Genomic DNA, 71,026 nt, shown 5'->3' with positions numbered 1-71,026 from the left:
TTTCAAATCCCATGTGCTTTTGCCATTGTATCCTGCTAGTTCACAGTGACGAATAAGATGTAGTCTCCACTGTCAAGAAAAAGACAAAGTCAGACACACCCTTCAAATTTTATTTTCAAGATTAAAGCTCTTGGGACTTCCCTGGCGGTCCAGTGGTTAAGACTCTGCACTTCCACTGCAGGGAGTGCGGGTTTGGTCCCTGGTTGGGGAACTAAGATCCCACATGCTGTGCGGTGCGGCCAAAAAAAAAAAAAAAAAAAAGCTCTTGAAATAAGCTAAATAAGCGCTTGAAAACAAATGCTCTCACAGTCGTTCAGAGCTCAGATGCCACCTTCTCAGAGAGACCTTCCCTGCTCCCCTTTTCTTCCAACCACCCTGCTCCTCCAGAAACTGTATTTCATGTAACCTTGTGTATTCTCTCTGTAGCACTATCACTATCTGAAATCAGGCACATATTTGTTTCCTGTGGATTGACTGTGTCCTTGACTATAATATAAGCTCCCTGGAAGCAAGGAGCTTGTCTGTCTTGCTCACTTTGTATCCCAGTGACCATCACAGAGTATGGCACACAGTAAATCCTCAATAAATTGTTGTGAAAAGAATGAGTAGGCGTATCCACAAAGTGCAGATGCATTCATTTATTCATTCTCACATTCATTCACTCATGTATTGGTCATTCCTTCCTTCCTTCATTCATTCATAGACTCTCTCTAAAATGCCAGGGCCTAATCTAAGGATAGAGAGATGATAGTCCTTGGTCTAAGGGTAACCTGTGAAACCCTGGAAGGCTTCCTGTAGGTGGTAATATTAGAGCTGGAGGGAGTATTTAATTGTGCCTCAGAGAAGGGGGTTTCATATTACTTCTCTCGATGCTTTTACACCTTCACTTGGTCTGTAACCAAATACATTGCTCCCCTGGGCTTTGTAAACTATCATTGTTCAGCAAGGACACCAGCCCGGCTACCACTTGACGACGGCAAAGCTCCTGGACCCTGTACACCAGGGGTCCCCAACTCCCGGGCTGCGGACTGGTACCTGTTAGGGACGGGGTCACACAGCAGGAGGTGAGCGGCTGGTGAGCAAGCAGACCTTCACCTGCTCCTCCCCATCGCTCCCCATCGCTTGCATTACTGCCTGAACAATTCTGCCCACCCCCGCGCCCCGTCTGTGGAAAAATTGTCTTTCATGAAACTGGCCCCTGGCGCCAAAAACGTTGGGGACCGCTACTATACACAATATAAAGAGTAGAGAATGGACTCACAATGGGACAAGGTGGGCTTGTCCTTTCTGTCTTTCTTAGAGGGGGCCAAGGGCAGATTCTAGGTTCATAGCAAAGGGCTGGCACCTTTCTTTAGCCTATAAATAAAAATGACCCAGCCATCCATATGATGGTCTGCCCATCTCAAATTCCTGATGTCACAGCCATGCAAATGTCACAGCTGTAAGCATGAGTGTCCCTTAGGAGAGGTACTCAATGTTTTTCATAGAAATCTGAGTGCCTACTCTCCAATTTTCTTTTTGGGTAAGTCAAGCCAATGGGTATGGCAGCTACTCCATTCCTGATACAATGAATATGCTTAGATAATGTCACAAGTGACATGTCTGGCACAGATCAAAGTTAGGGTCAGCTGCTGGAGAATGAAGTATTTGACCTTTCCCCGTAAGAGGCTGCTCCAGCCTTGGCACTGTGAGTTCTGATGCCAGTGAGAAGCTCTAGGGAACAGGATAAGAGTAAAGAACCAGGTGTTCCAAGGACTGTTCACATCTTTTGGGGGATGTTTTTCTTATTACCACTGTAATAAGGTTTCAATGTCTGAAATCCAGAAAAATACAAACATGCAACAATGCAAACAAAAGAAAATAAAAATCACCTCCATTTTCAAGAGCCCGGAGGTAATCAGCGTAGCATTTTGATATCTACTCTTCCATTCTTTCTGTACGTATGTGTGTCTTTTTTTTTAACAGAAATAAGATCCTTATCTCTTTGCAAACTGCTTTTTTCACCTAATAACACATTGTATACATTATTCCATTCCATTTCATGTGATCGATCATCTTCTACGAGACTATTTGGAATGGCGAGAGATGTTCTATGGTACGGTGACATCCTAGTTTATTTGAAAAATCCACTCTTGGTGGATATTTAGGTTGTTTACCATTTTTTTCCCATGATAACAAATGCTGTAATGATTATCTTTAACATTAGGCATCGAGTCAAATGGTGTGCACATTTTAAAAGCATGACTAGCTCTTTACCAGCAAAGTGGAGAAGTTCTAGCGGCTCTAGCTGAACAAATAAAAATAAAGGCTAATTTAAATAAAGTGTGTGTGTGTGTGTGTGTGTGACAGAGAGAGAGAGATTAACTGTAAATACAAAAATTAATTGTTCATTGCTTTAAATAGATCTACTCCACCGGGGTCATTTTGGCCCCAATTCCTTTTTCATCTAACCAAAAAAAAAAAAAAAAAAAAAATGTTTGCCAGGGGAGTAGTAGGTATTACTACTATTATTATTACACCAGATTTTACTTCCTTTTGTTACCAACCAGTGTTCTTGGCCTCCGTAATCAATAGAAATTGATCGGAGACCAGACGAGAAATTCAGGCAAGGCTTTATTGGGGCCCCTGCTACAGCAGCAGGGAGAAAGAACAAGTAACAGTTTCCCTTGCTGGCTTGCTCTCGGAGGGAGGTCAAGCTGGTTCCTTGTATGGGGTGAGGGTAGGGGTGTGTCCAGGGGTCAGGCCGGAGGGGTAGCTTAAGTGGTCTGCCCACCCCTTTGGTGGTGGTGTGTGCAGGGGGCATGCGCAGTATGCTGCTTTGCTCCCGGCTCTTCAGGAGTGGCGCTTGGACTTTTTGGTCTCTTTGTATCTTGTTGTCCAGAATTTACTCCCTAAGTTTCTTTGTATTTTGGAACTCTAGGAGGAGACGTTTGTCCAGGTGCAAGCATTGTAGCAAAGGGTTCCAGGTCCCAGCCTGTCTCACTTTCCGAAAGTTTTTGAGTTTGTGCTTTTGCACCTGGAGGTTTCACAGAGGATTCTTAGGTGAGCGGGAACGTTCACTTTTTTTTTTTTTGAGATTTGCTGATACACACCTTTTTATTCCCTCCATCTTCTCCAAGAAGAGAAATGAACATAGAACCAAAGGCAGCTTCTTGGGATGTCAGAGGCGTATCTTCTTCAAGGGACAGACATGTTCTTGAGGAGGGCTGAGGACAGTGATTTCCAGGACCAGCAGCTGGGAGCAGCTGTCACTGTGAGATTCTGGGTTTTAGTATCTGTGAGGAGTTTTCTTTCTTTCTCAATGACCAGGTCCAGTGTGTCACTTTGGACCAGGTCCAAAGTGTCAAGGACATTTCCCTGCCAACCCAGCCTGCCAATAAAAGCTGCTCCCATTTATGGGATGCTCAGTATAGACCAGGCAGTTTACATCCTCAACTTGCAAGGTGGGCGTTAGTAGCTCTATTTTGCAGATGAAGAGAAAAAATTGAATGGTTAGCTAACTGCATCACATGTTCAGGAGGTAAAAGAGTCAGGATTCTAACTCTACTCTCAGTGATTCCAGAGCCCCTAAATTCTTGCTGCTATACCTCATTTCTACTCTGAATTATTGTTATCCTTGTGTTTTACAGGTAAACTTTAAACTCATCAGGATTAGGAAGATTTTGGCACTGAAGGAATTGGGTTTTTTTGGTTGTCTATGTTTTAAGACTCCAGCATGCCATTTTGTACCAATCATACATTTTAGCTGTGAAAAAAATGGAGATAAATACTCAGAGAATCCTGAGAACATGTCAATGCCTTTATCTAAAAACGTGGGCTTTTGGTTGCCATGGTGAAAGGGACCCACCATCTTTCAGGAATGGGCGCAGGACTCTCTCTGGAAGCTTTGCCAGATGCTCTTGCTCTGCCCCTTCAGTTCTGGATGGGATGCCATAGCACCCTAAGTCTGGCACTAGAGCGGTGGCATCACAATGAAATGTTCACCTTTCAGGTCTGCCTCTCCCAGACCTGAGAGCCTTTTGTCACCAGTGCTCTCTGCCTTGGGTACCCAACAAAGGAGTCTAGGCTTGATTTTCTAGCACAGTGGTCCTCACTCTTTCATTTTTTGCATTTGTGCAGTCCACTCCCATTAATGGGGCCTCTTAGGCTACAGATAACTAAGATGAAGTTCTAGCATGGAGGAGCCTAGTCTAGTGGAGAGAGGCAGATAGCAACTCTGAATATTTAATAGCAAAAACTTGAGAATGAAACAACAAAAGCTCCATGTATAAACATGGATAACTTTAAAAAATTTAATGTTCATACAGATGGCCAATAGGCACATGAAAAGATGCTCAACATCACTAATTATTAGGGAAATCAATACTACAACGAGGTACCACCTCACACCGGTCAGAATGGCCATCATTTAAAAGTCTACAGGGCTTCCCTGGTGGCGCAGTGGTTGAGAGTCCGCCTGCCGATGCAGGGGACACGGGTTCGTGCCCCGGTCTGGGAAGATCCCACATGCCGTGGAGTGGCTGGGCCCGTGAGCCATGGCCACTGAGCCTGTGAGTCCGGAACCTGTGCTCCACAACGGGAGAGGCCGCAGGAGTGAGAGGCCCGCGTACCGCAAACAAACAAACAAACAAACAAACAAAAAAAGTCTACAAATTACAAATCTGGAGAGAGTATGGAGAAAAGGGAACTCTCCTACACTGTTGGTGGTAATGTAAACTGTAAATAGCCAATATGGAAAACAGTATGGACGTTCCTTAAAAAACTACAAATAGAACTACCATACGACCCAGCAATCCCACTACTGGGCATATACCCTGAGAAAATCATAATTCAAAAAAAGTCATGTATCACAATGTTCATTACAGCTCTATTTACAATAGCCAGGACATGGAAGCAACATAAGTGTCCATCAACAGATGAATGGATAAAGAAGATGTGGCACATATATACAATGGAATATTTCTCAGCCATAAAAAGAAATGAAACTGAGTTATTTGTAGTGAGGTGGATGGACCTGGAGTCTGTCATACAGAGTGAAGTAAGTCAGAAGGAGAAAAACAAATAATCTAAGAAAAAAAAATGTCATGAAGAGCCTAGGGGTGGGACGGGAATAAAACACAGACTTACTAGAGCATGGACTTGAGGATATGGAGAGGGGGAAGGGTAAGCTGTGACGAAGTGAGAGAGTGGCATGGACATATATACACTACCAAACGTAGGGTGGATAGCTAGTGGGAAGCAGCCTCATGGCACAGGGAGATCAGCTAGGTGGTTTGTGACCACCTAGAGGGGTGGGATAGGGAGGGTGGGAGGGAGGGAGATGCAAGAGGGAAGAGATATGGGAACATGTGTTTATGTATAACTGATTCACTTTGTTGTAAAGCAGAAACTAACACACCATTGTAAAGCAATTATACTCCAATGAAGATGTCAAAATAAACAACTAAAAATAGAATTGCAATATGATCCAACAATCCCACTCCTGGGGATAAATCTGGAGAAAACTATAGTTTGAAAAGATACATACACCTCAATGTTCATAGCAGCACTATTTACAATAGTCAAGACATGGAAACAACCTAATGTCCATCAACAGATGTATATATAAAGAAGATGTAGTACATATATACAATGGAATACTATTCAGCCATAAAAAGGATGAAATAATACTACTTGCAGCAACATGGATCAACCTAGAGATGATCATACTAAGTGAAGTAAGTCAGAAAGAGAAAGACAAATACCGTATGATATTACTTATATGTGGAATCTAAAATATGACACAAGTGAACTTACTTACAAAAGAGAAACAGATTCACAGACATAGAAAATAAATTTATGGTTACCAAAGGGGAAAGGGGGTGGGGATGGATAAACTGGGAGTTTGGGATTAGCAAATAAAAACTGCTATATATAAAACAGATAAACAACAAGGTCCTACTTGTATAGCACAGGGAACTATATTCAATATACTGTAATAAACCATAATGGAAAAGAATATGAAAACGAATATATATGTATAACTGAATCACTTTGCTGCACACCAGAAACTAACACAATGTTATAAATCAACTATACTTCAATAAAAAATAATACATTAAATATACAATGTTCAGTAAACAAGTCATAGAATGATACATTCACTTTGGTATCATTTAAGTAAAGTTAAAAATGTTACCATGCTGTGCATTGTGTAATGATACAAACCTATGTATGATAAACACCAGATTTATGAGCATGGTTGCTCCAAGGAGCTGGGGAGGGGGTAGCTGTAGGGGAGCAGTGTACGTAGGGCTTCAGTTGTACGTGACATTGTATGTGACATTGACATTAGGCGTGTTAGTGTACATTGCATTATTCTTGATCCATTTTTTTCCCCACACAGCGTCGCTTGCAGGATCTTAGTTCCCTGACCAGAGATGGAAGCCAGGCCCACAGCAGTGAAAGCACCGAGTCCTAACCACTGGATGGCCAGGGAATTCCCTATCCATATTTGTAGCTGTTAATATTTCATTTAAAAAGGCAGGTTTTAAAAATATACACACATATACACATATAGTCCCATCTCAATTTTATATTTAAAAGTTCATTTCTGTTCTCATAGGGAAAAGATAGCAGGAAATATTAGGTTAAACCACATGAAATTGTCATTTTTGTAGGTTAAAAAATGGTTATCAGCAATCTCATATGGGTAAAACTGATACACTGAAATGGCAACAATCACTATTTCTGAGAGTAGATTTATGGATGATTTTTTTTTTTTTTTTTTTTTTGCGGTACGCGGGCCTCTCACTGCTGTGACCTCTCCCGTTGCGGAGCACAGGCTCCGGACGCGCAGGCTCAGCGGCCATGGCTCACGGGCCCAGCCGCTCCGCGGCCTGTGGGATCTTCCCGGACCGGGGCACGAACCCGTGTCCCCTGCATTGGCAGGCGGACTCTCAACCCCTGCGCCACCAGGGAAGCCCAGATTTTTTTAAAAAAATTCTTTAATGTCTTTTCAGATTTTCTCCCATGAACAGGTTATATTTTCCATATCAGAAAAATTTCTATGTGGATCGTTTGAGAAGAAAGAGAGAAAGCTGTCTTTCTGCTGCCCCCTTGTGTGCCCTGTCGCACAGGGCTCCCTTTCCTTTCACTTGCCCGGTTAGTTAATCTGCGCCACAGGGTGGGGTCCTGGCACAGGTGCTGATGGAACAGTTGCAGGTGGCTTACGCAGGATGATGATAACGACAGCGTCTGCGGGCAATTAGGATCTTTGGCACAGAGATACCAGACAGAGCAATTATTATGGAGCTGTAAAGATAAATCCTGCAGCTCAAGGACTAGCAAAGTCATTTTGAATGAGTATGGGCATCTAGTTCAGGGATGGGAACTCCCTTTCCCACCCCGATCACCTTCTTCTCTTTTCAAGGGTCACTGAAACCGAGAAATCAAGCGAGGATCACATGAAAACAGAAACTGATGTCTTTTAATCCCCTCAAGAGCAGGGTAAAATATTCTATTTAGTTGCCAGAAAAATTAGCAATGGAGGATATTCTACTATTCACTTTACATATATAAGTAATTTGGTATATGTAATATATTTCGGTTCTATAGTCACTTAAGGGAAAGTGGAGAGAACGGGCACTGCTGAGGTAGAAAAAAGAGAGTAGTAAGGGAGAGAGGAGGAAGGAAACTAATATTTAATGGATCAGGTACTTTGTTAGGGTCGTGATATTAATACCTCAGAACAATTCGCAGAAGGGGCCACCACTGCTCTCATTTCCCAGATGAGGAAACTGCAGCTTGGAAAGATTATGGAAAATAGCGCTGGTCACACAGGCTGCAGAAATGGGATTTCGAATTAATTCAGTCTGACCACTCCAAAAGTCTTTTCTTTTCGGTCCGCCACATGCTGAGTGGGTGAGGCAAAGGGGGCGCTGGAAATCCAGAGAAAGAGGACAAGTGGGGAAGTAAGAGGGACAGAGGCACCCACTGGGACCAACCACCACCAAGAACAGGAGCCACAAATGGAAAAAGAGGTGAAGGGGTGACAAAGCTTCATGTGTATGTGTGCACATGTGCCCAAGTGAACATGCAGAGGGGTTCTGGGTGGTGGGGTGGGGGCATGATCCTGTCCTGAGTGTCTGATGTATACGTATGTGCTTTATGTCCATCACAGAACGACGTATCATTAACTCAAATTTAGTACTACACAGTCTGCGACAGTTTGGACATGGCTGAGTTGATCTTTAATTTTGCTTAGGAAGCCCTGTCCTTACAGGAAAAGCAAATGAACAGCAAAACGAGATTGTTCCAAAGGTGACATGGTGAGAAAGGCAAGAAAGCAAGATGCCGAGAACTCTTTTATTATGATGATGATTTATTTATTATTTTTGGCTGTGTTGGGGCTTTGTTGCTGCATGGGGTTTCTCTAGTTGCGGCTAGCAGGGGCTACTCTTTGTTGCGGTGCACGGGCTTCTCACTGCAGTGGCTTCTCTTGTTGTGGAGCATGGGCTCTAGGCGCGTGGGCTTCAGTACTTGTGGCTCTGGGGCTCTAGAGCTCAGGCTCAGTAGTTGTGGTGCACGGGCTTTGTTGCTCCACAGCATGTGGGATCTTCCTGGACCAGGGCTCGAACCTGTGTCCCCGGCATTGGCAGGTGGATTCTTAACCACTGCACCACCAGGGAAGCCCCTGAGAACACTTAGACTTAAGAAATACCCACTTCTTGGGAAAAGCAATATGCTTATTACAAATTTGGCTTAGCTGATAAAGAGGTCCCCCAAAGAAGTCTATTGGGCTTCAGTTTGAAGGAAGGAATAGATTTTATTAGTCTAGTAAAAATAATTTTATTCATTTTGTTATATACGTAATACAAGATCATATTGCACTCATTTAAAAAAATGAAGTTCACTTTCACTCTTTCTTCCCTCCTCATTTTTATCAGTTTGGTATTTAACTTTCTAGACCATTTTCTACATATTTAGAAGAGTCAGCCCTCTGTATCTAGGGGTTCCACACCCATGGATTCAACTAATGGTGGATCCGAGGCTGGTTGAATCCACAGATGGGGAACCCGTGGTTACGGAGGACCAACTTATATGACAGCCATTTATATAGGGACTTAAGCACCTGTGGGTTTGGTACTGCAGGAGTCCTGAAGCCATCTTCCACAGATACTGAGGGGTGACCGTACACATGTGTACCTGTAGAAAACATACAGTTCTTCTGTTTTGTTGTTCTGTCTTACATAAAGGCTACATGGAGTGGATCACTTTACCACGTGCTTTTTCGTTTCAACACACATCCAGGAGAGCTATCCATTTGAACTCATCTAGACCTACCTCTTTTCCCCTTCACCATTTTAAAAAATGGTTGCAGAGGGCTTCCCTGGTGGCGCAGTGGTTGAGAATCCGCCTGCCGATGCAGGGGACACGGGTTCGTGCCCTGGTCCGGGAAGATCCCACATGCCGCTGAGCGGCTGGACCCGTGAGCCATGGCCACTGAGCCTGCGCGTCCGGAGCCTGTGCTCCGCAACGGGAGAGGCCACAACAGTGAGAGGCCCGCGTACTACAGAAAGGAAAAAAAAAAAAAAAAAAATGGTTGCAGAGTATTTCATAAATGGCTGTTTCATAATTGAAGAAGCCATTTTCCTATTGATGGATACTTACAGTATTTATAATGATTTTCTTTTACTCACCACTATGCCTTAAATATCCTTGGACAGACCTCCTAATGCATGTGTGCAAGATTTGTTTTAGGACAGTTAATGAGATGTGGTATTTCTGGGTCACTGGGCATTTAAAATGTTACCAGAGACTGCCCAAACAGCCCTCCCAGTGGCCAGACTAGTTTAGCTCCCAACAGCAGTGTGTGAGATTTCTCATTTCCCCATACCCTTGATACTATGCTCTTGCAAGTCTTTTCTTTTTTTTTGCGGTACGCGGGCCTCTCACTGTTGCGGCCTCTCCCGTTGCGGAGCACAGGCTCCGGACGCACAGGCTCAGCGGCCATGGCTCACGGGCCCAGCCGCTCCGCGGCATGTGGGATCTTCCCGGACCGGGGCACTAACCCGTGTCCCCTGCATCGGCAGGCGGACTCTCAACCACGCACCACCAGGGAAGCCCTCTTGCAAGTCTTAAAGCTGCATTTCTTCACTAAAATTCTACTAGTCACACTTTAAAAAAAAAAAAAAAACTAATTTGAACTAAATGCCACTCAGTGAGGTTTGATGATTCTTTTAATTAATTCATTTAATTCACAAGTCCTCCCTCCCTTTGGCCTTTAGACATAATTTATAAGCAGTATTGATTTGCCCTCCAAGGGAGACATTGTTTAATACAGGCCTCTGATGACAGAAGAGAAATGAGCTCATTCAAAATTCTAGGCATGGTCTGACAGGTCAAGGGCTTATGCAAGAAAAGATTTTACAAGAAGGACTGTAATAGGGAAGAACAAACCTGACTCCATATTAGATCTGTTTCTTTTACTTTAACCTTCATGTTCTATTGCTTTTGCTTCCAGTCAAGAATGTTGCCTATAGCCTGAAATATACAGGATAGCCCATTCTCAAGGCTCTGACCTTTAAGGGTAAAACACTTTTCCATTCATACAGTGATAAAAAGTTGTAGAACAGAGAATAACATTTATCTTGTTGGAAGTTTACATCATGATGACCTGACCTACGTGGACAGCTGCAAGAACAAAGGATTCCTACACCAAGAAGTTTGCAAAAACCAACCATGCCCCTCCCTCACATTGCCTTTAAAAATGTTTTGCTGAAACCTTGGGGAGTTCAGTTTCCTGGGCATGAGTCACCCGTCTCCTCACATGGCCCTGCAATAAACCTCTCTGCTCTGAACACCAACATTTCAGTTTGTTTGGCCTCACTGTGCGTCGGGCACGTGAACTTGCGTTCGGTAACAGGGCAAGTCTCTGCGTGTCTGTCAATATTTCCACATGTTCCACCCACCTTTCCACATGTTTTGCAGTGACGAAACCTTCTTCCCTGGTGTCTGAAGTTTGCAATGTCACTCTTTGCCCTGAGCCCAGAGGTTTTCCACAGTCATAAGAATGATACAAACACCTTCACTAAGCTGGTACTTGCTGTTGGCCTAGAGCTTTACATTTTTATGTAATCTTTACAACTCTCCCTCCCATCCTTATGTCATCTTAGCCATTGTATAGAATAGAAAACTGATGTTCAGAAGTCAAATAACTCATCTCAAATGAAACCAGGATAGAAACCCAGGCCTATCAGGCTCTAAATCTTTGTGATCCGCTTTAATGCAGAGAAAGTTAACTAGAAAATCAGACAATAGTGATATCTGACAACAGATATAGTAGAAAGACTATATTGGCAGCAATTATGGGCAATGTAAGGGAGTTAATAATGAAATAAATTCACGTATTTTGTAGAGGACTCTTCATAGAGTAGTTTATGAAAATGTTATATGTGTTCTATAACACGGTGGTTAAGAGCATATACTCTGGAGCCAGGTGGCCTGGCTTCAAATCCTGGCTCTGCCACTTACTAGCTATGTGAGTTTGGGCAAGTTACTTAACCTCTCTGTGCCTCAGTTTTCTTACGTAGATGGTGGGAATTAAAAATAACACAGATTTCAGTAAGTCAGACAGAGAAAGACAAATATAATATGGTATTGCTTATATGTGGAATCTAAAAAAAGGTACAAATGAACTTATCTACAAAACAGAAATAGAGTTACAGATGTAGAAAAAAAACTTATGGTTACCAGAGGGTAAGAGGGAGGGAAGGAATAAATTGGAAGACTGGGATTGACATATACACACTACTATATAAAAAATAGAACTAATAAGGACCTACTGTATAGCACAGGGAACTCTACTCAGTACTCTGTAATGACCTATATGGGAAAAGAATCTAAAAAAGAGTGGATATGTGATATATGTATAACAGATTCACTTTGCTGTACACCTGAAACTAAAACAACATTGTAAATCAGCTATACTCCAATAAAAACTATAAAAATTTTTTTTAAAAGTCCACTTTCAAAAAACCCCCACATATTTCACTGGGTTGTTGTAATGATTAAATAAGGTAGTACTTGTAACGCAGTTAGAATAGTGCCTTGAACACGGTCAATACCATAAAAGTTTGTCATTATTATCATTATGATTGTATGTGGTCTTCACTGTTACTCTTGTTTTACAGATGAGGAAAAGGATGTTAAGCAACTCACCTACGATCATGGAATGAGTTAGCAATAGACCTGAACTGGAACCTGGGGCTCTGCCATCCTGTCCAGTGGTTTTTCCACTCCTAGCACTGCCTCCCAACTTAACTAAATACAAGCAGAGGGGTTGTTGCAGGCCTTGGGGTGTCTGTGCAAGAAAAGGCGGGGCCAGGCATAACTCACATTCTTTCTTTCTGAGACTAAAAGAGGGATCTGTAGAGGAGGAATTTCAGCAACTTCAGAGAAGCATGTGAAACATTCTACAACAATTCAGTCCAGTTCCATATCATGAACTTTTACTAGCATGTGAATTTATCTTTCCGATCTACTTCTCTTCCCTTCCATCCCAGACTCAGCATCCCATCCCATCCCATCCCCATCCCCATCCATCACCTGTCCTTGGATAGTTACAGGAACTTCCTACCTGGCATCCCTCCTTCAACCCATTCTCCTAACTGGAGCCAAAGACATTTTTTAAACATAAGCCTGCTCAGGTTAGTTCCTGATTAAAATGTTTCAATGGCTCCCCATGGCTCTAAGGACTGGGACTAAACCTTTTCATAGGGCCTACAAGACTGGTCCAGATCTGGGCCTTCCTTTCATTTCCTGTCTCATAGCTCAAGTCCTGGGCTCCTGTCAGATTGAACTTTCTTCAGTTCCTCAAAACGGAGCTCTGGTGTTGCACACACAATCCCCTCTCTCTTAACTGTCTTAGTCTGGCCAAGTCCTACTCATCCTTTAAGCTTCGGCCTAGAACCCAGCTCTTCTGGGAAGACTTTTTGCATTTTTCACTCCACTTTTTGCCCCACTGCACCCTTGATAGAATTTGTCATGCAGTATCGAAATTGCTGTGTCCTTGCCTGTATGTCTCATTGGAATCTGGGCTCCCTGAGGGCAATCGCCATGTCTCTTTGATTCAGTGTTACATCTTGCATCTACCACAGGGGCTGAAGTTGAGAGTTACTTACACACTGAAGGTAAGTACAGCCATTAGTTGAAAGTGAGGAAATGGAGGCTATTCCCAAAGGGGAACTTGTAGGTAGAGAAAATAACATCATTAAGGGCAGAAACATTAGGAACATTCCCAGAAATGGTGAAAGAGACTGGTTAGAGGGTCAAGACGTGGAGGAGACAGTGGCATCACGGTGGGAAGAGAGAGTTAAGAAAGAGGGTCCAGGATGAGGGAGAAGAGGGGATTACAGCAGGAGAGAGGGGATTACTGATGGAGTTAGCTTCCAGGGTACGTGGATGTGGATTAGGGTTACCAACTACCCTGGTTTACCTGGGGCTGTCCCCGTTTTAAAACTGAAAGTCCTGCACCCTTGGAAAACCCTTAGTCCAGGTAAGCCTGGGCTGGTCACCTTACGGAGGAATCAAGATTACAAGAGGAGCCAGTTTTGGACAAGGGCTACCTCTACCTGAGTTATGAGGGAAGGTAGAGAAGCAGAGAAAGCCAGGATTAAATAAAGTGTATGCGCTTTAGTACCCCGGCTCTCCTTGACCTTTTCCTGCTTTGTTCTCTCTGGTCCCACCTGCTGCTCACTTGGAGTACCACCCACCGATAGAGGGAGGAGCGAAACAAACAAAGATGGGTTCCCCTCTAGCTCTCCCAGGCGAGCTCTCTATGGCGCCTGTCAGCCTAGCCGGGCGGAGGGGCAGGGTTCCATCACATGACCTGGGTTCCCGGCGCCGGCGCAGGCGGGGTGGCAGTGTCGCCGTCGCCGGGTTCCGTAGCCTCCGCCGCTTCGCCTCCTCGGCACCTGAGGCGGCCGTCCGGCGGTCCTGCGGCTCTCTCTCCTGCCGCTGCGGGCCGCGGGGCCAAGGCCATGTCCCGGAAGCAGGCGGCGAAGAGCCGGCCGGGCAGCGGCAGCCGGAAAGCCGAGGCCGAGCGCAAGCGGGACGAGCGGGCGGCGCGTCGGGCCCTGGCCAAGGAGCGGCGGAACCGGCCGGAGCCCGGCGGCGGCGGCGGCTGCGAGGAGGAGTTCGTCAGCTTCGCCAACCAGCTGCAGGCCCTGGGGCTGAAGCTGCGGGAGGTGCCGGGGGACGGGTGAGGCGGGCCCGGGAGCGCGGGGGGCGGCGCCGGGGGACCCGCCGGGCATGATGACCGTTGCCGGTTCTCGCCCACCCATTCATCGGGCGGCCCCGAGCGCCAGCTGCGAGCCAGCCGTTTCCTAATGCAGGGGGTCCGGCGGCGAGCGAGGCGGCCAGGCCCCGACGCTCGAGTAATCCCCAGTTGCCCTAATCATGGCAAAGGCTCCAAGCAAACTGTAAAGGGGTCCTGAGAGAGAATACTGGAGCAGGTCTCCTTTTTAGATCGGTGCTCAGGAAGGCCCCCCTGGAAGGTGACATTTAAGCTGAGACCTGAACGAATGAGATGGAGCCAGTCAGCCGAAGAGCAGGACCGCACGGAGAGCGGTCATAATGAGCATCAGACGAATAGAAAGAGGCGTAAGCCCCACTTGGTATAACGCTTGGCCTCCTTTGAGTCCTTACTGTTGGCTATTGCCCTCCTTTTACGCTTGGGAAATTAGGTCTGTGAGGGCCTGTTGTTTACTGAGCTGGAGCTGAAGGCAGCTTCTCTAATTCTTAACTTCTATGGTCTTCAGTTTCTCTATAAACAATGGCGCTTACCCAAGTTTGCTTGGGGTTTGGACTGGAATCTGTGTCCACCTTTTTTAGGGAACACGGGATAAATAAACGGGGTGGGAGGGAGGGAATGGGCGAAGGGAAGGAAAAATGGCCTCAGGAGGGGGCATATGGATCCAGGAGCGTGGAGGGCAGAAGAAAAGGGGTAGGGGAGAGGGCAGGAGGTCAGTTAGCATCCCCATTGCAGGGGTAGGTAAAAGGGAGTCGATGCCAGAGTGTGGCACTCTTGAAGAGATAGTATTAATAACAGCCTGGTTGTTTTTGTTTCTCCCTTCATTTGGGCATTTTTGTTGAATGAATGAATGATAAAAATATCATAGAGGGAGGCCAACTAGACCCTCAGCAGGGCCCTTCAAAGGGGCATTTTCTTAGTGGAGTCGCTACAGTTAAAAGCTTGCTTTGCTGGGTCTTGCCTTTAGCCTAGTGCCTTGATTTTTGTCCAATATAGTTAATAAATATTCAGGGCCTTATTTATCCTAAGCAGACTCACAAGCACAAGACATTGCTCTATAAACCGAAATACCAGTTGAATACTTTATGGTGAGATTGGGCTGGGGTCTGCTGCTTCCTTGCACATGATTGGTTTGCTTGTGTCTGCTGTACTGGGCATGGGCTTCCCACTGGCAGGGTATCCAGGAAACGGAAGGACTCAACAGATGATTGCTTATGAGCAGGAATTGCAGCACAGAGATGCTGGGGACACACTGATGACTAAGATTACGTTAAAGCTTAGTAAGAGAGAGACGTAACAGCAGGTCTCAAACATTTTGGTCTTAGGATCCCTTTACACTCTTAAAAGTTACTGAGGACTCCAAAGAGCTTTTGTCTATGTGGGTTATAGGTATCAATATTTACTATATTAGAAAGTAAAATAAAAATTAAAAACATAATACACAAACACACATTATATTAACTTTCAGAGTCATAACATCGAATATCATATATCAGGTAGCCTCTGGAAAACTCCACGGTACACTTGTGAGAGAATGAGAGTGAAAAAGATAAATAACATCTTAGTTTTGGACTCATGGATGCCCTGAAAGGTTCTCAGAGATACCCCCCCCCTTCCCAAACTGGGCCACACTTTAAGAATGGATGATATAAATAATTAAAATGCAAGTTGATATATTCTTAACCGTGACCGATTATAGTGGTACTATCGAGAAAGAAGTTGCCAACACTCCCAGAAGTGGTCAGGGAAGCCTTGTTCATTCAGCAAACGTTCATCGAAACCTACCGTGTGCTAGATGCCTTTCAGAGGAGGTCGAACTCAGACTGGGCCATGAAGGACCACTAAAAATATGCCAAGAGAACATTCCAGGCTGAGGAGTAATACATGTAAAGGCACAGGAGCATATTATTTTTGAGACATCTGCAAGTTGTTTAGGATGACAGGAGTACAGGGTACAAGGGTAGAAGTCAGTGGCAGTGAAGCTGCAGAGGCCAGCTGGACTGCAGTGCTCATGTCTCTCATTTCTGACGTCCCTATTCTTTGGACAATGTTAGATAGATAAAATGATCATGATAATTTCTCCTTTGGGGGCTCCATGAAGCTAACCCCTTTCTGCTCACCAATTCTTCCCATGGGTGCCATGGACTGTTCAGCCCTCTTTAGTATTGTGGTACTTTTGGATATGGTGATGACAGGCTTTATCACTGCAGTGGATGGTGCTTCCTGTGTATGTTACAGGTTAGTGGGTGTCAACAGATTATTTTATTAACACTTATTGAGTACTCTTGGTGAAATAATAAAGTTGTGGTAATAAAAAAATAGTTGACAATCTCCACTCTTCTGTCTTTCCATTCTGGTCTGATTACGATATTGAGTAGCCTGAGATAGCATCTCACACTATATAGGTGTATTCATTGTTGGCAGTATGGTACTTGTAGCATTCTGGAACCTTCGGGTACTTGGGAAGAAATTAGCTGGTGTTCTCTAACGTGGCCTAGATTAATCAGGGAGCTACTTACGGATTTTTGTAATGCATCATGGCCCGCCTTCATATTTGTTGTGTTACCTGGAGGATGGACCCACATAAATTGGATTCAGTTTCAAAACAAGAAATATTTTCACCTTCATGTTGTCCTTAAAAACATGATTGGATGTAGCGTGAAAAGAATCGCTAATTGGATTAGGCAGTACAATATTAACATCTCTCTGAACTATATCCACTTGTATCTTCCTAAATGTAGCCTCAAAGTACATTGCTAAGTAGTAGTGTTCCAATATTAAAGCATTAAAGAATCACTAATTTTAGCCATTTGTCTCAGGTTCTTTTATTTTGAAAGTTTTACCTTATTTTTATAATCGTAGGATCTTAGTGCTAGAAGGGCATTCACACTTTGTCATCTTGTCTAATTATCCGTTAGTACCTGCATCACCTGTACAGCAGCCTCATCTTTTGGGTCTGGCTCAGTGGTTTTCAGCCTTGGTGGCACAATAGAATCACTTGGTGAACTTTGGAAAAAGTACAGTGCCTGGGTGCTCCCTTAGATCAGCCACACCAGAATCTCAGGTAGTGGGGCCTGGTTAGGGATAATTTTTAAAAATGTCCACATGTGATTCTAATGTGCAGTATAACTGAGAACTGCTGATTTAGAGTCTAGATTCTAGACTAGTGTTTCTCAAACTTTAACATACGACAGAATCACCAGGAGGGCTGATTAAGCCCTCAGAGGGAAGAGTTTGCTGGGTTCCCAACCCCAGAGTGTCTGACTCAGTAGGGCTGGGGTTGGGCTAGGGGGCTCAGAATTTTCATTTTGAACAGGTTCTCAGGTGATGCTGACGTTGCTAGTCAGGGGTCGCACTTTGAGACTCAGTGATTGAGACCAGCACTGTCTGATAGAAATAAAATGGGAACCACGTATGTATAATAATTAAAAATTTTTCTGTTAGCCACATTAAATAGGTAAAATGAAACAAGTTTTTAAAATAATGTTCAAAAGTGTAAGTCTTTTACACTTACAACACACCTCAGTTTGTATTAACCACATTTCAAGTGCTTAGTAATCACCTGTGGTTAGTGGCAACCATATTGTATAACACATACGTAGGCAATTCCTGAGGCTTGTCAATAGAAATGTACAAAATCCTGAAGTCTGTGCAGTCCGTCTCTATAGACCTAAAATAAAATTACCTTTTATTTGCCAAAATCGATGTCTCTGTAGCTTCCTTGTTTTAGTTTAGTTTTATTGTACAAGGATAACATCCCTTTCACCATGACGAATAGGTGGAGGCAGCTGTCATGTCCCCCTGAGCTTTCTTTAGGCTAGAAGTCACGCGTCGTTTATGTTCTTCATATTATTTACTTTAAAGCCACATCAACTCATCTGAACCTATCTTCAAATGTAGTAACTAGAATCATACACAGTACTTTAGCTGGGATCTGACCTCAAAGAACAGAACAAAATCTGACCCCCTCTTCCCTGACTTTTCTGCATACCTACTGCCATTACTGCAGCCGAAGAGCCCATTAATTTTTTTTAATGTCTAACGTTGCAGTATTGCCTCATGCTAAATTATTGAGCACCCGAAACCCTTAATTAATGTAATTGGTTATTTTTATGAACTCAAATGCAAGACTTACCATATATCCCTGTAGTGCAGTGGTTCTGAAGTGGGCATGATTTTTCCCCCCAAGGGAACATCTGGCAATGGCTGAAGATAGTTTTGGCTGTTACAACTGGCGGGAACATGGTGGTAGTGGTGTTACTGGCATCTAGTGGGTAGAGGCCAAGGGTGCTCCTAAACATCTTCCAGTGCACAGGACAAAGGATTATTCCAGAATGTCAACAGTGGGGGGGGGGGTGTGGACTCAGGAAGCAGCTGGGATCTCCTAGAGGCCCTCTGGGCACTGGCCGCACTGTGCTCACGGGGATGGTGAGTGCTCTTGCTGGGCTCCCGAAGGGAACTTAGGTTGTTTGTAGAGTTTGTTCACATTTCATGCGCCACTGTCTTGTAACTCTGTCAGAAAAGGAAGTGATGTGTCTATCTTGATTTTTCATTTTGACTGCTTATTTTTAGTGAGCTCAAGGAAAGTTTGGTAAATATAGAAAAGTATATCAAACTAAGTTTAACAAATAATCCTAATTCTACTCCCCAGGGATAACTGTTACTAACATTTCGGTGCCTGGGATTGAATCCTGGGTCCACCAGCTACTGATTTTGTGACCTTGGGCAAGTTACCTTAGGGCGATAGTAATAGTGCCCATCTCATAGAGTTGTAAGGACTAAACACGCTTAATACATATGAAGTGTTTGGAACAGTCCCTGGCACATTGTAAGAGCTGTTTAAGTGATGGTTTCAGCGCTTTTTCTCTGCATACATTTGTAGGTGTTTCTCCATCTGTGTATATAGTATACAGATGAATGTGCTTGCGCTCATGCAGTATACACAGTTTGATACCTACTGTTTTGGCTTATGTGGAGAACATTTGCCTCTGTTGCTGAAAGTTCATGGAAAGCATGTTACTTTCTGTAGAACACCATGAATTTTGAGATATCAAATGTAAAGCAACTAAATATGTAATTTCGCACCAAATCATGCCTCCTTTTAAACTGGATTCAAGAATAAACTGGTGGTGGCAGATGTTAAAGTTTTAAGAAAAGTTTGAGAGAGAAGCTTAAAATTGAGAACATCTTATCCATTAGCTTACTTTATTCCTGTGGTCGAAAAAAGACTGCCATTGTTAGATTTTAGCAACAGACCCCTCATTCTAGTGTATAGAACTGTTATGTTCCAGTCCCTTCTAGAATGTTGCCCCAGATTGATGCAGAGTTTCTTGGATTCTAGTTTGTAGAATCTGTTGTCTAAATTCTCCCCTTCACCCCACCAAAACAAACAAACAAACAAAATATATATATATATATCTCCTTATATGTTTGAAGAGATTCCTACCTCTCTGTAACTTTCTGCTGAAAACTCACTTTTCTGAGTTGAAAAACAAAAAACCTCCGTCACCTATACGTTTAGGTTTGAAGTCCTTCCAGAAGTGCGTTGAGTTTATATTTTGGAATTAGAATGTCATAGGTTTTCATTTGGAAGAGTAAACAGTTTGGTGTGAAAGTGGACAACTGTTTGGTTTCAGAATGGCTGTTTCCTTAGTTGTGAGGGTACCAGGTTGTGTTTGCCTTGTTTCAGTCTCTGTGTATCTGGGCTCTGTGTTTGTGGTATAGTTTGGAATTTTAGAAGCCTTTAAGGGGTTTGAAAGTAAAGATAACTCTTAATTTATTACCAGCATTTTAATTTTAGAAACAAAATAGAAAGAAAACTTGGAGAGTTTTCATTTGGCAGGAGTAAGAACAGCGTTGTGGCTCCTTGGGTGAGAGGTGATGAGCCAAGGAGGGAGAGTGTCCTTGTGAACTATGCCTGTGTGTTGTCTAGATGCTCTTCTTCCCACAGCTTTCCCCACTGTGTCCTTAGGACTCAAACAGGATGTTCAGTTCAGTTGTTTCTATTGGGAGCTTGACAAATTGCTGTCTTTTTGGTACTTGTTAGGTGAATAGCTGAGCAGCCATAGTGAAAAGGGTTTCAGAAAAGAGGCAGTAGATATGATTTATTATTTTGGAAGGGGATCTGGGAGTCATAGCCCTTAGGTGTGGGATGGCCTGTAGTGTCTGGACCCTGTCTTCAGGTGGTTAGTATATCACCAAACTTCACCAAGCAGCGAAGGTACAGAGAAGTTCAGTATGTCTCCTGAGTCAGCAGCAAGCTGGTAAGTGGGGAATAGGATTCTTGTTTGATGCCTCTCAAAAAGGTAATGTGATTGAATATCTTCCCTAGTGCTCTCCCCTCTGGTATCTGGGAGGAAGCTGGACAGTCAGAGTTGAGGCTTTATCTGTTTTCTGTGTGAAAGATTTCCAAGGATGGCCTAGCATGAAGCATCATTGTTTTAGATGAACTAAGTTCATTTTTAAAAGGTCTTGACCACTGTTTTGTTTTGATAGCAATTGCCTATTCAGAGCTCTTGGTGATCAATTGGAGGGCCACTCACGAAATCATCTCAAGCACCGACAAGAGACAGTGGACTACATGATAAAGCAGCGAGAAGATTTTGAACCCTTTGTAGAAGATGACATTCCTTTTGAGAAACATGGTAGGTTCACCGTGGGACACTGGATCCTCCAGGAGTAATGCATTGGGTAATTAAATCCATCAGCATCCCCTACCCTCCCAGCTAGGGGTTTGATTACATAAAGTATGGCATCCATTTATTCAACAATTATTTATTTGTCTGCTCCATAATAAGCAGCGTACTAGGCAGTTGGGAATCATTAGGTTTACATGTAGATGCCATTAATAAAAATGATGATGTTGGGATTCCCTGGTGGTCCAATGGTTAGGGCTCCACGCTTTCACTGCCGAGGGTGCGGGTTTGATCCCTGGTTGGGGAACTAAGATCCCCCAGGCTGTGTGGTGTGGCCCCAATAATAAATAAATAAATAAGTAAAATCTGAAAAAAAAAATGTTGATGTTAATTAACCTGAAAGGCTATTCGTGACTTCTTATTTAGTGGTGGGGAGGAAGCGGGGAAGCAGGTTATAAAATAGTGTGTATAGATTGATCCTGTTTTTAAAAGGTGTATGCACACAGAACGAAATTAGGAAGTCTGGAAAGATACTAACATTTTATGGTTAATTCCTGGCTCCATTTATTTTTCAGAAACCACTCACTCTTTCAACAACTTTTATTAAGGGGAGATAATAATAGGACCTAATTTATAGGGGTTTTTGGTAAAGATTAAATTAGTTAATACAATTAAAATAAGTTCTTAATAAGTGTCAGCCGTCTGGGGATGATGGGGACTGTGAGTGTTTAAATTATCTTCTGTAGATTTTTCTGATTTTTAAGTGATCATGCATTACTTTTATAATTAGAAAAATCAATAAAGTCATTTTAATTTTTCCCCCCAAACCCAAACACAACCTGGTTTCTTTGAGGCAAGTCAGTTAGTGACTTAAATTAGTTCCTTAATAGGCTCAAAGCTAGTAAGAAAATACTAGCTTTTAAGCTTTGATCTTGACAGTTATTTGCTGAGAATCTACTGTGCTGGGTGCTGATATATTTATGTTTACAAATAATTCATTACAGGTCTCACAATCTTGTCTGTCTCTTATCAGGAAAGAGAATCATTCTGCGTTTTAGAGCGCTAACTCTGGGAACCATGTCAGGAGAGGATGGGGAGAGAGACTGAGAAGGGAGATGAGTTAGAGAGCTCTGCACATTGGCCAGATGAAAGCATAAGAGTGTCTCCACCAAGGCAGCTACTGGGTATGATGAGTGGCGTCCAGACCGAGACACAGTTTGGCAAACATATAATTGACAGGACTTGGGAGGGGATGGGGGGAGGGGAGGGATGGGCGAGACAAAGGAGATTCTGAAGTTTCTGCCTGGGGAAAGACCAAGTTGCTGTACTGTTAATAAACTAGAGGGCAGCGGGAGGAAGACATTTGGGAGGGAAGCTATCTGTGATCCCAAAGCCTTTCTCTCTCCTCACTGGGAAAGAACTCATTCATTAGGCACAAGCAGCAAAAGAGAAACAGTAGCAAAACTCTTAGCGAGTAGTTTATTCTAGTCATAGTCAAGGAGTTCTGATGGTCCTCTTCCTGGCTCACTTTTTGTCTAGCAGACAGCAGTTAATCAGATGGTCAGCAGTTTACAAATTAAATGTGGGTGTATGGAGCAAGTTTGGGAGTTTAACGCCATATAAAATGAGTTGTGTCATCCAATTAAAATATTTTAGGTGAAGAGAGTTTTTAGTTTGTGACTTGAAATTCCACTTTGAACATCTTCAGTGATGTTCATGTGGTAGATTTGGGGGTATGGCAGGACCTTCGGTGTGTGGTGGGAAGGTGTTTTCATGAAATGTCGCTGTGCATGCCTGATGGTTGGTTGGTGCTTTCTAAGAGTTTGAGTATCGTAGAAGTAGGAAGTGGCTCTGACTGCCATAGCAGAAGGGAAAAGAAACCTAGAAGTCTGCACATTCTACTTGTGTGTCAGTTGAAGACTAGACTTGTTACATTTATCACTCTTATAGTTATGTTTTTAATGTCTACCTTGTGATACTGTGAGATTCTTGAGGGCAGGGACTGTGTCTTTTCCCCACTGTGGCAATGGCTGGCACAGGGTAGGCACTCATATTTGTTGACTGAATCATTGAATGGCTCACTTAACTCTTCAGGACCTGGTTACCCTTGCATCTGGCTGTGTCTTTAGGATTCTTTCTTTCCCTTAGACTGTGGCTTTGGGGAATCGGCATCATCTTTTCCCTAACTAAACAGATACCCAAGATCAGAAACCTGAATGTTCCTCACTGTTGTGGCCTTTCCCGTTGCGGAGCGAAGGCTCCGGACGCGCAGGCTCAGCGGCCATGGCTCACGGGCCCAGCCGCTCCGCGGCATGTGGGATCTTCCCGGACCAGGGCACGAACCCGTATCCCCTGCATCGGCAGGCGGATTCTCAACCACTGCGCCACCAGGGAAGCCCCTGAATGTTCTTAATGCCTTCTCTCCCTCCCTCCTCATACCCAGTCATTCATTAAGTCTTGTCACTTCTACCTCAGTGTTTTTTTTCTCATTCTACTGTCTCAGAGAATCAGGCCTCTTTGGCCATTTGCCTAGATTTCTTCAATACTCTGCCTCCTGACCCCTTCAGTTTGTTTTCCACATTGCAGCCCGAGTGGTGATCTAAATGTGCATCGAATAGGTCTTCCCCTGTCTAACACCTGTTGGCAGCTCCCCATGGACCTCAGGAAAGTGCCAACTCTTTAGCCCTTTATGATCTGTGATTTTCTTCTTTCCCTACCCTCTTCTCTTGTCATTTTCCCAATATATTCTCTTGCTTCCCCACCCTGCCAGCTCAGCATTCTGAGTCCCTGCCAGGACTGTGTAATCCACAGGCTCCTCACGTGCTCTTTCTCACTTCTGCTTGGAACATCATCCGTGCCTCTTCTGTCTGTCCGTCTTTTACCTGCCCTTTGGGAAGCAGCGTAGTTGTCTCAGCTGAGAAGCTTACCTGGTACACCTTACCTCCCGTCCCCACTGGTCAGACTGGCTTATGTTCCCCACCTGGAGTTAGCCAAGCTGCAAGCTTTAAGGACACAGTCTTACACAAGACTTCCCTGACTTCTGACACCAGCTGTAAGTTCGTGGTTTCCCAGAGCCACTCTCAGGTTTGATAATTTGCTAGAAAGACTCAGAGAACTCACTGAAGGCTGTTATAGTCACAGCAGTAGTGTGTTACAAGGAAAGAATACAGATCAAAAGTAGCCAAATGGTAGAATCTGGGAAGGTTACACACTATACAAAGAGTACTGGCAACCAGGGACCCTCACCCAAACTTCAGTGTCCAGAATTTTTATTAGGGCTTCATTATGTAGATGTTATTGATTGATAGCCTAAGTGGTTCAACTCAGTCTCCAGCTCCCCAGTCCCCCAGGTCTTTCTAATATCACACAGCCGGCCGGAGAGGTCCACCATGAGTCGCCTCGTGCATAAACTTAGCATCAGCTGTCAGCTGAGGCTGAGGGGCCTACTGTGAATAACAAAGACACCCCTATCACTTGGGAAATCCCAAGAGTTTAGAGGTTCTCTCCCAGGAGTGGGGGGTAAAGGCCAGACCTCTCTTTGGGTAAGGCCATGTTCTTTACTACATGTTTCTTTCCTAAAGTACCTACACATCAGCAGTGTCCATTTTCTTGTTGTTTGTCCCCCACTGGTTATAAACTCCTTGAGGGCAAACTGTGACAGGCTGTATAATGGAGTGGCCAGGAGCCAAGGTCTTGGAGTCAGGATGCCCGGGGTGAAACTCAGCTCTGCTCTGTACCGGCTCGTGACCTTGGACACAGTTGCAAACTACTCTGTGCCTTGGTTTCCTCATCTATAAGATGGTGTACATGATAATACCTTTTTTCGGGGGATTGTTTTGAGGATTAAAAGTGATTTGTGAGTTGGTGGGAATGTAAATTGATACAGCCACTATGGAGAACAGTATGGAGGTTCCTTAAAAAACTACAAATAGAACTACCATACGACCCAGCAATCCCACTGCTGGGCATATACCCTGAGAAAACCATAATTCAAAAAGAATCATGTACCACAATGTTCATTGCAGCTCTATTTACAATAGCCTGGTCATGGAAGCAACCTAAGTGTCCATCGACAGATGAATGGATAAAGAAGATGTGGCACATATATACAATGGAATATTACTCAGCCATAAAAGGGAATGAAATTGAGTTATTTGTAGTGAGGTGGATGGACCTAGAGTCTGTCATACAGAGTGAAGTAAGTCGGAAAGAGAAAAACAAACGCCATATGCTAACACATATATATGGAATCTAAAAAACAAAAGGTCATGAAGAGCCTAGGGCCAAGACGGGAATAAAGACACAGACCTACTAGAGAATGGACTTGAGGACACGAGGAGTGGGAAGGGTAAGCTGGGACAAAGTGAGAGAGTGGTAGTGTATAAATGGACATACATACACTACCAAACATAAAATAGATAGCTAGTGGGAAGCAGCCGCATGGCACAGCGAGATCAGCTCGGTGCTTTGTGACCACCTAGAGAGGTGGGAGGGAGGGAGACGCAAGAGGGAAGAGATATGGGAACATATGTATATGTATGACTGATTCACTTCGTTATAAAGCAGAAACTAACACACCATTGTAAAGCAATTATACTCCAATAAAAACGTTTAAAAAAAAGTGATTTGTGAGAAGAAATTATAAAATCTGAAAGAATATGAGAAGTGAGTAGAGTGGTGCTTGACACATAATAAGCATCATTAATGCAAACCGTTATGGTTATTGTCACATTTCCAATGTCTCTCATAGAGTTAGGCATTTAGGAAACATTCAGAAAGTATCTATTGAAGGAGTGAATAAATGAATCCTTTCTTTATGAGTGGTTGGTGCCCTTCTGAGTAGCAGTCTATGTACTGTTTAACCAGCTTCAATTCGTAGACTGACAAAGCTAATGGACTTTCTCAGGTATGTTCACCGTTTCTCATTATTTAGAACTAAATTATACCAAAGCATGTTTGCATTTGGATTTTTCTCTGATAAAGACTTCACTTTTCTTTCTCTCTTTCCATGCAGTGGCCAGTTTGGCAAAGCCTGGAACATTTGCTGGCAACGATGCAATTGTAGCCTTCGCAAGAAATCATCAGTTGAATGTGGTGATTCATCAGCTTAATGCCCCTTTGTGGCAGGTGGGTCACCTCTTCAGGAATTTATGTTAAGCTCTTGTTTATGAATTAGCTTTGGGGATGTCCTCAGATGGTGGGGCTTGACTTAATGATATTGAACTATGCAGGGTAACTTGGACTGTGAGCCTAACCCAAGATGGGAAGCTTGTGGTGGCTTGGAATTAAACCCTGCGTTGCAAGTGGAGTCTGAAGTATGATTCAAAAACCTTTAAAATGCCAGAAATGTTACTCAGCAGTCAGTTCATTGGGTAGTTTGGGGTGGAGAGCCTACCGTGGAAATAACTTAGATAATTTTGTAAAAATATCTCAATGAGAATTTAAAGGATTTGCATACATATTCTAGTTTGAAATATACCTGTTCCATGTATATGTTTTTGTTTTTTAGATGGAGGAAAACAAAGACCAAATTCACTATAATAGCTGTTGCTAAAAAGAATTTCTGAACAACAAAATTTATTTCATGGCCTAGGGTGTCAAGCTCTATTTCTGTGCCCTGCCCGGCTATACATAGCGGTTCCAATGGTTTTTCTACAGCAAGTAAGATTTTACAACAAATGTCGCGTTTGTGCTGTGGGATGGCAGAGCACGCTGCTGCTGAGTCGCTTAGGCCTTCCTTCCCCTCCTTTGCCTTTGGTATTCTATTCTAAAGTACCCTAGTCTCCCAAACAGTCCCATCAAACCAAACATTCTGGAGTACGGAAGGTCAGAGGTCAGGGTGAAACTGAACACAGACTACCAGCCCTTACTCGTCCTCCTTGCACTCAGAGCGCTTTTCACTTTGTGGCTCAGCTCCCGGAGACTGATCAGCTGATTCCTATCAGTCTTCCTCTCTCCCCTGCTCCACTACTCCCCCATTTCTAACTTTGTATTTTTAATTAGAAAGTAAAACATAATGATTATAGAACAATTTCAAAATTCAGAAAAGCCCATTAAAGGCAAATAAAAAAAGGCAAATAAAAATCACTCAGAGTCATACTCCCCAGAGATAATTACTATTAATATTTTAGTGTGTATCCCTATTATTCACACACACTTTTTTTTTTTCACACACACTCTTAACTATAAAATTATTCATGTATGACTGGGAAGAGACGTATCACCATGTCACACGTTTTAAGCAAGTCTGCACACACATAGACACATCCATACATGTATACATACACACACTGTGTATCCCTATATATTATATTATTATCAAGGCAACAATGGCCTTTTTTCCTCATTGGTTTCCTGTACCACCTGCATACATATTTCTTTGTAAATTGCTTATTCCTTTGCTTAGCCTCTGCTCATTAAAAATAAAGTCATTTTTAGAGATATAATTTGCATATAGCAAAATTCACCATTCTCTGGTGTATAGTTCTATGTGTTTTGACAAACATAGTCATGTAAATACCACGACTATCAATATACAGTATATTTCCACCACCCCAAAAGTTACCTCGTGCCCCTTTGCAGTCACCAGTCCCCTCCCCCCACTCCCAGATTCTTGTAACCACTAATCTGATCTGTCTCTTACAGTTTTTGCCTTTGCAGAATGTCATATAAACGGAATTATATAGCTTTTTGTGTCTGGCATAATGTCCTTTTAACAAAAATTACACTACAACAAAATAAATTAGATACTCCATGGGTTGGTAAGGACTTTATGTTACAGGGATACAGTGAGCAGGACGGGAAACAGTATCTGTATGTGCTGTTCTTTGGGGTAGTGTTGTCACATGCACTGACACCGGGGAAAGCTATCATATTTTTAGTGAGGCTCTCTCTTTCTAAGGATGTCTTTGAGCCAAGAAGACTGGTTACCTCTTTCGTTTTCCCAATTTTTTGTCTTTAAATCTTTACTGCTTAGCAGAAGTCATCAAAATCATTTGAATATACAGCATAATGATCCTCTTCTTGAAGGAATATACTCAGGGCCAACTCAGTAACTGTAGGTTGCCTTTTCCTCCTTTGATGACCGTTTTTAAAGTTTCTTAATTATCTAGGTAGTTGTGGAAGATAATTCTGCATGACTAGACTTTTTTTTCAAATACATTTATTTCTGTAGTGTCCTCTTGCTAAACATTCAGAGTATATATTTTTAAAATAAATACCTTTCCTGTATACTGGAATTGTCTACTAGGTTTTCCCCATCTCTCCCCACCCCAGTGAAGCACCTTATAAAATTTGAGAATTGAAACTGAGTTGGTTGCTACTGTCATGGGTAAGAGTTCTTACGTTAATAATGCGGAGGTTTATACTCACAACCTACATTTTTTTTTTCTGGCTACAAATGGAATATATGCTTCTGTAAACAATATAGACACGTGTGACTTAGAAAATGAAAGTCCTCTGTGATCTCCCTCTCCATGAGCATCACAATTTGGTGACTGTTCCTCTAAGTTATTTTTTCTTATTCATAATGCATATATATTGTTATTATTATTTAAATATATAAGTGCTTTAGGGATTATGTCATTCAGAGATTCTGATCAACGAATTTCCTTTCCAGTAGTCTTCCTGGGAGACGAATGGTGCCCTCTCTGTTTTGCATGTGTCAAAACCAGACCCTCTGCCCTTTGAGACCTAGATATTCTACCTGGAGAGAACTTGCGTGACTTAGACTTCTAGACCTGTGTAGTTCTTGTTTGTTCCATGGTTTTGCTGTGTTTTTAGACCACAGATGTTGTTTAAATTAATAACAGTATCTTACTGCCTGTGACTTTCAGCAAAAACAAGAAGGAGGTGCTGATATTTTGGGGTTTTAACAAATAGACAGTTACTGGGCTTTCTAAAGGACAGATTCAGAATCACTGTAGAGTTTCTGCGGAGTTGGTTTGGGGGGGATGCCCAGGCTCCACTTCAGGGCGTCTGTATTGCATGACCCCAGGGAGCGCCGTTCCGGTTGGCTGTGCTGCAAGGGCACCATTCACACAGAACACCTTGTGAGTAGTGCTTCCACGTTGTGCAGTGCAGTAGTACTGCCTGACTGTCTATAATTTTATTTTGAAATTGATATAAGTGGGATGTTTTGAGTTTGTTGTTAATGTTTCTCAGTATGTGTTTGATGAAAAATGCTATTTTTGTTTTAAGAACAGTGTGGATTTACTGTGAAGCTCGTGAAGCATAAGTGTCTGGTCCTTCATTTTTATGGGCCCCCCCTTCAAGGTCTTGGGAGGAGTTCTAGCAATCTTATATATGTAATCTTATATCCTTTTTCTCAGAGAGGGTCCCAAATTGTTTGAGTTTCAAGCCCCACAAATCTGCATCTGCCCCTGGGCCTTCCCTCTTGGAAGGGACCTGTGCATTTGAGGGGCTGAGAGGTACTAATACTCCTGAAACTTAAGCTTATTTAACTTCATGGTAAATCTGCCCCTGGTTTTTGAATATGCATTTTTGTATGGATTTACATCCATATAGTTGCATATTAAAGCACAATGAATCACATATACATGAGTGGAAGAAAGATAATTCAGAAATTGCTTAGGACGTATCGCAGTCATCTTCCCAATTCCTTCTATATGGAGCCTGTTGACTGGGCTTCCTGGGCAATCAGGTGGCGTTTCTCTTCTGAAGTGGACACTGTGCAGATCCTCGCTGGCATCTCCCCTTCCTTTACCTGCAGATTCGTGGTACGGATAAGAGCAACGTGCAGGAGTTACACATTGCATATCGGTATGGAGAGCACTATGACAGCGTTCGGAGGATCAATGACAACTCCGAAGCACCTGCACATCTCCAGACTGATGTGAGTGAAGCCTCCGTTTTCTTCTCTGTTCTCAGCCCTGCAGGAACCAGGTCGAGAGCTGTGTGCCCTGGAGCTAAAAACCAGTGATGTTTTAATAGAAAGTTGCCTTTAAGAATCTCTGGGCTTGATTTTTTTAAAAAATTTCGTTAGTTCAGGTGAGAGCAGCAGATAAAATTATTGTTCTTTTGCTTTCCCTAATAGCTGATGGCTATGATTGCGTGAATATAATTTATATAAACATTTAAAATAACTTTTATGTTTTAAAATGAATCCATGCTTTGTATCTAAAATTTGGAAACTATAGAAAAAGTAAAGAAGAAAATAAAAAATGCACAGAATCAATAATTTTTGTTATTGTTTTCATATTTGTATAGCTTTGTTTCCTGCTTTTTTGCCATTAACATTATTTCACAAGCCTTTCCTCACCTTATTAGACATTTTCTTTGTAATTAAAAAAATAAAGTGAAAGGCACTCTCTCCCCCTTGTTTACCTCCCTGGATGCAACCAATGTTATTATAGTATATCATAAAATTACCTAGAGATATTTTACATATCAAGCAAATATGTATGTGCATGTATTTCACTTTTGCTGGAGTACATTCTTCCCGTCCACAGTTGTAGCATTCTCTGTATACTGTTCTGCTCCATGCTTTTCGAATGGAACATATCTCGGAGTTTAATTCATAGCAGTACATAAGGAACGTCCTAAATCTTTTTAAATGGCTCCATAGTATTCTGGTGTATGGATGCATTATAATGTGCTTGAATAGTCCCTTTGATGGACTTTTAGATCGCTTTCAGACTTTGCTTCTACAAACGACATGCAGTGCCTTATATGTATATCTTTTCACACATGTGTGAGTGTATTTGTGGAATAAATTCCTAGAAGGTTCTTACTACATCAGAGGATGTGTGCATTTATAATTTTGGTAGGTATTGCCAAGTTGCTCTCTGTAGAAGTCTTAACCAGTTTACACTCCCACTTGCAATATGGGTCTCTTCTGCACCTTGGCCAGCACAGTGTGTTATCAAGTTTTTAAATCTGTGTCACTGTTAGGGAAAAAATAGTTTTCTTAACATAGTTTTAATTTGTATTTTTCTTATTAGTGAGCTTATGCATCTTTTCTTGTGTTTAAAACCTACTTTTAGTAGGTTTTAGTAGGTTTTAGTAGGTTTAAAACCTACTTTTTTGTGTGAACTGTATCCATGTTTTTTTTGTCCCTTTTTTTCCTGTTCAGTTTGCTTAATGATTTTTAGGAGATCATTATGTATTAGGGAAATTAGCCTCTATTTGTGGTATGAGTTGCAAATTTTTCACAGTCTGTCATTTGTCTTTTTATTCTTTCCCATATTGTCTTTGCTCTGAAGGAATTTTAAATTTTTATGTGGCTAAATTTATCAAGTTTTCAAGACAACATATCAATGTCTTCTGGGTTTGGGGTCATGATTAGGAAGCTCTTCCCACTCTGAGGTTAAAAAGAGTTCTCCCATAGTTTATTTTAGTCCTTCTGTACTTTCATTTTTCAAAAGAAATCAGATCTTGTCTCTCTTTGGGGTTTATATTGATATACAGGTGTGAGGTATGGATCCAACTTTATATTTTTCCTTGTGGTTACCTAGTTGAACCCAAACTGTTTATTAATTACATGTCTTTTGTCCACTGATTTAAAATGCCGCTTTTTTCATATAATAAATTCCCATATGTAGTTGGGTCTATTTCTAGACATTGGTTCTATTCCACTGGTTTTACTCTGCATATGTTCATTGTTTTAGTTAAGAAATAGTGTATTTTAAAATCTAGTAGAACTCTTCACTCATTGTTACTTTCATTTTTTTTGATTTCCTGTATATTCTTGCTTTTTTTGTTTTATATATGAGTGTTAGAATATGTTTGTCTAGTTAAAAAGAAGTCCTGTTGATAATTTGCTTTTGCTGGGATCTCATTAAATTAATAGATTAACAAGCAAAAATTGACATCTTTATGATGTTGAATCTTCCTAGCCAGCAGCCTGATAAGCTTTTTATTTGTTTAGTTGACTTTTTTGGTGATCTGCAGGAGCACTTTTTTCATATAGCTCTTTCCCATTTTTTTACTGAGTTTATTCTTAGATGTTTTATGTTTTCTGTTCCTGTTGTTAGGAAAGGATCTTTTTTCCCTTTATATTTGTATATATGAGATTTGTTAACAAAATGTTAATTATGTACATACCCAGCTATGCTACAGAATTTTCTTACTTTTTAATTGAGGTAAAATTCACATAACAGAAAATTCACCATTTTAAAGTATATGATTCAGTGGCACTGAAAACACCTAGAAAGCTGTGCAGCCACTTCCTCCATCCAGTTCCAAAACATTTTCATCACCGCAAAGAAAACTTGGTGCCCATTAAGCAGTCATTCCCCATTCCTTTTCTATCCCAGCCACCACCAGTCTACTCTCTGTCTCTATGGATTTACTTATCCTGGACATTTCTTATAAATGGAACCACACGCTATGTGGCTTTTTGTGTCTGGCTTTCCTTAGCGTGATGTTTTCAAGGTTCATCCATGTCAGAGCACTTATCAGTACTTCGCTCTTTTCAAGGTTGAATAATATTCCATTGTATGATATACCACATTTTGTTTATCCTTTCATCTGTTGACGGGCATTTAGGTTGTTTCTACTCTTTGGCTGTTGTGAATAGTGCTGCTATGAATATGTGTGTATAGTATTTGTTTGAGTACCTGTTCTCAACCTTTTGGATATTCAGTTGACCTGTGAACAACACAGGGGTCAGGGGTGCCAATTATGTGCAGTTGAAAATCCAAGTATAACTTATAGTTGACTCTCTGTATCTGGGCTTCCATATCTGCAGTTCTGCATCTTTGGATTCGACCAGTCGTGAATTGTGTAGTACTGTATATTTACTACTGAAAAAAATCTGTATAAGTGGACCGTGTAGCCCAAACCCGCCAACTGTATATCTAGGAGTGAAATTGCTGGATCATATGGTAGTTCTATCTTTAACTTTTTGAGAAACTGCCACACTGTTTTCCACAGTACATAGCTGCACCATTTTACATTCCCACCAGCAGTGTATTGAGGGATCTGCTTTCTCCACATCCTCAACAGCACTTGTTATTTTTATTTCTTTTTAAAAGATACATTTACTTTAAAAGATTAGTGTATACATGTCAATCCCAATCTCCCAATTCATCCCACCCCCCACCCCCACCCACCACTGCTTTCCCCCCTTGGTGTCCATACGTTTGTTCTCTACATCTGTGTCTATTTCTGCCTTGCAAACTGGTTCATCTGTACCATTTTTCTAGACTCCACATATATGCATTAATATACGGTATTTGTTTTTCTGACTTACTTCACTCTGTATGACAGTCTCCTAGGTCCATCCACGTCTCTACAAATGACCCAATTTCGTTCTTTTTATGGCTGAGTAATATTCCATTGCATATGTGTGCCACATCTTCCTTATGCATTCATCTGTCGGGCAATTAAGTTGCTTCCATGACCTGGCTATTGTAAATAGTGCTGCAGTGCACATTGGGGTGCATGTGTCTTTTTGAATTATGGTTTTCTCTGGGTACATGCCCAGTAGTGGGATTGCTGGGTCATATGGTAATTCTATTTTTAGTTTTTTAAGGAACCTCCGTACTGTTTACCATAGTGGCTGTATCAATTTACATTCCTTATTAACATATGATTTTCCAGAATTCTTTTTGTTTGCAGTAGTTTTTTTGTTGATTCTCTCTCTTTCTCTTTTTTTTAAGGTGTGGAGTTATATTATCTGCAGACAGTGATAACTTTTCTTCCTCCTTTTCAGTTCTATACATCTAATTTTTCTTTTTTTGGTGGGGGGATGCTAATTGCATTGCTGTTACCTCCAAGACACGCTTAAATAATCATGGTGGTAGTGAAAATCCTTGTTGTGTACCTTACTTGAATGGGAATGAAGCATCATTCTGTGGATTTACCGTGGTTATTTAACCATACTCACACTATGAAGCCTTTAGGTGTTTGCAGTTATTCACCACTCTTAGTGGCGCTGTGAGGAGCACTTTAACAAAAATCCTTTCTATACTTGACATGATTTCCTTTGGATGAATTTCAAAGGCTTGCTACACACAGCCAAATGGTTAGGGTAAATTTTTAGAATAGGTTGCTTTTTATTAACATTCTAAGGAATAGACTGACATTGCTAGAGTCCACTTCCTTACACTTTTACCTGCAAAAAGTGGAAATGTCCTTGCTCATTTCCCATCTCCCTGCATTAATAGCAAGCAGGGGGAGAAAGTGATTGGGAGCCACAGAGGGATGATTTTAGCTTTTCTGAAATGGGTTTAGGTTGTAAAGGCCTGTGGATACCAAGTGAGCAGCTCAGGTACCCTTGAGTGTGGTGGTGGCACGTGAGGTTAAATGGGTCACACTCACCTGTGATAATCGGGTTGGGACAGGAGCTCCAGCACATTGCAGCTTGCTGATGATCAAACAGGGCCTAGGGAACCAGATGAGAGTTGTATGTGTGTTTCTTCAAGATGAGTTGTCCTGCTGAAAAAGCTCATTGGGTGCTAGTGTAGAGGATCGATTCTGTTACTAAGCTCACAGCTCTGGAAACCAGCTGAGACAGATATGTGCTGTCTGAGTCAGCAGTCATTGCCAAAATGTTGGTCTCTAGAAGCTGTAGGCGCTCTAATGCCATTTTTACTGAACGGTTTATCCCATATCTTGGGCCTTTCTTTTTAATACTTCAGATGTGGCCTGGAATCTCAGTGTCTGGAAAAAATTTAGCCTAGTGATTGCTATTCCTTTAAGATTGTCGCTGGACTCTTCTCCCATATATTTGAATGTTTTTGAGATTAGAGAGTCTTCCTGTATTGCAGATCCTGCACATAGTTTGCTAGAGTTCATGATTATTACTCTTTCTGTGTACTTTAGTTTCAGATGCTTCATCAAGATGAATCAAATAAAAGAGAGAAGATCAAAACAAAGGGAGTTGACTTTGAAGATGACCTGAGAGATGAAGTAGAAGATGCTGTCCAGAAAGTTTGCAATGCAACTGGATGTTCAGTTAGTATTTGTCATGCAGTAACAGTGGTTTATAGACAGGCATTGCTGTGCCTAGTTTATCTGCTAGTTTTGTGGCATCACTCTAGCCTGCTAACACCTGATGGGCCAAAATAGGCCCATGATATTCGTAGTTTAATTAGGTTATGTGATACAGTTTAATGAGAGATGTTCATTCATTTCTCTCTTGTTTGCTAGACTTTATCCAATACTGTTCAAAGTCCTAAGGAAGTATGTGGGTTTATTATTTTCTGACTAGTGCAGTTTTATAAGAATTCATTTTATTAAATGGTTGTTTCAGGTGATTAACCTTACTGAAAATTAAGACGTTTTCTAAATGGAAGGTCTTGAAACCTTGCCTCAATGACATCCTTTTGTTTATTTTTAGAATAGGTTGCTTTTTATTAACATTCTAAGGAATAGACTGCGCATGGCTTGAGTCCACTTACACTTTTACATGCAAAAAGTTTATAGAATTATTTGTCGGATTATTGATGTAGAGATAGGTAGAAAAGTACACCCAGAGTCTTGATGTGTTCCTTTGTTTCTTTCATAGGATTTAAATTTGATAGTCCAGAACCTGGAAGCTGAAAATTATAACATTGAATCTGCGATAATTGCCATGCTCCAGATGAACCAGGGGAAAAGAAATAGTAAGTCCATGATTGATATTTATAAGGTTTCAAAATGATTATGTTGGTGATTTTCCAAATACTTATTTTTAATCAAGTGACAGGTAATAATTATATTGTTATTTATTCATTCAGCAGCTTTGTATATGCAGGTGTTTTTTACTAGGTGCCAGCGCTGTGTCAGGGAGAGTTTAGTCTGGGGTGGGGAGAGGCTTGGTGGAGACAGATAAGTAAATTGGTATAATAAGACATAATGAAGTGTAGGTACAGGCTGCTAGGGGAATGCATGAAAAGGCCACCTAGCTCAGTTTTGGAGGAATGGAAACTGTCAGGGAAGACTTTAGCCTTTTAGAAATAAGATCCCGTTATAATATCAAAATGATCATTGAAATGGAATGGAGAGAAAAATTATTTTTTTAATGGAAATATTTAGATTACTGGCATCTGTCAACTGGTGATAATTCAGAATTTCTTTTGCTTGAACTGAGTTTAATTCTGTGATTCAGAGGAAGGAAAAAAGATGTTAACATCGAACTGTTTTTTCAAGTTATTTATTTTAAATGATTTCAATATTTATTGCCAGACATTGTGTGCCAGGTACTGTTCCTGGCATTATAGTTTTCTGATTGGGTATTTTATTATCCTCCTTACATATGTGCTATGCCTTCTTAGAAAGCTGTACGTAACTTGGTCTTTGTGATTTTAAAATAACGCTCTGCAGTGTCTGTGCTATCTCATATGGTATGTACTTGACATGTGGCTAAGCGAGACTGACTGACGAACTAAGTTTAAAATTTTCTTTAACCTTAATTAATTTTAATTTAAATAGCTACGTGTGGCTTGTAGTTACTGTATTGGAGAGCACAGCTTTAGAGCTTGTTTCCTTTCTGTTTTTTGGGTACAAGTGAAAGATTTCCCCCTAAAAATTCATGTTAAAAAGTGGTTTAGGGCTTCCCTGGTGGCGCAGTGGTTGAGAATCCGCCTGCCGATGCAGGGGACACGGGTTCGTGCCCTGGTCCGGGAAGATCCCACATGCCGCGGAGCGGCTGGGCCCGTGAGCCATGGCCGCTGAGCCTGCGCGTCCGGAGCCTGTGCTCCGCAACGGGAGAGGCCACAACAGTGAGAGGCCCGCGTACCGCAAAAAAAAAAAAAAAAAAGTGGTTTAATCTAACAAAACAAAGCACTCGTCTGGTAGGAAGCTGATGCTAAGACTGGTCAACAGGTTATTTTAAAATTTATCTTCCGATTTTTACCAATTATTTTTTCCTATGTTCCCCAGTGTATTGACTTGATATTAGAATTTTGCCTCAAGGAAACTTGCTCTCCAAATGCCGGTGGTCTAGGGACCCTGGTGATCTTGGAGTCATTTAACAGTAATCGCATTGTGTAACTATCTAAGGTTTTCAATTTAACAACATATCTCTCTTTGGAAGATGCAGAGGAGAACCTTGAGTCCAGTGGCCGAGCACTGAAGCAGTGCGACCCTTTATGGGAGGAGGGTGGCAGTGGCACCAGAATCTTTGGAAATCAGGGCTTAAATGAAGGCAGAACTGAAAACGATAAGTCTCGGGCCAGCCCCAGTGAAGAAAACAAAGCAAATAAAAATCACTTCCCAAAGGTAGGAAAGATGGGGCTGCAAGGGCAAATGGTGGGCTGCTGTAATCCAGTGGCGTGGAGGGAACTTGGCGCTCAACTTAGTGTGTGATTTTTCTCTTGATCTGTGAAAGTGGTTATTGTCGGAAATACGGGGAGTGCATGAGGGTATATCGTGAAGCGGAAGGAAGACCTCACTTGTCCTGCCTGGACTTTGCAGTGACGGCTAGAAGGAAGTATACCCTGAACTCATACACGCGGATCGGCTCCATCTCCTGCCTAACATTACTGCATGCGTGGGTGCTTTCCATGCTAACCCATGTGATTGAATCCCATTTTTTCGTAAATGCCATCACCTTCAGTGAGCACCTTTGTGTATAAGTCTTAGTATTTTGCATTCTTTGCTTGGCTAGGGTCCCAGAAGAGGAATTAACAGGTTAAAGGGCACGGATATTTGAACCTTTTTAAGGTCTTTTGGTAAATTGTCAAGTGCTTCCCCGAGGGTTGTACTGCTCCCTTCCCAACCCCGCTCCCACGAGGAGTTTATGACCCCATTAATTTTACTGAATTTGGAACTTATTGGAAAGACTTTCACCAGGAAATTCTGAACTCAAAATGCAACGTAGTGTAACAGGTCACAGGCAGAGGCTAAGATGTGATAAGCTTCTGAGGATTTTGCTAGGATCCCCTGGGGCATTAAATTATATACACTACCAAACGTAGGGTGGATAGCTAGTGGGAGGCAGCCCCATAGCACAGGGAGATCAGCTCGGTGCTCTGTGACCACCTAGAGGGGTGGGATAGGGAGGGTGGGAGGGAGGGAGACGCCAAGAGGGAAGAGGTATGGGAACATATGTATATGTATAACTGATTCACTTTGTTGTAAAGCAGAAACTAACACACCATTGTAAAGCAGTTATACTCCAATAAAGATGTTAAAAAAAAATTATGTACGGGAAGGCATCCTTTGGCATGTTTGAGTGTTACCTCCTGCTGGACTAGGGTTAATGTTTCTTTAGGTCATTTTGAATTGGTTTATGAGGAGAATGGAATTGATTTTGTTTGCTAGCTCAGCAAGAGGGTATAAGTTTAAATGTAAATTTGAGCAGTAATGGGAAATACATCATGTTTGGTCTGTTAGGTGGGTTTTCTCTGTTCTTGTTGAAAGGCAGTCTGTGCCCTTTGCATCTGTCAGCCCCGCATCTCCCGTCCACTGGTGCAGCCTGTGTCCCCGTGCAGGCGACTCAGGAGGCAGTCTTCTCTTTCAGGTCACAGACAAACAGAGGCGAGAACAGCAGCGACTGGAGAAGAAGAAACGACAGGAGGAGAGGCACCGTCACAAAGCCCTGGAGAGCAGGAGTAGCCACAGGGACAACAACAGAAGTGAAGCAGACACGAGCATCCAGGTCACCTTGGTGAAGACCTTCGCGGCTCTCAACATCTGACTCTGGCCTCCTGGGAGTTGTGAGAAGGGAATGGAAAGCGGAGGGCCGTGTGCCAGGCTTTCCATCAAGGCCATCCTTTTACAAAATGAAACTCAACCCACAGAATCACACACTGAGTTAGTTTCCTTCAAGCTGCCTCCTTTTTTTGTTCAGAGTTTTGTCAGTGATGTGTCTTATTTAATGAAAGTGCAGTGAAGCCATTCATGTTCCATAATTAAAATATCGACTTTTAGGGGTGGATAGTTAGGTCAGAAAATACTTTTACAGTTTTATTTGCCCTGAAAATCAGAGTTCAGTGACCCTGGGACCTTTCCTTAGCACTCGGGGTTTGTCTGTAATTGTTCATGAAGTAGTTTAGATTAATTGCTAGAAATTCAGAATGACAAGTTTCCTTTGTTTCTCTTTCATTTTCAAACAGACATTCATATGCAGGATAGTTTATAAATGATGTCCACCTCAGGTACATGTTTAGAATTAACTTTCTTCTAGTGCAAGTTAATCACAAAATAATTCAGGAAGTGTTTTCCCAAAGTCATAGGATGTGAAGGTGGTGGCCTGTAGTCAGGGTGGAAATTAAACAGCTATGTTTCTCTTCTTCCTGATTCTGATGCTCAGATGGGATGCAGGTGCTGTTGGTTCTTTTGCACTCAAGCCATATGATAAATAGGCCAGACTGTTAATTAGGCCTGGGCTTTGCTGGAAAATGTGTAGTGTTGCCGGGTAGTTGGTAGTCGTTTCTTGACAACAAGAAGACAGTGTATCAGTGCTTATGATACAGTTCTGGGATTCTGATAGCGTGGAGCGCAGAAGCCATAGTTGTAAAGGCAGAAGTCAAGAGAGTCCTGAGTTTTTTGCTCAGGAAGAAGTCTGAAGAGGTAATTGATTTGGGGTGGGGGGTTGGGGGTGTCTGGAAGAATTTCTAAGGCTTTTCATGTTCACATTTTAAGTAAGTAACTGTCATTTCTTCCTTACTATTCTGGATTTAGAAAGATGCCTTCAGAGAAATAAAAGGTAACTTGGCCCATTGCTGAATTTTCTTAGTATTGTGAAAATGAAATCCCATAAAACGCTGCACTTAACTTCTTTTTAGTTAAGCCCTGTTTGGGGATTTTGCTGTTCAGAACACTCTCCAGCACCCTCCAGAAGTTGTCAGTGACTTAGGTTAGACTAGCAGGGCAGAGAACTTACTTTGGCTGAGGCCTTCAAATGACTCCACAGTGCTGAAATAGATTTGGGCGGTGGAGAGATGTCATTCCTCAAACCGAATCAGGTGGATGTGAACTTTAAAACTGGAATGTATGGAGTGGCCAGTCTTGGACTGTCTTTGCCTTTTGGGGACCTAATATTTGGAGAAGTAATATATGCTGAATCAAAAGGTAAATTATTAGTTACCTCCCCCACCTCAGATTTCAAAATTATCAGAGTTACGAGGCAAAGGGAAAAACTATAAAAAGGTTTTGACACGTATAGACATATCATTGTGTGGGCTGGCCTTGGATTCAGTGGATTGTCTTTATCAGCAGGTGATTTGCTTTCTGTGATTTTGATGATGTATTTTAACTGTTTGTTTGTTTGACTTTGGTGACTTTTTGTGGTTGGAGCATCAGTATACTGTCTCTCAGAAGTGCTCCCAGAACATCCCGGTACAGTACATCGTAATATGTAACAAGATTTAGAAACTGCACAGCGTTTTTCCTTTGCACACTGCGGAGTCCTGAGTTAGAGCCTCTAGTACTCAGTCCAGACAAGTGAGGGGTTTCCGTTATCTCACCGTCTCCAAGGGAGTGAGCGCCAGTGCTTTAGGATCTGTTCTCTTGGCTTTTAACTCTGGGCACGTTCCTGACTCTGGCTGAGCATTTCTGAGCGAGCACTCTTGTTTGTTTGTTCTGTGCCGTGAGAGTACAGGAGACCAGACCCTCTCAGAAAGACTGATTGTGTGCCAGAAATTCAGCAGAACGAGGAGTCCGAAATAGCTTAAGGGAAACCCAGTGTCCAAAGTAGTAGGATCGCTTTATTTACTTGGTTAATGAAGGTGGCCTTGGGCCCTATTGGGTTTTGGTTTTTGTTTTTTCCTATTGGGTTTTAGGAGTTGCTCAAAAGTTGGTAAAGAATATTGGGCACATTTATTTATAAATTACCTAATTCTGATAATAGGCTTCGGCATTTCTTGGGTAAAATAACAGTGGTTTTAAAAACTAATCAAATGGCTTCAGTAGTTTTCTTTTATTAACCATTTCATAGTTTTCCAGTTATAATTGGTCTGTGTTTAGTATGTTAATTATTAGGAATGGGGAACATGTATCCAACTTTAGTGATAACTTCTGGCTAAGGGTTTAAATTTAGCCTTCACTGCCTCAGTCCCACCAAAGTATGAGGGAGATGGAATCCATGTGGTACTTGGTTACCTTGGTAGGCACTTGAGAACTACTTTATTGGCAGCCAAAATGGAGCCCCAGCATGTTTCGTCCTGCGATGGCTGTGGTCAGTGACGGCTACCTGGTATAGTTACTCAGGTGCACTGCATAGTAGGAGGCGACTCTCTCTTAACCTCTGTGGCTGTTAGAGGTTTGTTATGTGGGATTGTCTCGGTAGCTTTGGTCAGGAGAAGGGGATGAGGCTGTGGTCCATAGCTGCTTACTAGTCTTATAAACTGTATATAAAGGTTTTATGGATTTTTAAAAAAGATTTTTTTAAAGGTCAAAATACGAACTAAAATTTTAGCAGCATCAGCTTTGTACTAGAGAGGTAGATGTACTGAAACAACATAGAATCACAACTTCTGAACTAATACAGTTGCCACCAGGAGCTATTAGAGAGATAATGTATACGTATATTTAATTTTTCAATAATAGGAACATATGCTTTCAGGAGTGAAGTCTGGTTGAAGAATTGTGGCAGAAAGAAGAATCTTAAGTGTTAGTTGAGCTTGTCTCTAGTTTCTTTTATAAGCTCTGAAAACACTTCCCTACCTATTGTGATTCTGAGGGCTTGTGAAGTGGGAGCTCCATTGTGGGGCAGCTAGAGTGGGCCTTTGGGTAGGTCATCTCTCGTGGTGCCGCCTGCTTCCCTGGGGAGCTTTGACAGTGCGAAATGATCCGGTCCTGGGGCGGGGGGAGGGCCTCGCTGAGGGGGGAGAGCCGCTCCCGTGTTAAGTAGGTAGATATCAGGTGGACTTGGCATTGAACTGTGCTCGTAGTGAGTCCCCGTCATCAGTGCGCAGTTTCTGTCATTCTGAGAAACTTTGGACCGCCCGGGTTTTATTGTGTCCACGTAGAGTGCTGTCAGTTCACCTCTGTGAGATGCTCGACTCGAACGTGCAGGCAGTTGGAGGAAACTTGGGTTCCTAGTCCGAGCTGACTAACTCATCCTGACCAGAAGGGTCTGTGTGGGTGGGATGACAGCGGAGCTTTGTCGTTTCAGGGTCACATCGGTGGCCCTCTCTGACTCCCATTTTGGGTAGATGCGTACGTAGCTCTTCACGTTTTTTTTTTTACCTCGAGGCTCTATCTGTAGCAAACCTTTAGGCTCAGAGTCTGATGCAGTTTTTGTGTTTTGACATTTTCATTGTTCACTGTTTTGTTCATCTCAGCTTTCAGAACAGGCGCTGCTCAAACTCCGGGGCCTTCCGACGGTTGTTCTGAGGTGATTTAATAATGGCACTTTCTGCAAGGTGTGTTTTCCTGACTCTAAAGCAAATTGTATTTTTCCATTGATGTTGTTAAGTTGGCGATCTCGATGGCATGTGTAAATGATAGCAGGTCTTCTGCCGTCACATGCAAGGGGGGGAATGGACAGTCGGGTTGAGCGCCGGTCACGAAGTGCATCGCACAGTTCGGAGCTCGGAAGGTGCCCACAGGGCCCGGCTCCGGGGAGGAGCTGGGCCTCGTTGACTGCTTGGCTGCGTCTGTCCAAGGTAACATTCCCTGTAAAAACCTCAGGCTGGGAGAACCGTTTCCTCTGAGGAACTACCTTCTAGAGCTCCGCTCTCCTAGTTCGGACTACTTCGTAGCTTGATTAAAATGTTTCGCGTCCTCGCAAAGTTACTTGAGAAGGGGCTGGCACCAGCGAAGGACAGTTTGTGTAGGAGCACGGCCTTCTGCGCGGCGACTTTGGTTTCAGCAGGGCGTGCCCCTGGCCCCGGGACCCCCGCTCACTGTGCTGTGGCCCTGGGAGGTAATGACCGCTGGACGAAGCCCCGGTCTGGCCCTCATCCTCCGCCTCTCGACACCCAGCAGGCCGCTGTCGCCAGCCACCTGTGGCAGCTGTTGGAGCACAGTCACAGACCTCAGCCCGTGGTCTGATCCCCTGGCAGGTCCCTCAACCAAAACTCGAGGAACGCGGGTGTGGGCTCCTCTCATGGTTCGTTTTCCTTGGGGAGAAGGGCCCTCGGCCTCCCTGGCTACCCTTCCAGCGTCCGCCAGCAGCACTGAGCTCCGTGAGAAGAAGAAAAGAGCCAGGAGTCGGACCTCAGACCTCCGTGTTCCTCTTGCTGATGTGGAAGCGCTGGCGGGTGTTAATCCCCTTTGTGAAGGAGGGCCGATGGGTCTGTGGAGAACACAGGGGCCTTCACAGGCTCGGCCACCTTCTCTTTTTTCTAATTGCACTATACTTGTCCTCACTGCAGTCTGGAGATATTTAAGACCTCTGTGGGGTCATGATCCATAGACTTAGCAAGTCTTGCCTTATCTGTGGAGCTGGACGGGGGGAATGTGACCATTGTCTCATGTCCATAGTTCATTTCCTCCAGGATGTTTCTTTCCTCAGATTGTGTTACTCTGAACCATTTTAGTTTTTATTTACCAAAGTACTGTACTTGGCTATTTGCAGTGTTTTCCAAACCAAATGTTTCTTTTTCTTGTGTTTTTAATCTTCAATACTTGGTGCAATAGAAGCTGCAAAGATGTGCCACTTTATCTATGAAATGGAGTTTTGTATACCAATAAATTCTAGTTTAAAGACGAAGTTTCAGGTCGTTTTTGTCACTGACCGCCGTTTGCATGAGACAGAGAGCATGCTGGGAAATGTCCTCCTTGGAGACCTTGGCACGGAAGATGTGCACGTTCTTCCAGTGTGTGGTCGTCTGGCATCTCACCGAGCTTAAGCAGCTGACTGTAGCTCCCGTCCAGGGGAGTATGGCCACCGCACACACTGGCAGGGCCATCCCTCGGATTTCTGCCTGGTATCTAAGAACGTCTCCGATAGTTCGTAGTTGTCTAAATACGGAGCAGCTGTCTGTTGGCTGCCACCTTGGGGTTTCTCTAGAACTCGGGGGCTGGGTTCGATCCCGTTCCAGGAGGGAGCACCTTCCCCCAGGCGCACGTGGGCAGCGGTGACTGCACGGACTCACCTGGAAGAGGTCCTCAGGAGGGGGAAGGGCGGCCACAGAAAACCAGAGGGAGGGGGACCCTTTGGCGTGTGCAGCAGGGGGCTGCTCGCACCTGGCTCCAGGGCTCCAGAGCCAGTCACAGGTCAAGGTTGCTGCCATCTCACCAGCCTCGACACGGCCTCCTGATTTTGGCCTTGAGGCTCCTGCTTGCTCTTTTTCTCTGTTTGTGCTCATCAAGCAGCCTTTGAATTGTTTCTGCAGAATCTTGGCACTGAACAGTGTCCGGTACCACCTTGGGTGGAAGAATTCTCCAGCTACTGGCAAGGCCGTTCCCCCTTGGTCACTGTCCTGCCTGTGTGATTTTTGCTGCCTCATTCCGTGACCGAGAGACTTCTGGGTGCACAAATGCTACCCAGTTCCTGAGCCCAGAAGGCCCAGACTCTGGACTCTGTTTAGCCAACTGAGAATCTTTCTGAAAGATCTGCTAGGACCAGAGTGCTGTCCCGATGTAAGTGTCCCCTCCCCCAGTTGGAAGACTTCTGTGGCCTCCTTAATTCCATCCCACGGTGGTTCAGCTGGGGGCCGGGGGCCGCCGGCTGGGCCGGTTGGTGGTCGTGGGGCTTCCTGCCTGGGTCTCCCTGCCTGGGTCTCGGTGACCCGTGAGATTGGATGAGTCTGTAAGGGTGGAAGTGTCCTCAGGCCACATAGGGGATAATTAGAGAACATAGTTTATTATTTACATTTTCCTCCAGGCTATAGCCTTGCTTACTCTGGGTGAGTGACAATTTATGGTGCCAAAGATTGAGATACCATAAGAGGGAAAGTGGCTGCTCCCAGTGTCCCCTCTTGTTAACTGCTTATTGTTGTCTAGGAGAAAACAGGGTTGAAACCCCCAGGTTTAAAGTTAGCTGTTTGCCAGATGCACAGAAAGTGCATGTTGGCCTTGAGATACAACCAAAATTTGTCATAAAATGCTCTGCTCCAATATGACTTTGACTGGACTGCTGGACAGGTGGGCCCGCCCTCATGCCATAGTGATGCAGCGATTTAGAACTTTCTGGGTTGAATAGGATCAAGGACAGTCCTGCTGATTCATGGATTCTGGCTTGGCAGACGGAAAAATTCTCCACCTTGGAGAAGCTTGTCTGAATTTCCCTATGATAGAGGGATTTAGATATCTCAAGATGCTCAGTTTTTGTTCAATTTATTCACCAATCCAAACATCCAAGAATCCATCCATCATTTACTGAAACTGTGCTGTGTTGGAGTCCTTATTTCTGGGCATTGAATCAGACATGGACCTGGTCCTCGAAAACCTTTCAGCCCAACAGTGAAAGCAGATATGTAACTATGACCCAAGAGAACACAGGCCGTAAAAGGGGAGGTACTGATAGGAGGGCTGTGAGTTCAGAAGGGAAATCAAGGAAGCCTCAGTGGAGGAAGTGACATTTAGACGAGGCATGAAAGGGAAGATAGGAGGTGGAAATAGGAAGCTAAGATATTTGGGACTGAAGGACCAGCATAAGCAAACCCCTCGGGTGGGAAAGCAGGATGTCGCACGTGTTTGGGACAGTTTATTAAGGGTATACAATTCGTTTGGAGAAGGACTGGGAACTCCTTCAAACCCTTGTCGCATGCCTTTTGCTACTGGAAGACTAATGCTGTGCATGCTGAATGAATTCCAAAGATCAGGAATACCTGGTTCCTCCTGACCTCTTCTTACAGTGTCACGAGTCAGCCTGTATGTGCATTTTGACCTTGGAACACATCACAGGTAACAACCCTCCGGGAAGAGTGCTATGTACCATCTCTCCAGCCAATTTCACCTCATTGCTTCTGTGGGGCAACAGATCAGGGCACTGAAGGTTAATGCTTTCCAAACACTTGTCCATTGAATATAAATGTTTAAGATAAATGGCACTCAGAGTAGTGGGCCAAGGGGCTATTCAAATAAATTAGTATAGTATTTATCATGTGTATGATGCCACTTCTGTAAAATAATCGCAATTATCATGTATCTGTGGATTCAGTTAAGCAGATATTTATTTAGCATCCACCGTGTGATGGATCCAATAGGGGAGACGAAAATGCAAAGTGACCTAGCACAGATGGAGCATGTATGATGCCCCAGGCACTTTGAATAAGTTACCTCATTTAAACCTTAAAACCAGCCAGTGAGGCTGATGGTCCCATCCAAGTTGTACACATGAGGAAATAAATAATGGGTCCAAGATCACAGATTTGAACCCGGGGCAGCCTGCCTTCACCATATAGGAACCCAAAACAAGAGCCCAAATAGCTGGGGTAAGTATCCCTAAGAAAAGTATAAACACATCGCTTGGCTGTTCAGAGGGGGGTGAAATCTTCTCCAAGTGGAAGAGCCTCATGGGAAAGGTGGCATTTGAGAGGTGCCTCAAAGCACATGGATGTGAATGTGGCGATAAGGAGCCTGTGAGAGGGAGGCTTCCGGGTTGAAGGAAGCTATTGCACAGAGGTGTGAAAACAGGTGGGCATGTTCTGGCAGTGGTGAGGAGCATAGAGAAATATATAAGGCTGGAAAAGCAGATGATACCAAGCTTGAATGCCAGGGCTGGGTGGACAACGGGGAGCCACTGATGGTTCAGGGGCAGAAGAGTGATATGGTGGAAACCAATCTCTGGGGAAATGAAGCTGGCGTTGTGGACAGGATGGAGACTGATGGAGGATGGAGGGCTGAAGAACCTTAGGTCCTGAGAGCCTGATTTTAGCTCTCTTTTGACACTTACTAGTGTAGAGTAATTGGTGTTGTCTGTCTATAGGTTGGCCACACATCAGATTTGGCTCTGTCTCCAGGTTTCAGCAAGGGGCCAGGAGCATGGTTTGTATGAAAGCGTACTGAGGGAAAGAATGCAATTTAATACAGTATTCATTTCTCCAGCAGTGACATTGCGAAGGACCCTAAAGAAGTGGACGAATGTCCATGAAATAATAATTGGACTTAACTCTGGAATGCCAACGTGATTTGATTTCTAATCGTTTACTCAGCAAGTTATTTAACTGAACACTTGGTTCATAGCTTTTGTTAGGGGCTAAGTGGGAACAAAAGCAAAAACCATCCAAATCCTATCATCAAAATTGGAGACGCGGGCTTCCCTGGTGGCACGGTGGTTGAGAGTCCGCCTGCTGATGCGGGGGACACGGGTTCGAGCCCCGGTCCGGGAAGATCTCCACGTGCCGCGGAGCGGCTGGGCCCATGAGCCATGGCCGCTGAGCCTGCGCGTCCGGAGCCTGTGCTCCGCAACGGGAGAGGCCACAACAGTGAGAGGCCTGCGTACCGCAAAAAAAAAAAAAAAAAAAAAAAAAAAAAAAAAAATTGGAGAGGCAAGCTATGAATCATTCAGGTAACAAAGTCCCCTCCCCAGCCTTGATTTAGTCCCCATGCCTCATTCATCCATTAATTCATTCACTCATTCATTCATTCGATAAATTAATAAACATAAAGCATTTAGAACAGTACCTGGTGAATGCCAAATGCTTAATAAATGTTAGGTATTTTTTTGTTATTATGACTATCATTCATTCATTTATGGGATGCTGATAATGTGCTAGGCATTATTTTGTGTACATTCACACATGCTAATTTATTAAAATCTTGCTACGATCAACCTACCAGGGAAATGTCATTGTTCTATTTTACAAGTGCAGACACTGAGGCTGTCTGTGGCCATATATCAGCGCTTTTTGGATTTCAGTGTGCACACGAGACACCTGGGGGGTCTTGTTAACTGGGGGGTCTGGGGTCAGGTCCAAGATTCTGCATTTCTTATTTATTTATTTATTTATTTATTTATTTGCTGTACGCGGGCCTCTCACCGTTGTGGCCTGCACCGGGGCTTGTTCTTAAGTTCCAATTTTCACCCTGTCAGATGGTTAAGCAACTGTAACATCATAAGGTACTCCTTCCGTCGCTGCCTTGAATCCATAACACCCAGAGCACCACCTCTCTCCATCTCCTCCAGGTCAGTTCCCTCTTCCTGTGTTTCTCGTGTATGCAGTCGTACCATCATTCTAAGACGTCTGTAAGGACTTATTGATTATTTCTCAGCATACGATTACTGAAAGTGCAAAGGGACCGGTTTCACTAGCCCAGAAACATACTTTGCCCCCGTGATGAAGGGAAATTCAGGTTTAAGCCTAATGTGTTTCCACCTATTAGCCTGAACAAAATGGACAACAGAGGGCGCCTCAGGACCACTCTTCCCAGCAAACACTGTGCGCGCTTCCCCACCCACACACGCTGTGCTGTAACACCTGGCCTGGTAATTATTCACCAAGGATTTGAGTCAAGTCACAGCAACAACACACACACATCTGCCCCTCTCGCGTTTTGTTTGTTTGTTTTGCTAGCACAGAGCTTCTTCACCTTTTAAAATTCATGATGATCATCTGTTTCGATGGCTTCAGGCTCTTTCCTGCCCTCAAAGTCCTGAAAGTTGCACACGTGCCATGAAATGGACAAAGGGAGTGGATGCTTATTACCTGGCCACTGAGAGCGTTGCCTGTGCAATGCTTTTTTACATGCTTTATCTCGTTGAATAGGCTCATCCCAATCCCGGAAGATTTTATCAGCATGTTATAGACAGAGGAGATATCTCTACATTTAGGAGTAGAATCTGCTGAAGTTCATTGCTTCCCAGATAGGCTGCATTCCATTTGATGGGAATCCTTTGGTGCTTTAAAGTGGCTCCAGAGTTGGCCCTAGGGTGTTGGATGTTGAAACCTTTCCTCTTCCCCTCCTTGTATCAGGAGCCTGACCTGGCCTGGGCATCCTCACAGCTGACCTTCCCTGGGCACCCTAGGCTGTCCAAGATGACAACCAGAAGGGTAGAGGGTCAGTGACTGATACCCACTCATGAAGAAGCAAAGGCACACTGGCATGGGGGGGAGGATACCCCTTCAGGTAGAACTTTCCCTCTCTGAGCCCCGGATGCCCACCTGTCAAGGGAGGGCTTCGAAAAAGGTGATTTGAGAGCTCTTTTTCACTTTGAGCCAGTCTTCTAATGGGAGGGATTTGAAGCCTGATGACATGGTGGGGACAATATTTTTAGGTTGGTATTTTGTGTGCTTCTCACATTATGCCATATGGCCAGAAACATGCCTTCTAGAGATTGCCATTATTATCTTGGATAAGACGGTGGAATGTTAGAAAAAGAGACTCACAAAAACTCACTGTAATGGGACGTTAAAAGGACAGAGTGTCAGCACTGTGCACAGGGGCCACCCATGTCAGACCCACGCTGTGTCCCAGTGCTTAGCACATTGCTGGCACATGGTGGGTGCTCAAAAAACGAATGAATGAATGAAACTGTAGACTAATTAAGCCCAACAATGATAGAATCTGAGGGTCAGTATTAGAATTATGGGAAAATATCATTCACATATTCAGAAGAGGGAACTGAGATCTCAGAGGGTGGGTTATAGAATCTTCTGGGTGCTAAAGGGTTCCCGGGCATGGCTCTTCCTTGTCTGGGAGCTCTCAGGGAGGGATGGGTTGGCAGGAAAGGGATTTTCCAGAGGGAGGGGCTTTTGTGCCAACGTTCCGGAGGTCTGGGGCTCCAGCAGCTGGAGGGCAGGGGGCCGCAGGGAAGAAGCGGAGCACAGACTTAGCAGGGCGGGGTAGGTCCGGTGCACAGCTTGTTGGGGTAACGGGCATATTTGCGGTTGTAGGTGCCCAGGTTGTCGCGAAAGCAGAGAGCAGCCCTCTTGTCACACTCGCAGGTCCGTTGTTGGCAGGGGGCTCTGCCGGCTGGATGGGACGAGGTGAGTCAGGGCCTGGGCGCCTCGGTCCTGTCACTCTCAGGCATGCAGGGGACTGCTCTGGGGTCCCTGTTCTCAGCCCCATTCTGCCGGAAGCCCATTCTCATGGGGGATGTTCCAGGGATGGGTGAGAGAAAGGGCAGAGTACTGCAGGGCCTGCTGGGGCCCAGGATTCTGGGAAGCCTGGAAGTTTGTTCTCCGGTTCTTTCCCAAGCCCACTCCACTGCCCTTAGCCCTTTCCCCCATGGGGAGACCGTCTGGCTCACTAACTGTCGTCTGCCTCAGCCCACGGAGAGCGCATTTCCAGGCAACGCCTTCTCCCATGTAATGCGTTACTGATGGTGAGGCAGCCATTAACCAGAGAGGAAAGCTGGGAAGTTCACAGCAGCTCAACCCCAGATGGCCTCGGCGTGCCCCAGAGGGAGTGAAGCTGGGGCTCGCTCGGCCGTGCCTGTCTCCCTCAGAGTGGACGGAGCCCGTTTTCCTAGCATTAACTTTAGGGCTCCCCCTCCACACGTGGCCACACCCTGCCTGGGGAACAGAGCTGCCGTCAGCTCTGCAGGCACCAGGGGCCCCACAGCCTCCTCTTCCCTCCACCGCCTCTGTCTGCCCTGAGTGGCTCTGGCTCCTTTTTGTCCCCACGAAGACGTCCCCCAGCTCAGAAATCTCCAGCTTCTTCACTGTCCTTCGCAAGGTCAGCCCCATTTCCCACCCGGGTTCTGCTCTCGCCTGCTCTTTCAGCAGAAATCAGAGTTGGAAGGGGCTTAAAATCCACGTCAGCTCCTTTGGGGGGCTCTTACCAGAAGCTGGACTAAGCCAGGGAAGTGAGTGATTGTCTCCACTTTATAGACGAGGAAGTAGAGGCTTTTGAGGGGTTAAGTCACTTGCCCAAAGACACACGATGGGTAGGTGACTCCTTGACCCTGTGTCCCTCTTCACCTAACACCTCCCCTCACTCATCCTCTCAGTGCCGTCCCTAACCGATGGCTTCCCAGCCTTGCATGAACCCCCAGGGACGGGGAGCTTACTACCTGTCAAAGCTGCCTTGCTGGGAACAGGTAACTCTGAGCCAAATCTGCCTCCAGTGGCTCTGGTCCTCGGTCTGCCCCTTCCCCAGGACAGACCTTAGAGAACTGAGCTGAGTCTTCTTTGACCCTCCTAGACCCTCCTGCTGTGCCCCACGCTGGGCCTGCCCTCCTTCCAGGCTGCTCCTGGCTTTGTGGCAGGAAGAAGGCTTGGTTCTCCGATCTGAGCTCCCTCCACGGGGCTGGGCTGCGTGGAGCCCTCCGCACTCTGACTCGGGGCAGGCTGCTTCCCCAGGCCGGGGACCAGAGGAAAGCTACTTGGTCCAAGTGGACACTGGGCCTGGCAAAGACGAGTACCGGTGCAGTCAGCCTTTGGGAGCAGGGTCTGCTGTCCCAAAGCCAAGCTCCAGCTCTCTCTGTCTGGGGCTCTGCCCTCAAGGCTCTGTCCTGGGAACCCTGCCTCTAGCTGCCACCCAGGCCCTGGGGAGGGCTGCATGGGTACAGCTGCTCTGGGGCCTGGCTCAGGTCTACCCCCTTTGCTCCTCTCCCCAGAGGCTGGAGCTGGGAGGGCTCTGGCTGGGGAAAGTGCCTCGGGTCAGGGCAGGAACTGACGGGTCACGTGCTCTCTAGACCCGGTGCCACAGGAACATCTGGGTGAATGGACAGGTCTCTCCCCACTTCCATGATGAGGGAAGATCCCACCCCCTCCCCAGCCCAGGTGACCAGGCTCAAGGGTCTCCATCAGGAGAGGGCTCCTTGCTGAAGCTCTCCCCCATCCTGGTGTCTGGGGGAGTCTAGGGCTGTTCACTTACCACAGAAGATGCTGTGCCTGCCGGCAGAGAAAAGATACCTTTCCAATTTGGGTTCACAGCCCAGCTTCTCCAGACTCCCATAGCAGCAGTCATGGGCGTGGCAGCACCTATAAGGGTCATGGTTGGCTTGGAGGGACCTGTGAGCCAGGCTGGGCAGGACCAGGGGCTGCTTGAGGGGCTCAGTGCCCAAAGGGGCTCCAAGTGGAGGTCGGCTCCAACTTTCTAGGTGCCCGCAGCCCCTCCCTCCTCCCAGGATGCTCCCCCAGCCTCTCCATCCTCCAGCGGGGTGCTCCACCTGCTGGGCTGCCTGCTCACCAGTCTGTCTGGTCCACTGGCCAGTGGGAGCCGCCGACACCACAGTAGCAGCCATAGTCATTGTACCGCAGTGCAGGCTGCCCCTTCATTCGCTCAATCATCACCCCGAACTGGACCAGGTTCCCGACAGCCAGGGCCACTGCTGGGAGGGAGGGTGGAGGAGGTCAGATCCCTCAGGGCCCCACCCTCTGCAGCCAGCTGCCCCTGATGTGACCCCAAATCTGAGTCCAAACGTCTCTCTGAATGTCTAGGTAACCTCACCTCCCTAAGCACCTCATTCCCAATAATAACAACGCTAAGCATTAATAATACCCCCATGACATCATCGCACCTTGATCCCCTAGTCCTCACCCGTGTCGTGTCAGCACATGTGACCCCCCTCCTGATCTCCTTCCACCAACTCCCAGAATACCTCCCACTCATCCTCCCGGGTCCCAACCCTTCCTGATCGCCTCCCCAGGTGTCAGCCCCATCCCCGCAGGAGCTCTGTCCCTGTAAGTCCCATCAGATGTCACTGGATAAGCTTCCCAACCACCTGGATTTCCCCAAATTCCTCTAGGTCCTGATGATGCAGCAGTGGGGGGCTGCTGACCCAGGCAGGTTAGAGCCAAAAATGGAAACTTAGGTGAGGGATGGAGAGTGGGTGGCAGGAGCTCGTGCGCCGTCTGGGATCCCTGCCAGCCCCTCTCTGCCGCCCCACCAGGCCATTCGGGCTGCAGTCTTCCCCTCTCCCCCGTCTCCACTGACTAGTGATGGCTCAGGAAGAACTGGCCTCCTCAGGATGTCCAATCACACCCTCCTCAGGGCCCAGCTCAGGGGCCTCCAGGGAGTTGGGGATTCCTAGCTGGGGCAGGGGAGCGGTAAAGGCAGGGAGGTTACTTACCCATGAGGCAAAGTAAGGTCAGAAGAGGGGGAAGCTTCATTCTGGGGCGGGGGGAGGGGGGCAGGGATTGCAGAAGCTGGGCTGCAGGAGAAGGAAGTCAGCAGGAGTGCCTCTGATCTCAAGGCATCTCCCATCTCCGCATTAGTTAAATACCCGGGTCCTGTCCACTCCCCATCATTAACCCCTGGATGCCCAGTGAGTAATGATACTTCCTGGTCTGACACTTTGGCCAAGTCTCCAGGGGAGGGGCCAGCCTGGGGCCTGTGGGCTCTGCTTCCAGGCAGTTTGGGGAAGCTGGGGTCGATGTGTGGGCTTTCTTCTCACCGCCCATCCCCTCGCCCCTCCCCCTTTCCCCAAATCACCGTGCTTGGTCCCACCGAGGAGCTATATGTCTGGGCTGTGCTCGGTGCTCTGCATTCTTGGTGTCTATTTCCATTCGCCTTTTACTGATGCAGCCTAGAGAGGCCGAGAAACAAGTTCTCAGCTCCCTTGGCCAGGGAGCACGAACGGCAAGCCTGTCCTATTTCCATGACGCTATAGCTACCTCAGCATGGCCCCGACTCCCCTCCCTGCCCTCAACCAGCCCCTGCGTTACCCAGGCGGAGAGTGGCGATGGCAACTTGACTGCATAGCAGGAGGTCATTTGTCCAAGAACCTAGAATCCAAAGGCTGGGCGCTCAGCCAGCTGGGCTTAGGGGTTTATCTTTATTGTTCTTTCCTGGGCAGGCTCCTGCTTGTTTGACAGGTAGCAAAAATACTCCCAGTTAAGAATTCTATCTCCCCAAACCCTCGAGCAGTGGTGGAGAGTGGCTGCAATAGAAACAGGCTCCATCTGACTCAGCTGGAAAACCCACATTCCAGCATGAACTGGAAACTTCCATCCTTTTGGTGTCATCTTAGGGCCTGGGTCAGGGAGACAGTAGATTCTTGGTCCAACCTGGCCCCCAGAGAGAGCTGCTGTCCCCATCGTTGGGTCAGAACATTGAGGCCGGGCTTTAAAGCTTGGCTGGAGGTTCGTGGGTTGGAGGAGAGGACCTGACTCTGTCGTGATCAGAAATGTCAAGGTCCCACAAAATGCAAGGCCAATTTATGATAAAAACTCTCCAGAAAGCACGCATAGAGGGAACTTACCTCAACATAATAAAGGCCAGATATGACAAACCCATAGCCAACATCGTTCTCAATTGTGAAAAACTGAAACCGTTTCCTCTAAGATCAGGAAAAAGACAAGGTTGTCCACTCTAGCCACTATTATTCAACATAGTTTTGGAAGTTTTAGCCACAGCAATCAGAGAAGAAAAAGAAATAAAAGGAATCCAAATCAGAAAAGAAGTAAAGCTGTCACTGTTTGCAGATGACATGATACTATACACAGAGAATCCTAAATCAAGTCAAGGAGGAGGTCTGCAGTAGAGATGGAGGAGTGGCCAGTGAGATGAGGAAAAACCAGGAGAATGTGGTCCAAAAGGGAGGAGAGAGTTTGAGGAAAGAGGATGAAGGCCTCTGTTTCTGTTTAGGGACACTGCACTCTTCTCTTGTTGCCTGATTTACTCTCTGTTCTTGAAAAACATTTGGTTGAAAGATTCATCCCATAGAAACATGTAACATTTCTCATGACCTCATCATTTTTAATTTAAGAAAGTCTCTTTCCTTTCATTTAAGTCATAGTGTATACTTTCTCTTACCCCTATTGCAAGTATTGGGCACAAGGGAATTAAAAATGCCAGGAAAATGCGAAAACAGCAAATGTTATTCTCTCCAAACTACACTGTCCTTCCAGTTCTGTTCCCTGCCCTGCCTGCATCCTGGGAGGCTGACCCCTATGGCTGCATCAACAGGTCCACTTGAGCTGTGGCTTCCTGTTGGGTTTGGCCCCAGGGAGGACCAGCTGAAGAATCAGAGGAGGGAGAAGAATGAAATCAGGATGTTTATTCCTCTGGACCCCTCTCTGGGGAGGGTTATGGGTGTGTCCCTTGACTGAAGGCCACACGCCCCCCGGCTGCTCTCCTCACTCCCCCCACAACCCCCTGACTTCCCAGGCATGGAGATGGTAAAAACTACCCCACCATTACAAATTCCTTGAGATTTCCCTACACCTGCCCACATCTTTGCTGAAAGTCCTTTTATTAAAGTCTCCTTGAGTTACAGTTTGAAGGGGCTACCTATTTTCCGTCAGGACTTTGACTGATACACACTCTGATCAATCAGTCTCACTCCCAGAACTTCGCCCCGTGGCTCTTCTTAAGGTCTCCAATGATAACCACACCGCTGATCCAATGGCTAATTCTCAATACTCATCTTAGGGCACCTATTGCAGCATTTAACATGCTGGCCCTTCCACCTCCTCGGCCCATTTTCTTTACTTGGCTTCTACCACCTCCTGGTTTCCTCCCCAGCCTTCTCTTCTTCCTTCCCAGATTCCCTTCTCCACACTCACTCCCTTGGTGATGCCATCAACTCCCACGGCTTTTCAGTACCATCTGTTGGCTAATGACTGTCAAGTTCATACCTGCAGCTCAGGTATGCACTTCTGTAAATGGAGATGCCTTTATTCAACTGCCTACTCAACACCCCCACGTGGATGTCTACCAGGCATCGCAAAGTCAACATGACCAAGAGTGAACTTCTGACCTGCCCACAGAGCACTGCTTCACTCTGTCTCTCCCATCTCAGTGGATGGCGCTTTCTACTTCTAGGGGGCTTAGGCTGAAAACGCTGGAGCCATCCTTGACCCCTCACACCTCTTATCAAATTGTTTCTCCTTTCAAATTATATCCAGAAACTGACCACTTCTCACTTCCTCCATGGTTCCTGCCTTGTCTGAGCCACCGCCATCTTGCCACCTGTATGGCACTCTCACCTGTATGACTCCCTCCCCTGTATGACTGCTTCTGCCTTTGCTTCCTACAGTCTCTTCTCAACACATTGGCCAGAGTGATCACTTTATGTGCAAGTCACATCATCTCACTTTGTCTCAGAATAAGGCAAAGTCTCACTGTGGGAGACAGAGTCCCACATGGTCCAACGAACGCCCTGTTTCCAATCCCTGTTATGCTGTCTTGCTTAATGTGCTCCAGACACCCTTGTCTCCTGGCTGGTCCTCCAACATGCCAGGCTCACCCTTGCTCTGGGGCCTGGGCCCTGGTTTGTCTCTCTGCCTGGCAGGCTCTTCCTCCAGATGTCTGTTTGCTTGACACCCTCATGTCCTTCAATTTTTTTTTTTCAAACGTCACTTTCTCAGTGAATCCCCCTCCGACCCTATTTACAGTTACAACTCCTCCCCCACCCCATTCCTCTTAACCAGCTGTACTTTTTCTATATTCATAGCATTTGTCACCTTCTAATATACTATATAATTTCCTGTTTTAAAAAAATTCTAGATTTTTTTATTAGTGCTTAAAATTTTTTTCAAGCTACATAGCTTTTGTTTATCATCAGCATCTTTTCCATCTTCTCTTCCTTCAATATCATTTACTTTTAATTATGTTTACATTCATTGACTGTCTCCCCGCTCCTCTTCCCTGCCCCCCACCATCCCAGAGCAGGAACCTGGGCCAGACATCTGTTTTATCTGGTGTGATCTGTGCACCTGAACAGTGCTGGAACATAGCAAATGCTTAAGAAATGTTTATTAAATGACTGTGTAAAGAATCTAATAGGTCTAATTCTATGCCCGATAAACAGAGGTTATTCTTCCTAGTCAAGTGTGTGTGGGATGCAAACAAAAACGGACCACATGTTAGGTCTCAAAGAAAACATCAATTAATTTAAACAAAAAAGGTAGAAATAGTACAGACTTGGTCTACAACACAATAAGAAGCAGTAATAACTAACAAAAGAAGAAAGAAAAGCCTCTCTCACTGGGAAAGGGAATTCTTCTATGGCTCTCATATATATGAAGACATTTTTAATATTGTAGAATCATGGTTACAGGTTATAGATTAAACCATACACAGAAAATTGATAGTCTTAAATGCATTCATAAGCGAGGAAGAATGAAATGAATAAATTAAGCATTCAGTGCAAGAAGTTAGAAAAAGAATGACAAAATACACAGAAAGGAGTGTAGGAAGGAAACAAGAGAGATAAGAACAGATTGTAATAAGTAAAAAAAGAGAAAAATAGCAGAACTGACAAGTCAAAGAGCTGATTCAAGAGGGGGAAATACCTAATAATATAATCTATGAGTCTGATCAAAAAAAAAAAAAATGGGGACAGAGCAAGCGTACAAAATCAAAAGTGTGAAAAAGAAATAACTACGGATATAGCAGTGATAGGTACATTTTTTCAGCCCCTCTCCTAAGGTTGGGGGGTGGCCACCTTTTCCCCAAAGACCAGTCACCACCGAACCACAGCTGAACCACTGAGATGAGGTTCTCCAGCTTCTCAGGGGTCAGTTGCAACACTGGGTGGATCTCCCGGTGCCCCTTGCAGGTAGCTGTGCCTGGATTCTCCACATTGAACACCAAACCTGCCCCCTGCCTTGCTGTTTCTTCCATGGTCCCCATCGGTCTCATTCTGGTCTCGAATAAGGGTTCAAATGTGAAGTCTTCTCCTTAAGGTCTCAGGGAGGCTTCCTGTCTCCCAGGACAACTGAGCAGGTTCCTTAAGTCCCCCAGAGAGGTCACTGGATTTCTGCCTTGGGTGTTGCCTCTTCCCTTTGCCACCAGACAGGGTCCATCCGTCTGTCACTGCCTCCTTGTCCCTGAGTCAGTGGGCAGTTAGGGGTCCTCTCTAGCCAGGCTTGGAGTTTGCCTGCTGTCCAGCCCTGGTTGTTTCTGTCTTGGGACTGGGTAGATTCCCCCCAGTTCTTTGACCAGGTGATGGAGCCTGAACGAACTGGTCTGTGTGCTGTGGAGGAGAGCCAACACCTGGGACGGGGAACACAGTGAAATTCACCACCCTCAACCTTGGGAGTGTCAGGGAATCTGCTTAGTCGTGCTGGGAATCAGGAAGTCCTTCTTCAGCCCTTAAGACAGAGGACTTAGAATTTGAGCCCACATTCAAGACGAGAATGAGGCCAACAGTGACAGCAGAAGAGGAAGCGGAGCAGGGGTGGGGTCAGCGTCCAGGTGAACTTTGTACGGTGGCAGGGTGATGGGTCAGTCGACCACCAGCCACGGCGATGCTGCTTCCACAGTTCTCTGCGAGGCCCCGTCTCCGAGCTGCCTGTCCAGGCACCTGCCCAGGTGCCAACACCACCTCCCCTCACACATGTTATTTGGGGTGGCAGTCAGCAGGCACCGAGCCGTTGGGAGTCGGCCTTCTGTTCCTGCCTAAGGCCTGCTCTATCCCCGGCTGCCAGTCAAGTGCGGGGCCCTCCCACCTCCCTCCTGTTCCTTGAGGCTCAGCATTACCTACCTTTGTTTATCAGTCCCTGTTTCCTATGACTTCTCGAAACTTGGTGGCTTAAAACAGCACACCTTGTTCTCCTGTAGCTCAGGAGGTCAGAAGTCCAAAATCAGTTTCACTGCATAGAAATCAAGGTGTAGGCAGGGCTGTGTTCTCTCTAGAGGCTGTAGGGGAGAGTCTGTGTCCTTGCCTTTCCAGCTTCCAAAGCTGCATTCCTTGGCTCGTGGCCCCTTCCTCCACCTGCAAAGCCAACGGCGCGATATCTTGCTTCAGTAGTCACTTTGCTTTTTTCTTCTTTGGTAAAATCTCCCTTTGCCTTCGTCTTATAATAAAGGATACTTCCTGATTACATTTAGAGCCTCCTCTGCCTAATCCAGGGTAATATCCCCATCTCAAATTCCTTATTTTAATTACTTCTGCAAAGTCCCTTTGGCCACCTAAGGTAACAGTCACAGGTTCCAGGGATTAGGACCTGGATATCTTTGGGATATTCACCCTACCACAGTTTCCATCACTGTGACTTCTCACAAGGGTGTTCAGCTGTTGAGGCAAGTTTTTCTTGCCCTGACACGTGCCCTGATCTCCCACGAGCCCCAAGCTGTCCAAATGTGGGGTGCCCAGTGCAAGCTGTGCTGCTGGTCCTTTTCTTGTCCTGGGCTGTTCACCCAGAGCCCTTGTGTGGGTGGAGTCTGATCCCACACTGGCTAAGGTCCTGGCACCAGCTCTGTCATATCGCACTCATGAATCTCTTCCTCCAGGCTGCCTGCTGCACAGGTAAGCACTGTTCTTCACGGGCCCCCTGCCTCCCTTGAAATCCTTCAGGGACCTTCCCTTGAGTAGGGCTGGGCATTATCCTGCCCCATCAATTCCAGCCTAAAGGCAGAGTCCCTGCTCCTGGTTGAAGTGTCTGTTCCGAAGTCTTCCCTTGCCCCAGTGGCTCTACTGCTATCACCACCCATGGCCCTCTGCTGCCCCCGGCCCCTGAGAAGGCATTCTGACTCGCTGAAAGCCATGCAGGGTCCTCACCTGCTCAGTTTGCAGGCCTCGTGGTGGAAGTCAGCACAATGCACATGCACCTCTCATGTCTGGGGCTGGGGAGACTCACTCCTGGTACCATCCTGAGAGAGCAGCAGTGATGTTTCTATATCTCACAGTGAAACATCTATGAGATAAATAAATCTCTCTCATCCTACCGCTCATGTCTTTTCATAATATGACATATCTGTTGTGTCATATATCCCCTCCCCATAAAGGCTGAGGGTGAGGAGGAAAGAGAAGGGCGTCATAGAAGCCCAGCATCTGTCAGCCTCCCTCTGCGGGCTGCAACTCCTTTAGTGCTGCTCCACCCACAGGGGAGAAGTGGTATTGCATCTAATCCTCACAAAAAGTCCCGGAGGTAGTATTGTCTTTTTCAGATAAGAAAACCGAGTCTCAGAGAAATTAAGTAAACTTGCTCTGGATGTCACAGCTGGTAAGTGGCAGCCAGAATTTGAGAAGTATACTTGTTCTTTTTACCACAATGTACAGCTTTTGTGAAGTGAGAATATGTGGGGTTGAAAGACATACAGATACTACAGCAAAATGGCCACAGTCCTAGAGGACAAAACTCTCTCTTTCTGAAAGGAAAGGAAGAGAGAGACCCTCAGGGGTTCAGGGAACTGGCAGGGGCTCATCCTGAGATACTTACCTCCAAGCCCTTATCAAAGGGTTCCCTGAGGGTCCCAATCATTTTGCTTGAGGTAGGTCTCTTTCAACTGCAAATGACAGCAAACCCAGCTCAGACTGCCTTAGGCCATAAAAGAGCCTATATAGACTTGAGTATCCAGAAAAATTCCAGTCTCTCCCCATCTTTAGCACTCCTTTTTTTCTGTGTTGCTTTATTCTCCATCTCTGAGAGGTGGCAAGATGGCTGTCAGCAGCTCTTGTTCTACACCCTCCAGGTTCAAACCCACAGAGGGAGCTCCTTCCAAACCCTTGGAACAAAAGTCCAGGTCTGACCATCACTGGCCCAGACTGGCTCACTGCCCAACCCCCAGAACCAATCACAGGAGCCAGGAGAAGGGATTGGCTGATGGGCTCAGGCTTTTGACTTCATGGGGGTGGAGCCCATGAAGCAGTAGGTGGGAGGGTGGGTTTATTTGTTTTTCTAATCCCCTTAGATGAGATTTAGGTTGTTTATTTGAGATTTTTCTTGTTTCTTGAGGTAGGCCTGTATTGCTATAAACTTTCCTCTTAGCTTTTGCTACGTCCCATAGATTTTGGAAAGTTATGTTTTTATTTTCATTTGTCTCAAGGGATTTTCTGATTTCCTCTTTGATTTTTTGTTGACCCATTGTTTTTTTAATAGCATGTTGTTTAGTCTCCACATGTTTGTGTTCTTTCCATTTTTCTTCCTTGTAATTGATTTCTAGTTTTATACCATTGTGGTCAGAAAAGATGCTTGATATAATTTCATTCTTCTTAAATTTATTGAGACTTGTTTTGTGGCCTAGTTTGTGATCTATCCTGGAGAAAGTTCTATGTGCACTTGTAAAGAATGTGTATTCTGCTGTTTGTGGGTGGAATGTTTTATAGATGTCTGTTAAGTCCATCTAATCTAATGTGTCACTTAAAGCCACCATTTCCTTATTGAGTTTCCATATGGATTATCTTTCCACTGATGTAATTGGGGTGCTAAAATTCCCTACTATTATTGTATTATTGTATTGTTGTCGATTTCTCCCTTTATGTCTGTTAATATTTGTTTTATATATTTAGGTGCTCTTGTATTAGGTGCATATATATTTATAAATGTTATATCTTCTTCTTGGATTGACCCCTTTATCATTAAATAATACCCTTCTTTGTCTTTTGTTATAGACTTGTTTTAAAGTCTACTTTGTGTGATATGAATATTGCTATCCCAGCTTTCTTTTTGTTTCTATATACATGGACTATCTTTTTCTATCCATTCACTTTCAGTCTGTTTGTGTCTTCAGCTCTAAAGTGAGTCTCTTGTAGGCAGCATTGAGGTAGGTCTTGTTATTTTATCCAGTCAGCCAGCCCATGTCTTTTGATTGGAGCATTTAGTCCATTGACATTTTATTTTAACATTTAAAACTTTTATCGATGGATCAGGCCTCTGAATATTTGTAGAGTTTCTTGTTCACCATGTAGAGCACATGTGTATTATCAAGACCTTCCGTGTATTACCCACTTCCTGCTCTTATGGTCTGAATAGTATGATGTCCTTGATATAGTTGACCAGTGTGATGTCCTGCAGGATGTACAGATAGTTCAGTTCTCTTCAGTCTATATTATGATGGAAAGTGAAAGAACTAAAGTAGTCCTCAAATAATGTATATTATTGTCAGCTCCAAGTGAATGTATATTCATTCTGATCTACTTTCTTGATAGGGATGAAAAAGAGAACATTCACCAGATTGAGGACTGTATACTTGAGGACCAATACTACGTTAATACTACGTTAATATGCTCTACCAAGGAGACACATCTGGCCCAGTTTATTCCGTTGGAGCAACTTCTTGTTTGAATTTGTGGAATCTGTTATCATCATCTGAGACCTATCTGTTTTCTTCAGTTAGTCCATTGACCTTTAAAGTAATTATTGATAGGTATGTACTTATTGCCATTTTGTTACTTGTTTTCTGGTCATTTTGATGGTTCTTCTCTCTCCCTTTCTTCTTCTTCTAGTCTCTTCCCTTATGGTTTGATTTTCTTTAATGTTATGTTTGGGTTTCATTCTCTTTGTTTTTTGTGTATCTATTGCCAGGTTTTTGACTGGCAGTTACCATAAGGTTTATACCTATATTTACTTGTTTTAGACTTATAGTCATTTAAGTTCAAACACATTCTAAAAGCACTACATTTTTTACTCTCTCCCCCATGTTTTATGTATTTGATGTCATATTTTACATCCTTATATATATCCTTTAATTGTTATCATAGTTATAGTTGATTTTACAATTTTTGTCTTTTAACCTTTGTACCAGCTTATTTAAGTTGTTGATCCACTGCCATTAGTATATATTTACCTCAACCAGTGAGATTTTTCCTTTCATATATTTTCTTATTTCTTGTAATAACCTTTTCTTTTTCACTTGAAGTTCCTTTAACACTTCTTGTCAGGCTGTTTTAGTGGTGATAAACTCTTAATTTTTCTTGTCTGGGAAACTCTTTATCTCTCTTTCAGTTTTGAAGGATAAGCTTGCTGGGTAAAGTATCCTTGCTTGTAGATTTTTTCCTTTCAGCATGTGAATAAATCATGCCACTCCCTTCTGGCCTGCAAAGTTTCTGCTGGAAAATCACCTGATAGCCTTATGGGGGTTCCCTTGTATGTGACTCTTTGTTTTTCTCTTGCTGCCTTTAAAACTCTTACTTTATTTTAAAATTTTGCCATTTTAATTATGGTATGTCTTGGTGTGGGTCTCTTTGGGTTTATCTTGTTTGGAACTCTATGCTTTCTGTACCTGGATATCTGTTTACTTGTTCAGGTTAGGGAAGTTTTCAGCTGTAACTTCATCAAAAACATTTTCTGCCCCTTTGTCTCTCTCTTCTCCTTCTGGGACACCTATAATGTGAATGTTGGTATGTTTGATGTTGTTCCAGAGTTCCCATAAACTATCCTCATTAAAATTTTTTTTTCTTTTTGCTGTTCTGATTGGGTGATTTCCCAGTTTTCAGTCTTACAGATCACATATGCATTCTTCTGCGTCACTTAATCTGCTGTAATTCCTTCTAGAATATTTTTCACTTCAGTTTTTGTATTCTCCATCTATGATTTGTTCTGTTTTATGCTTTTTAGTTCTCTGTTGAAGTTCTCACTGTGTTCCTCTTTTTTTTTCCTGGGTTCAGTGACCATTTTTATTACTATTGCTTTGAACTTTTATCAGGTAAATTATTTCTCTCCATTTCATTAGGGCTTTTTTCTAGGTTTTTTAATCTTGTTCTTTCATTTTGAACATATTCCTCTGTCTTCTCATTTTGTTTGACTTTCTCTGTTTGTATCTATGAAATTAGGAGAACCAGTTATCTACCCCAGTCTTGAAGGTGTGTTCTTATGTAGGAGAGTCCCTATGCAGTCTGTGTGTGCCCAGTGGCTTTGGCGGGAGAGCTGGATCTGAAGTGAGCATGGGCGGTGTCTTCTCCTGGGGTTCACTGGTGCCCAGTGCCTTGGTGGGAGGTGAGGCTGGAGCTGGAGCCTGGTGCAAGATGGGGCTTCTCTCAGGCTCAAAGGCAGTCACTGCCTTGTTGGGGTGTGTGTGTGACTGAGCCCTGAGGGGCTAGAGTAGGAGCCTTGAGGGAGTGGGGTTTCTCCCCAGAAAGATGGAGGTTTCCGCTTTGATTGGGGATTGGGTAGAGGCAGGGCCCAAGGGGCTGGATCAGCTGTTTTGAGCTGGCCCCACTTCTCCCTGTGCAACTGATGGCAGTCTCTGCCCTGGCTGGGGGTGGGGGTGGGGATGGGATCGGCCTGAGGGGTTAGAGCTGCACTTCTGAGCTGGCTATGCTTCTCCCTGGTGTGTGTGATGATGGTCTCTGCCTGGATGGGGAGCAGTGCCAGAGCAGGTAGGGCTGGAGTAGGAGCCTGGTGTGGGCTGGGGGTGTACTGGAAGGTTGACCAGAGAACCAGGCAGTTTTCCATCTGCTGCCTCTGTGCCAGGACTGGGAGTAAGCAAATCTGTGTGCACAATCTTCAAGAGCAGAGTCTCAGCTTCTTACAACCCTCTGGTAAGCCCCACTGGTTTTCAGACCTGCCAAGAGGGCTCATCTTCCCAGTGCCAGATCCCAGGGCTGGGGTGCCTAATATGGGACTCGAGCCCCTCAGTCCTTAGGGAGGATTCCTGAGCCTCTGACATCTCCCTTCTCTTCTGGGTCACTCACTAGGGGTGTAGGTCCTGACTAGATGGTTTCTCCCCTCCTACGAGACTCTGTGTGGTTCTTTATTTATAACCTTGGTTGTGGAAGAGCCATTCCACTAGTCTTCAGATTGTTCTCTGAGAGAGTTGTTTTTTATGTAGATGTAGTTTTGATGAGTTCATTGGGGGAGGTGAACCCAGGGTCTTCCTACTCTGCCATCTTGATTCCTCCTTTAGGATACTTTAAATGCAAGTAACAGAAACCGTGACTCAAACTGGTTTAAACAATTAAAGAAGTCTATTGAATTTGTGTAAGGAAAACACAAGAGGCTTTCAGGTAAGGTTTGATCCAGAAGCACATGCTTATTATTACTGTTACTTCCCAAAGCCTCCAACTATACATTTTTCTCCATATTTTATTCCAGATACCTAGGACTTTCCCCTCCTCCTTTCCCTCCCCCCTCTTCCTCCCCTCCTTCTTTTGTCTTGCTTATCTGCTTGAGAAGAGATTACACGCATAGGTAAGATTAAGCATCCTCAGTTTCATTTCCTATACTCTCTTGTTTGCTAACTACACCTTCTTTTAGTTCCTTCTGTTTCTGTTCTGAACCACAGTTTCTTTCTCTCTGTCTGCAAATATGTCAAGCTTGGTCCTACCTTTGTGCCCTTGACTTAGCCGCTCCCTCTGTCTGGCCATTTTCTCTTTGATCATCTTAGGGCTGACTTCTTCGTATCATGCATGATCTCACTTCAAATGCCTTCTCCTATGCAGCACCTTTCACGGCCACTCTATCTCAAATACATAGCCTGTTTTCCCCCTCCCCTCTATTAGTCTCCTGTTTTAGTTTCTTTATATTATGTATTAATATCTTTTTTCCTTGCAATCTGTTTATTGGCTGCATCTGTCTCTTCCCAGTGGCTTGTAAGTGCCAAGGGCAGGGACCTTGCCTGATTGGCTTTTGCTAAATCCTTAGTGCCTAGTGCTCTGCCTGGAACATTGAAAGCTCAATAAATGTCCTGTTGAATGAATGAATGGAAAGTGGAAATAACAAGATTATCTGTTTTATAAGGTTGCTAAGAGGATTGAATGAGAAAATGCACTTAAAATGCTTGGCCCGGGACCCGCCACAAAGTAAAAGCCAGCAAGTGAGAGTTGCTGGGACACGTTGTTTTTGCTGCTGTTGTCAGTATCCTGGCTTCTGAGCACCTTCCTCCATCACACTCTCATTTGGATGGAAATTACTCCCAGGCCATGACCCAGTTGAAAATTGGGAAAGTCCCTCAGTCAGCCAGCTGGCTCTTTCATCTCCTCTATGCTGCATAAAGTGGTTGATGTGATTTATTTCCCTTAAGGAATGGAATTCATCAGTAGCTTTGCCCTTGAAAAGCCTCCTGGGCTAGGTTTGAACTAAATGTGGGAAGCTCAGATGGTCTAGATTTGATTTTCCAGGTCTTCAGAGACCAGTAGAAGTCTCACCACTTCACTGGCCAAATAAAAGCCATGGAAATAAAGTAAAGATGTGCTTTTGGGAAAGTGACTATAAAAAGGGCTGATTTTTTTCCCTTCAAGGTTTAGCCTTTCCTAAAAGAGCCTTTTCTTTGAGACAAATCTTTTTCTCTGAGTCCACTCTCAGAGTTTCTTGAGCCAAGACGGGTAGCAGTACCATTATTAGACCTGGGTAACCAGGGCCCTCACTTTAGGGTGAGGACTCTGCAGACCAAGTGAAGTGCCTGCCCAGAGCCTGTGGTCCCCCTTCTAGGCTCTGATCTGGGTGCCTGCGACTCTGGAATTTCCTCGCCCAACTGGCCCTGAGTCACCTCCAGGACCTGTGTGTGTTTCTTGCCCATACTTTTTTTTTTTTTTGTGGTACGCAGGCCTCTCACTGTTGTGGCCTCTCCCATTGCAGAGCACAGGCTCCGGACACGCAGGCTCAGCGGCCATGGCTCACGGGCCCAGCCGCTCCGCGACATGTGGGATCTTCCCGGACCGGGGCACGAACCCGTGTCCCCTGCATCGGCAGGCGGACTCTCAACCACTGCGCCACCAGGGAAGCCCTTGCCCATCCTTTTGAGTGAAGGTGACATTTGCTACATGAGCAAGAAATAAGCCAACGTGTTGGCTGAGAATGAGAAAAATCTGAATTAGGTGTGGGAAGAAGAGCATGATGAATATCAATTAAGGCCTTAGAGGCGCTGAAGCAGCAGGAACAGTGGCTATTTCACTAACCTTTTTAATGAAAGTGTTTTAGGAGATCTGGATTGGAAGAACTCCGTGACCATTGGCCTTGTATCTCCCTTTCAGCGTAGAAGTGAGGGCATCTTGTGGTCACAAGGTAACAGAGGCCCCATGTTGTAACGAGGAAGCGGGGTATAATGGAAGGGCATACGTGGATCTGAGTGGCCCAAGGGGTGGACTGTGTTAGGCACCACTTATGTGTCTCCCCAGATTCTTGCAGCCCACCTGTGTCCAGGACCCTCAGCAGTTGTTGCGTCCAGGCCAGGCTCCAAGCTAACAGTGAACCAGGTGTGGTTTCTATTACCATTCACTCATTTATTTACTTAATTAATGTCCTGTTCCATCATTGTTGGAGAAGGAAAAAGGAAAATGGTTGTAAAGCACTGGGTCTGGCATGTCTGCATCTGTCCTTATTATTACAAGTAAAACCCAGCCATCTACCTCTCCTTCCCTGGGCAAGAGCAGCTCCTGCTGGCCTGTTGGAGAAAAACAGCAGTGCTGTTCTTGACGTTTTTAAGTCTTAGATGGTCACCTTTCTGCCATGCAGCCTCATTCTGACTTTATTCTACTTCCTATCCGGCAGTATGTGCCCGTTTAATTCCATCTTAAAACTGAAGACAAAAGCAAAATAAGATTGAGTTTTGGATTAGGGACAATCTCTGTTAATATAGCCAAGAGACAGCAGTAATTGAGAAATGGGTATTTCATTCTGGCCAGATGGCATAAACTAGGACCCGGGGGCCCAGCTGGCTTGTGTGTCAGCTGGTACTCACAGCGACATCCCAGGCAAGCTTTCTAATACCATGGACGGTAGAAAGAACAGACTTTGGATCAAGATAGCTCTGGGTTTGAATTCTCACTCTGTCTATTACACATTGCTCAGTCATCACTCTGTGTGTGTGTGTGTGTGTGTGTGTGTGTGTGTGTGTGTGTGTGTGTGTGTTTATAGGGAAAATTTCCAGAAGTGGTTTTGCTGAGTCAAAGGATAAATGCTTTTGTAATTGACCAATTGCACCATGGTTTCTCCTCATAGCACACTTATCATTGATTTGTGCAAGATACCGGTTTTGTTTTATTTTATTCCCTTTTTCCCCTTCTTCCTCCATCTCCACGACCAGTTGTCCTTCATATGTTTTTTTAAAATCTATGGTTCCTTGAAAAATATTTAGTGTCTCTGCGTGTGTGCTTTTAAATTATACACAAGATATTGCACTGTATATTTCCCTTTTTCTTCTGCCAAGATTGCAAAGTGGCATAGGCTGCTGGCTCTCTTCACCAAAACCTATCTGGCAAAACTACAGATCTGAGGGAGAAATGTGGATTTGAAGAACTAACAAAAGAACCTATGCAGGGTCCTGCAGGAAGTATGAAGCTGGTCGTGACTGCTGGGCATGGGTGTCTGGGAGAAGGGGCCGGCTCTGCCCTGGAGCAGAGGATGGTCAGTTTTGGCAAGGACTGGTTAGGTTCTTAAGCTCTCTTCTTCCTCTCCCTTTGCCTCTTCATCCCAGAAGCCAGAGATGAGATGCTCAAGTTCTGGAGGGAATAGCAGGGCTGTCCCAAAACCTTGTTGGGGTGAGGAATTGTTGAAAACAATGCAGGCTGCTTAGTTACCATCAGGTGTTCAATCTTTTAGCTCATCCTTCACTACTTCCTCCTCCAGCATTACACTGACCCACCTTCACCAGGCTGGCAACATAGAAGAATGTACCACACAGAACATGTGGACTATAGCACCCCCAAACGTCAAGAACAGCACTGCTGTTTTTCTCCAACAGGCCAGCAGGAGCTGCTCTTGCCCAGGGAAGGAGAGGTAGATGGCTGGGTTTTACTTGTAATAATAAGGACAGATGCAGACATGCCAGACCCAGTGCTTTACAACCATTTTCCTTTTTCCTTCTCCAACAAGCCCGTGCACTTTGTACCAAAGCCATCTCCATTTAGATGAGGGCGCCAAGGCTTGGGGAAGTGGAGGTGGTGGGGTTTTGACTCAGCCAGTGAGACTCTAAAGTTTGTGTATTTAACCCCCTACACTCTATTGCCTTTTACTAGTTTGTTCTCACACCAGAAGTGCCTGGGGCAGTGTGTGCACCACACACACACACACACACACACACACACACACACACACACAGAGTCACATACAGTTTGCCAAATGAATTGCTTTATTCAGAAGAGCCCACCAGGATTGTAGCTGCTACTGCTAAACATGACATTGGACTTGAAGAAGAGTGGAAATGGGGAAAAAATCTCCTGCTGCCCAAGGAAGTAGGGGGAAGGGGCCAGGCATACATGCCCAGAATTTGGGCTTCTCCTTCTGGATAGAAGGCTTCTATCTGGGGAGGGAATGGCTCCTGGCTTGTCTTTAGGATGGGAGAGGCAGTTTCCTTCATTTGCCAGGGAACTTGGCTAGGGTGGGGAGTGGGGTGCTAGAGAAGGAAGTTCAGCATTGGGTGGCAAGGTCTCCGGGATCAGGGGCCTCTCAGCACCGGGGGGGCCATCCCTTTGCTCAGCAAGTTGTAGTATTGGAGCTTTTTATTATAGGCCTTCTGGTTTCTCACAGAACAATTGGCAGCTACTTTATCACATTGACACAGTTGACTCCTACAGTAGTCCTGATCCTCTGAAGTCACAAGAAAATAAACACGGGAGAGGGGTTCGTGAATATTCTATGGTTTCGTGTGGGAATTCTGGGGAAGACACAGCCCCTGTTCTCCCAGGGTTTCTAGTCTGGGACAAGCATCTATGTCCCAGATATTTCTGACTGATGGGGAGACAGAATTCCTGCCCTCAGGAAGCCCACACCCTGTCTGATGGGGACACCTGCAGCCGTGCACTGTGTTTCTGTTAAAAGCCTCCCTGTTAGCTATTGTCTCTTTCTTCTCCCTAGCAGATGTGTTCAGGTGCAAAGCCCCTGGCCCCTGGCGTCTGGGAATGGGTCTTGGTTGGTGTAAGCCAGTCATGGGCACTCCATTTCCTTTGTAGTGATTAGTCTCTGGGTAGCACGTGACCTTGCTCTGGCCAGTGAGTCACCAGGGAAAGTCTGCTGGGGGTTTCCGGGAATGATTAATTTCCTCCCTCAGAAAGAGACATATGCAAAGGGAAAGCCTCTTTTGTAGGGTGAAGCCATGACCCGTGGAGCTGCAGCCTGTGCCTTGACATCACATTGCCAACATGGTGGAGTAGAAGGCTGGGAAAAGGCTGGGTCCTTGGCAACATAGTTGAGAAGGTGCACCAGCCCTGGCACTGCCCTCTTCCAGACTTCTGTTACGGGAGATATAGACTTCCTCAATGTCTGAGCCTCTGTTAGTTGGACATCTTATCGCTTGCCACCCGAAGCCTGCTAAAGACACATGACCTATGGAAAGGTCATGATGGGGAGACATTATATCTGATCTTAGAGAGCTCAGGCTGTTGGGGAACTCACGTTTTCTCAAAATCCTACTCGCGGGTCAGCTGTCTGGGGGCACTGAGCAATCCCTTCTGGCCACCACCCATCTCTCTCCTCCCCTTCACAGCCAAACTTGCTCCAGAAGGGTGTCTACACTTACTACCTCTGCTTCACTTCCCACCCACCTTCCAACCTGCTCTAATCTGGCTTTGCCCTCTCACTGCTCCATGGATGCAGCTCCCACTGATGTCCATCCTCAGTGGTCTTCCTGCCTCTAAATCCAAGGAGCCGGCTCAGCCCTTATCCTGGAGGACTCCTCTGTTCAACTGGCTGCCGTTAATCATCTCCTCTTGCCAACTCCTTGACCTTCTTGGTTCTTCTCCTCTCTCTCTGACTGTCCCTCCTCTGTCTCCTTTCTGGGCCTTTAAACATCAAATAGATGAGTACATCCGACTCTCAGCTCTCTGCTGCCGCCTCCTGGATGTGTGTCCAGACCCTTCCCTTGAGCTGCGAGTTCCTTCATCCAGCTGAGAACACCCATCTCCCTGGGTGTTCTGGAAGCCTCCAAACTCAACATGCTCCCACTGGAACTCCTCTTCCCCTCACCCAGGACGTAGCCACTCTTGAAGTCAGCCAGTGATCAGGGACTGGGTATTAATTTCCTGGTATTTACTTCTCAGAGGATCCCAAGTTGATATCTCCAAGGGACTGCCTCGTTTCTTCTGAACTCCAGTTAAATAGCTGATCCCTCTGGGGTCTTAGGAGTTGGTGGTGTAGGGGAATAGGGTGGGGGAATGGCCACTGGTGGACCCAGAGTTTGGCATGCCCCTGCCCCTAGGCAATCCTCATTTTTCCCTCTCATCAGCTGGCAGGACAGAGCCGAGGATGGAAAAACCTTATGTGCTGTTAGCTGATGCTAAAATTTTAGATTATTTTGTAATCTTTCCCGTGGGCCTCTCTCCTGAGTGAATAAAGCCCTGTAACCAGTTCTGGGTATGACCCTTCTGAACCCACTTCCAGGAGAGGGCAGGGGCCATCTGCTGTTGATTGGTTCCTTTCTTCTGCTAAATCTTATTTGGGAATAAGAAACAGGGCATTTAGTGTTATTCATTTATTCAATCTATCAGTCATTCACAGGAAGTACATACTAAGCCTCCACAAAGTGCCGGGACCCATGAGAGCCTCTCAGGAGGTGATGAGACTTGCCCTATCCCCGGGGACCCCGGGGACCCCAGCAGGGGAAGGACTGCAGTGGGGCAGATGGTCCCTTCCCATTGACTTGGATCAGCACCTCCACCTTCTCTTCTTGCTCCTCTTCTCTTCTTCTTCCTCCTCCCCTTCTGGAAAAAGCCAGAGACTGTCCTGGAGTTTCCCCTCCACATACAGCCGCCACCTCATTCCCAGGTCTCACCTGTTTGGAGACGGAGCTGATTGACGCTCCTTGGATCTATTGCTCTTTCTTCTTCAGCCTCAGGGAGACAGTGACGCTAGCTTTCATTTCTAAAACAGATGCCTTTTTTTCC

General features: G+C 44.8%; 2 protein-coding genes across 3 annotated transcripts; one reads left to right on the top strand and one right to left on the bottom strand.

Moving 5' to 3' along the window:
- Nucleotides 1-13,864: 13,864 nt before the first annotated feature.
- Nucleotides 13,865-43,477, top strand: OTUD3 (OTU deubiquitinase 3). Of its 2 annotated transcripts, none has more exons than XM_067016142.1 (8): nt 13,865-14,242; nt 20,789-20,937; nt 25,943-26,055; nt 29,660-29,782; nt 34,717-34,848; nt 35,402-35,498; nt 36,911-37,095; nt 37,205-37,853. In XM_067016142.1, the coding sequence occupies exons 1-8, from the start codon at nt 13,866-13,868 to the stop codon at nt 37,247-37,249; spliced, it is 1,221 nt and encodes a 406-aa protein (XP_066872243.1). In that variant the 5' UTR covers nt 13,865; the 3' UTR covers nt 37,250-37,853. The 2 variants fall into 2 exon arrangements, with proteins under 2 accessions (XP_066872243.1, XP_058939636.1); XM_059083653.2 differs by lacking the exon at nt 37,205-37,853 and adding an exon at nt 38,339-43,477 and having other exon boundaries at nt 13,872-14,242.
- Nucleotides 43,478-49,483: 6,006 nt separating this feature from the next.
- On the bottom strand, nt 49,484-52,712 carry LOC131768200 (group IIE secretory phospholipase A2-like). Its single transcript, XM_059083922.1, has 4 exons — nt 52,673-52,712; nt 51,790-51,928; nt 51,475-51,581; nt 49,484-49,626 (listed from the first exon to the last, which is right to left on the bottom strand). Exons 1-4 carry the CDS (start codon nt 52,710-52,712, stop codon nt 49,484-49,486), a joined length of 429 nt encoding a protein of 142 aa, XP_058939905.1.
- Nucleotides 52,713-71,026: the final 18,314 nt, after the last annotated feature.

This window comes from Kogia breviceps, chromosome 1 (assembly GCF_026419965.1).
Source record: "Kogia breviceps isolate mKogBre1 chromosome 1, mKogBre1 haplotype 1, whole genome shotgun sequence".
In the NCBI taxonomy this organism is placed as follows: Eukaryota; Metazoa; Chordata; class Mammalia; order Artiodactyla; family Physeteridae; genus Kogia; species Kogia breviceps.
Note: the sequence above shows the minus strand (reverse complement) of the source record. Positions and strands in the feature narration are given on the sequence as shown.

Coding starts and splice junctions, on each gene's coding strand:
- OTUD3 (XM_067016142.1), top strand. CDS start 13,866: ATGACCTGGGTTCCCGGCGCCGGCGCAGGCGGGGTGGCAGTGTCGCCG. Junction 29,783..34,716: donor CTGCACATCTCCAGACTGAT/GTGAGTGAAGCC, acceptor TGTGTACTTTAG/TTTCAGATGCTTCATCAAGA. Junction 35,499..36,910: donor GAACCAGGGGAAAAGAAATA/GTAAGTCCATGA, acceptor TCTCTTTGGAAG/ATGCAGAGGAGAACCTTGAG.
- LOC131768200 (XM_059083922.1), bottom strand. CDS start 52,712: ATGAAGCTTCCCCCTCTTCTGACCTTACTTTGCCTCATGG. Junction 51,929..52,672: donor GACCTTACTTTGCCTCATGG/GTAAGTAACCTC, acceptor CCCTCCCAGCAG/TGGCCCTGGCTGTCGGGAAC. Junction 49,627..51,474: donor CAGGCACAGCATCTTCTGTG/GTAAGTGAACAG, acceptor CGTCCCATCCAG/CCGGCAGAGCCCCCTGCCAA.